This window comes from Hibiscus syriacus, unplaced genomic scaffold (genome assembly GCF_006381635.1).
Source record: "Hibiscus syriacus cultivar Baekdansim isolate YM2019G1 unplaced genomic scaffold, ASM638163v2 tig00111213_pilon, whole genome shotgun sequence".
NCBI lineage: Eukaryota > Viridiplantae > Streptophyta > Magnoliopsida > Malvales > Malvaceae > Hibiscus > Hibiscus syriacus.
This window is the reverse complement of record NW_024063022.1, coordinates 4,976,264-5,048,352: the sequence shown is the minus strand read 5'-3', so window position 1 is coordinate 5,048,352 and position 72,089 is coordinate 4,976,264. Positions and strand designations below refer to the sequence as shown.

General features: G+C 34.2%; 4 protein-coding genes, 1 non-coding gene and 1 pseudogene across 5 annotated transcripts; 2 read left to right on the top strand and 4 right to left on the bottom strand.

The window, feature by feature from the left end:
• Nucleotides 1-6,681: 6,681 nt before the first annotated feature.
• Nucleotides 6,682-12,504, bottom strand: LOC120156097 (exocyst complex component EXO70A1-like). Its single transcript, XM_039167514.1, has 12 exons — nt 12,342-12,504; nt 12,144-12,239; nt 11,783-11,988; nt 10,767-11,024; nt 10,219-10,357; nt 9,927-10,139; nt 8,870-9,075; nt 8,295-8,495; nt 8,118-8,217; nt 7,638-7,744; nt 7,363-7,509; nt 6,682-7,029 (listed from the first exon to the last, which is right to left on the bottom strand). The coding sequence occupies exons 1-12, from the start codon at nt 12,501-12,503 to the stop codon at nt 6,912-6,914; spliced, it is 1,953 nt and encodes a 650-aa protein (XP_039023445.1). The 5' UTR covers nt 12,504; the 3' UTR covers nt 6,682-6,911.
• Nucleotides 12,505-12,637: 133 nt separating this feature from the next.
• On the top strand, nt 12,638-18,056 carry LOC120156239 (annotated as a pseudogene).
• A 17,899-nt stretch (nt 18,057-35,955) lies between these two features.
• LOC120156142 (glycosyltransferase BC10-like) lies at nt 35,956-39,127 on the bottom strand. Its single transcript, XM_039167553.1, has 2 exons — nt 37,753-39,127; nt 35,956-36,432 (listed from the first exon to the last, which is right to left on the bottom strand). Exon 1 carries the CDS (start codon nt 38,857-38,859, stop codon nt 37,762-37,764), a length of 1,098 nt encoding a protein of 365 aa, XP_039023484.1. The 5' UTR covers nt 38,860-39,127; the 3' UTR covers nt 35,956-36,432; nt 37,753-37,761.
• Nucleotides 39,128-56,460: 17,333 nt separating this feature from the next.
• LOC120156237 lies at nt 56,461-57,262 on the bottom strand. The gene is made up of 2 exons (XM_039167619.1): nt 57,084-57,262; nt 56,461-56,974 (listed from the first exon to the last, which is right to left on the bottom strand). The coding sequence occupies exons 1-2, from the start codon at nt 57,260-57,262 to the stop codon at nt 56,461-56,463; spliced, it is 693 nt and encodes a 230-aa protein (XP_039023550.1).
• Nucleotides 57,263-59,707: 2,445 nt separating this feature from the next.
• LOC120156073 (fasciclin-like arabinogalactan protein 15) lies at nt 59,708-63,497 on the bottom strand. The gene is made up of 3 exons (XM_039167485.1): nt 62,191-63,497; nt 60,704-60,830; nt 59,708-59,983 (listed from the first exon to the last, which is right to left on the bottom strand). The coding sequence occupies exons 1-2, from the start codon at nt 63,473-63,475 to the stop codon at nt 60,754-60,756; spliced, it is 1,362 nt and encodes a 453-aa protein (XP_039023416.1). The 5' UTR covers nt 63,476-63,497; the 3' UTR covers nt 59,708-59,983; nt 60,704-60,753.
• A 4,129-nt stretch (nt 63,498-67,626) lies between these two features.
• On the top strand, nt 67,627-67,712 carry TRNAM-CAU. The gene is given in 2 exon segments: nt 67,627-67,664; nt 67,677-67,712. It is a non-coding gene; the product is annotated as a tRNA-Met (tRNA).
• Nucleotides 67,713-72,089: the final 4,377 nt, after the last annotated feature.

Genomic DNA, 72,089 nt, shown 5'->3' with positions numbered 1-72,089 from the left:
GAGAGAATCGCAATGCAAAATGAAAATCGCAACGAGAGAATCGCAATGCGAAAATGAAAATCGCAACGCGACTGCGTTGTGATAGTCTGTTTTGCATTCAACATAATGCAGATTGAAATCAACAAATCAACTATTACATTTCAATCAATTAAACAAGCACAAATAATAATTATGTACACATCAATTAAACAAATCAACATTTACAAATCAATTAAACAATCAAAAAATAATAAGAAGAATTATTTCCTCATCAATTATTGAATCAAATTTTGCACCTATACATCCATTTCACGTAGCTCACTTCAGGATTAACCTGTAGAAACCAAACATTGAATCAACAACACTTTCTACACATCTAAAACCTACAAACAACAAATTATTGAATTCTAGCTACTTAACCAAACATTTTCAAACCAAAAAGAGTATATATGTTTAACAACACTTGCATTTGACTTACAAATTGTTTATGGACACTTTCATAACGCGGATGCAGGTAGGCAGCGTCTCGCATATATCGTTCTAGCTATAAAATGCCGAAACCACAAGCATACTGCACCTCTATCTCTATCGGTGGGAGGTAGAAACTGTGTACTTCCTATCGTCAAACGCTCCAAGCACATGCATACGAGAGGACCACAATCCCCTCTGGCTTCCTTCATTTGTTGTGGCGCGGTCTCGTCTCTGATAACTGTAACATTGAATTTCTTTGGCTTCTTGTTTCCAGAATTAGTCCAATAATTAATTGCATCCAAGAATTTAGCCAAATGAGAGCTCCATCCCTTAATAATATCTCTCAAATTAGACAATGATATGTACTTTATCATGCTGTCATATACTATTGTCTTTAGGGATGGGAGCTGAAGCTCGACGAGAAGCTAATGAGTATGTTCTAAAACAGGGATAAACACCTACATCGAAATGTAATAATTCAAATTGCGCACTTATTTATGAACACCTTTAAAATATTTAAACAAATAAATACTAACCTTATCGACCTCCCACCATGCAGGATAAAGTTTAGCTTGTCCATTAGCCAACACATATGATTCATGTCGTTGATTCTTCAAGTGAACTACATGAAAAGACGTCGGCATAATTGTATATCGCGTTTTTAAAAAATATTTTTCTTCAATTTCCTTACAATTAGAAGACGTGTCACCCATGCATCAATATGCTGTTTTACAAAAAAAGACATATATTAGTGAATTACATAAATTTTAAAAAAAAATTAATCAAACTGAAATATAAGAAGAAATATAAGACTTACCCCCCATCGAAATAGTCGTTGTCTTCAACCCCTAATAATACACCCCACCAAGAACGTTCAATCAACAAATGCATATCATCGTTGAGTTTGTATATGTCAGCGTAACACCCTTGGCTCCGATCATGTAGATAAAAATCAACTGCCGTCTTAGCCCAAAGGATATTATCCATAATTTTTTCCGGTAGTTGTTTCCTCTCCACTTCATCTGCCGGAATGGTACTGGCCGGTAACTTATACGAAACCCAACAGTCATCCATCATGTCCGGCACGTGAGGGGGCTTCTCAATAATTCGATATATTACGCCGTGTGAATTGGGCTCTAGAATGTTGGGAGGGCCCTCTTCAACGATGACAGTGGCCTCTTGAACGGTGGGAGGGGACTCTTGAGGGATGATAGGGGCCTCTTGAACGATAGGGGAGGCCTCTTGAACGATGACAGGTGAGTCGGGCTTTTTCTTACGGATTCTTCGCACTATTGGGGTGAACGGAGACATAATGGCACGTGCACGCCGTCTGATGCATGAACTCCGTCTTGCAAGAAAAACCCGACGTAGAGCATCCACCTTAGCGGGCCGCTAAAAATAAATTAATACATAAATCAATAAATAAACAGACATGATATTAAACAGTGAAAACAAAGAAAAATATATTTCAAACTTGCACGGTATTCACCCAAGTCATTATTATATCATTGTTCACAAAATGCATCAGATAACTTTCCAGAAGTAAGCACTTATATAAACATTTAAAATGACAACATATAGGTTTAGTGCATGTTCAATGACAACATAAAGAGTAGTAGTTTATTCTTGAAACTTAAATTTTCAACACTGTGAAGTTAGTATTTATCTTTTGGTTGAAGTAATGCAATTCATTCAAGTTTCAATTTGCAGAAGAAGAATAGAATCTGAAACTTAAAATCCCAACGCGAAAATGACTATCGCAACGCGACAATGACTATCGCAACGCGAAAATGACTATCGCATTGCGATAGTCATTTTTGCATTACGATAGTCATTTTCGCGTTGCGATTTTGTTATTGCGATTTTCATTTTGCATTGCGATTCTCTCGTTGCGATAGTCATTTTCGCGTTGCGATAGTCATTTTCGCATTGCGATAGTAAACTATTCTTCTTCTGCAAATTGAAACTTGAATGGATTGCATTACTTCAACCAAAAGACAACCAAAAACAAATACTAACTTCACAGGGTTAAAGAATAAACAGTTAAACAGTATTGGCAGCAACCGAATGAATTTACTAAGCAATCTAAGTGAAATTACGAGTAAATTTATCATCAAGTTAAATATGAAAAATATTAAACTTACCTAGTTGTGTAGAGTATGAACCTCGTTCTGCAACGATGCTACAATCTCACGTAGAGCTGCTACCTCACCACGTAAAGTAGACACCTCAACACGCCATGCACCATTGTCATCGCGTAAAGTACCGACCTCCTCACGCAAGGCATTGACCTCATTACGTAACTCCCCTAACTCATCCCGTGGAGGTGGAGAACAGGGAGATAAACATGAGGTGATAGTGGAGAAGAGGCTCGATGATGTGACAGAATAGGTGATGACTCTCGTTATGGAGGTGTATATTCGGGTCGATCAGGTGATGGCTCTGGGTGAGGTGATGGCTCTCAAAGTGGTGGCTGCTCATCATCCGTGCTATCAAAAAAACGCTTACTAGCTTGCCACCAATCAGTGGCAAGCTCAGCTTCCGTGGGTGTCAGCCTCTGTAATGGAGTGTTGGCCTCCTAACAATATAAAAGCTCAAACAAAGTTAAACGTGTACTAGTAATAACTTGTTTATAAACATATGGTAGTATTTGTGTTAACTTACATTATTTATTGTAGTATACGGTAGTAAATCTTCCCATTGCTGCAAGGACTGTTTCCTCTTCCAGGAAATAGCCCTAGGAATATCATTAGAAGTTTTTAATGCATATGTCTGCATGGCGGGAAATGCCTCAAATATCCAAATCTACAAACAATATAATAACAAACATTAGTAATTGTTAAAGAATTAATTATAATTTTGGAAACATTATATAAAAATTATTACCTTAAAGGCCCAAATAAAGCCTGACAAAGTGTATTTGGAACCATCGCCACGTAAACTTTTTCGATCATCAAAGGCAGACGACAACTTATTCCATGTAGCTTTCCATAGATACGAACCCCACGAAAACAGGTTCCATGCATTTAGGTCCTCTAACAATTTAATTAGATCATTAGGAATAGGTTGTCGGGCCTCTCTGCCTAAAAAGCCGGCTTGTAAAAGTATTAGAAGGCATACTCGGACAACATTGATGTCATCCATCAGAGTAAAACCATCTTTCTTATTCAATAATCTCGTCAAGTCTTCCACGTGTAAATTCGGCTTCTCCGTTGACAGCTCAGGAAAAACCCGGGAAAACCATGATAGGCGGGTAATATGCCTAGTGTACCGATCTACATCATCGTGTCCGAAGCGTAGACCGGTGATTAAGCAAAACTCCTCCCGCCCAAAACACGTATACGCCGGTGGAAAATCAAACCATATCTCTTCATCACGACGTTGTATAGTCTCTGGTAGATCGCTAGTCATGGTTTGAAGAAACAGATGGGTCAACATAGCATCTCCACCCGGATGTTGTACTTTCAGCCATGGCCCAAAGCAAGTATCTTCAAATATTTTTCTTTGTGCAGGTGAAAGCTTCGACGCAATTGTTTTGGCCAGGCTTAATTTATTTCTTAAGGTCAATTGAGCTGAATAAAAGTTCTGCAAAAACAATAAACATACCAAGTTAGATATACCAAAAACTACACTGTGAAGATATAACAAGAGCAATAAACATAAAGAGTAGTAGTTTATTCTTCAAACTTAAATTTGCAACACTGTGAATTTAGTATTTGTCTTTGTTTTTTGGTTGAAGTAATGCAATTCATTCAAGTTCCAATTTGCAGAAGAATAGTTCCTTAAACTTAAAATCGCAACACGAAAATGAAAATCGCAACACGAAAATGACTATCGCAACGCGAATTTGACTATCGCAACGTAAGAATCGCAACGCGAAATGAAAATCCAACACGAAAATGACTATCGCAACGCAAAATGAAAATCGCAACGACAGAATCGCATTGCGATAGTCATTCTCGGTTTCAAATACTAAAATTGAAAGAAACTTGAATGGATTGCATTACTTCAACCAAAACACAAAACAAAGACAAATACTAACTTCACAGGGTTAAAGACTAAATAGTTTAGCAGTATTGGCAGCAATCGAATGAATTTAATAAGCAATCTAAGTGAAATGGTTAATCTATTATTGAAAACACCAGTAAACTTATCATCAATTTCAATATGAAAAACCTAATAATAATGCAAAAATTTCAAAATAAAAATAATTAAAAAAACTAACCCTCGGTGGTTGATTTGGTTGATTTTCCATTTCTGACCGTGAATGATTTCGCCGGAGATGGAGACTGATATCGTCGGAGATGGGGACTGATTTCATCGGAGATGGGGACGGATGTCGCCTTAGAGAGTGAGAGATGGAGATGAGACTGAGTTGTGATTTAGGGTTTTAGGTTATGAGTTGCGATTACGGGATATACTGTGGACGGTTCAGTGTTCTGATATATTAATATATTCGTGTTTGGAATTTGAAAAAAAAATACGCGTTGCGATAAGAATGGTGCTATGTAAATCGCATTGCGATAGTCAGATTCGCGTTGCGATTTACGTATTCGCATTGCGATTTACATATTCGCATTGCGATTTACGTATTCACATTGCGAATTAGGAAAATCACAACACGAATTTGGAAAATCACAATGCAATAATCAGAATCGCGTTGCGAATCTGGAAACTGATTTGCGATACCGAAGATCGCGTTGCAAATTATCGATCACATTGCGATTTAGTTGGTCATTTTGGCAAATCCAAAAAAAGTTGGTTAAAATCGTATATTATAAGGCATTTTTTGTCACTGAGGTTATTTTCTCTTATATTATTTTGTAACTTTTTAATTTATTTTTATTTTTAAATTATTTAAATTCATGTATATATAAATTTAAATCCATTAAAATTATATGATTTAAATTCAAATAAAAAAATTCATTAGATCATATTTTTTTCCGAATAGTTATAAGGTAGTATTTATTTATAATTTATGTCATCACAAACATAATTATTCGAACCTGAAAATTAAAAAAAAATATTATTTTTAACCATTAACAATACTCAATAAATTTAATTTAATATTAGGCGATATTAATTTAATTAGATCTTATATCGAGAATTAATTTTGTTAGGGTTATCTATCCTTATACAAGTACTAGTAATATACTTTTTGGCGTTGACACACAACCTTTGTGTGATGCTATGACGCAGAAAGCTATCGGTTACAAAGATAAAAAAGGGAGCGTTACTGGGTTTCACCTCAAATCAATATCCGCTGTTTGCACGCCACAGATAGGGATGCTGATTTAAATTGAAATCAATGAGATTTGATCTGATGTAATTTTATAAAATCAGATTTTCTAGAAAATAAAATTTTGAATTCGAGTAGAATCGGATCAAGTCGGATTCGGGTTGGGGTGACAAAACTCCAACCCGACCTAGGAATAATATAAAATAGTTTTTTTTAAAATATTATTTTTTAATTAAACCCTTATTTTATATTGGGTCATGTCGAGCCAGATTTTTATTTTAAAAATTTGGGTCGGATCAGGTTGGATAGATAATATATAATTTTTAGATCAAATCAAATTCGGATAGATGATACCTATTATTACATCAAGTCAGGTTAACAAAAAACCCGACCCGTTACCATCCCTAACCACACAATATCTCAAGGCGTGTGTTTCTTCTAATTTTTAGTATATGATTTATTAATCAATTAATTTAATTCAATTTTGATTTGCTTTATTCGTAATAACAAAATTTAAATATTTAATTTTACTTAAAAATTTACTAATTCATCTTGATAGACCAATAAATTATCATTCCTTCCACTTTTAGTATTGCTGCCAAACCAGAATATATTTCAGTTGTCGTTTGGTTAGTGAAATTACTTGTAATTAATGATTTGATCCCAAGTAAATGGATTGTTTGAACAAGAGAGAGGAATAGGGATAAGATTAGAAGATTATGGGTGTTGGCGTTTGGGGTATGGAAAGTTGTGGTCATTGGATTGGATTTACAGAAAAAAAAAAGTGTTCAAATAATAGAATGTATGCCAAAAGAATTTAGGGTGTTGCTGCCAGATCCACTTACACTGTGTAAAACTATAGTTTCACATTTTTTAGTATCGTTGGATCGAACGAAATCAAAAGACTGGGATTAAGAAGAAAAAAATATTATGAGTTTAATGTTTGAGTTGAGTTGCTCATTTACAAATATAGACAATACATGAATGCTTGACAGTGAAATTGAATCCGTAATAGACAGCACACATTTTTACAAAAACAAATTTTGGGTTTCCTTTTGCTTTTGCTTTCCTCACAACCAACAAATCTTATTGCAATTTAAAGATCAACAAAAAACTTCAGATACAGAACCACCACCACACATTCAAGCAATGATCTGCGATACGGGCTACATACCTGAAAAACAGTCTCACTAGTCGATTCGCGAAAGCAGCGGGATCAAGACTATCGTTTAGGTTCGCTTAAATTCTTGCCTTCGAAGAATTCTCCCAACATTCGTTCGAGGTCCTCTGCTGTGTACTTCACGTACTTCTGAGGATTCTTCCCATTCTCAACTATAGGCCTGCAGGAAATCAAGAACTCGGAAATAAGAACATGTTCAAATTGAGGACGGTACGGATTTCTCGAAAGCAAAGTAAAAGCATCTACTTTTAATTATCATAAATAAAACTTATGTCAATATGGGGAAATTAGCTTCATTTTGAATACATATATGATGTTGATCAGAAGATATATGGGTTGAGGAATGGTCAGCTTTTTGTTAAAAGTCAAAGGATTATAACTTATTTGACACAGTAAAACAAACGGACTTAAGAAAGTTAAGGGGATCTTTAGTATTTTTGTCTTGAAATCAATAATAGGTTTATAAGTAAAGCGAGAAAAAAAAAACCCGTACCCGAAGCGTTTCAGGAATGATCTATAGGCAGGCAACAACACTTCCGCAACTGCAAGCCTCAGGGACTCTCTCAATTCCGTGTCAGGCACCGTCCATTGAGATTGTCTTTGATGAAGCTCCTCAAATTGCATATTGAAAATCTTGAACCTGATCCAAATAGCTTGCGCATCAAGATCAGAGGTACCAAAAAAAATAAAATAGATGGATTCCGATATAAAATTTTCAAGGAATTAAATGAAAACCCAAATAGAGTCAACAGGCCGGTTTCAATTGACCTGTCTTTAACCAATGCTCTGGAAACTCCACTGCTATTGCCTCCATCACCTACTGCACTACCACCTCCGGATGAGGTCATTCCTTGTATAGACAGGCACTGAAGGATCTACAGTAGAAAAGACATTGAGAAAAAAAGATAGTTAATTTTTCGAAGATCAGAAAATGACTCATCTGAAAGCATTGTACAACTGCAATCCAAATGTATTCAAGGCAGTAAGCATGTTAGAAATGGAGAAAATCATCCCTTTGGAGCTATTACCAAATGTTGTAGTCCAAGACTAATGTACCCATGCAAATTTATCAAATTGACCAACTTTTCCAAATGTATACAACAGTTCAAAACTAGTAGCTTATCATCAAAGTCTATTGCCTAAATGAGTGATTTATTTTTTGAATATCGTAGTAAAAACCAACAAAGAAAAAAACAATGCCAGATTTGTCTTGTTCTGCCTTGTGTCAATTAGGTCATCAGAAAATACCTTTTGCCAAGCATTCCTTTTGTATTGGTTTGCATGCTGCTGCACAATCCTCCTGTGTCTTTGGACCCAATCATCCCCCAACAGGTCTTTGGCTTCGGACCTAAACAAGAAATTAGAAAGTATGAACACATGCAAGACGAAACAACCTTTACAGGAGAATTCAGATTTATGACATACCTGCGCACAGATCTCACCATATAATGAATATTATTCATGAGAAATAAGTGAGTCAAAGAAGGATCTTTATACTGCTTGGATTTTCCATCCAAATTTGTTTGAAGAGCCTGCATTATTCTCATTGTTACAGAAGCCAACTGAGATCCCGTTTCATCACCAGTTTCAAATTCCTGGAAGAGTTGCTTCAATGTTGATTGGTAGCTGCAGGAATTTAACACATGATTGTCAGTTCAACAGCATGAATATATCAATAGCCGAAGGAATCATGCAGCAGAAATAAATAAATATCCTTCAGCTAGAGTTTCTTAAAATTGGACAGGTAAATTGGCTTCAAGATCACGACAAGGCAAAATAGCATATGATCATATAATGATTTGCTTATGAAAACTGTAGGACGGTCAATCCTGCTGACATATGCCAAATCCCTCTATTTGTTAAAATGAAACTAAGTATAAATGAGTCCTAAAGATCACGGGTCATATATGATAAACTGCAAAAGAAACATGCAATTAGCATGCATTACCATGACCGAAATAGAGAGCAACAAACTCAAAATTATAGAAAGCAGAACTTACTCGAATAAAAATTTTACATAATTAATCACATAGCTGGTTAAAGGATGGACAGTTCCATCCAAAACAGAAGTTTTTGTTGCATCTTTTTCAACTGCTTCTTCAAAATCACCAAAGGTATCCTGAGCTGTCTGGGCAAGTCGCTTTGTTAAGCCCAATGCAGATTCTCTAATCTCAGTACATGCTTTACCTCTGAAAATGGTTTCAATCTGCAAAAGAAACCATCTCTTAAGTTAATGGAAAGTACCTAGCACCATTTGAGTATGCCCCATTTTATTTTACAGCAGGGAAGCGATTGCTACACATTAAACTTGATTATCCTTTTGCCGCTAGATTGTCAACCAAGGTGGAAGACTATGTCAAATAGAATATATCATAGATTTTGAGGATATTACCTAGTATTGTTGCAAATCTTAAATGCCCAATCCATGAAATTATGAAGGGATCATAACAGATTCATGAAAAAAAATACTTTAAAACCTTAATATCTATTTTCAAAAGTCAAAAGTACGACTAGAAAAGTATGCATTTGGTACATCATGTTGATAAATTCTAACACCAGTAATATGAAAAATTCGATAGAATCACGTCAATTTGGACATCAGTTTCAGTTTAATTAACATTAACCAGAAGTAACAGTCTTCATATAATGAAATAATTGGTAAATACAAATATAAGCGATAAATTGATCAACAAAATATGAGATCTTACAGTGAAAACCATTTGTTGTAATTTTTATTAAGAAAAATGTGTACCAAGAGCAATAAAAGATAAATAAAGAAAAAAATGAAACAAAGTGCAGCCCTTCGTTTTGATTTTAGAACTATTCTATTCAGAGGAATAGTATAGGGTGCATGTTTGGCCAAGACGATATAAAATATTATAAGTTGTTCCATCTGACCCGCATATTAAAAGTAATTTAGCCAACATGGAAACCTAGAAAATTCCAGATCTGCCTAATTAAGTGGAAATACATCAAATGGTCATATCTATTTTATCCATTGCTAAGGCCCATTCTCTTAATGCAATGATCTCATGAGTTTTGTAATATTAAGCATACCTCAGAGTGAAGCTCTCTCATTATCTCATACATGTCTAGAAGTACAAATAACTTTTCTGGCGATCTCTTGCTTCTCGCAATCGCCTCACCAAAACTGAGTAGAACAGAAACACTACTTGCAGTAACTTCAGCAAAACATTGATCACTAAGAGAATCAAAGCCTTCAAACATTTGATCACAAACTTTTCGTTCTCCAGCAAATAGTAGTTTGACCTGTTGAAACATGAAAATTTTATAAAGTGCGTGTTGATTGAAATTTCTCCATATCCCAGAATGTTACTATGTTACTTACAGCAATACGCATAAAGTGAATCCAATTTCCAATCTTTGCTTCCAGAACCTCCCACTGCATCTTCTGGACATCATCTTTGCTAAGTTTTTCAACGCCCAATTTCTGGAGACTTTCTTCCAGGACCAAAGAACGAGTTTCTCTGAGAAAGAACAACAATGTAAAATCAGTTCCAGCAACATAATAATGAAAATTCATACTGTTCTAGATATGAAGCTAACAGTATATATGTCTATTGTGGGAACACTTCAAAACAATCAAAATGAACAGTGTATACATACATCTCACATGGACGTAAAAGATACAGATTGGTTTGGAAGGAGCCTAGGGAGTCATTTTTCTAGAACTTCATCTGAGTTAGCGCCCTAATGTTGCCAACATGTGCTAGCCACTTCTATTTAATTAGAACCCCATAAAACATTTACCAATGAAATGACAACCATATCACAATATAATTGTTCAAAAAATTATTATAATGGCTTTAAGTCAAAACAATCAAACAAGTAAAAGAATGTAAGCTTAAAAATCTATAAGAAAGCTGAAAATCTTACTTATAGATCCTGAGTAACTGCTGTTGGTGACCAGCTCGAACTATCTGCTTGGCCAGATCATGCAGCAATGGCATAACTCGAGGAGGTATAAGAGTGGGAGGGGTATACACAGCAGTTTCTAAGTCAATATTGTGATGCTCAGAATGGCTATGGGATGTAGCCTTGGCGCCAGCCTCTCCTTGATTTCCAGGTGACCCTGATGATGGACGTAGCGCATTTGGAAGGCCATCAAACAGACGATCAGGCTCAATAGGTTTGCTGAAATTCAATTAAAAGGAAAAAGAAACAAATGGAAGGAATAAAACATTAAGTAAACTAAAAAAACTAGATCCTTAAAATATGAAATATCATATCCTAAAGTTTAGTGAGAAAACACCCCAAGTGTAGTGTAGGTTATTGTTAAACTCCCTGAAAAGAGTAAACTCTCAATTTTAAAAGAATAAACTTGATTATTTCCCATTTAGTGCTTGAATTTATTAGTAGGCTAAAATAGAGGGAAACCAGCACCAAATTATGAGGTACCTGGCAGCATTAGCATTAGCGATTCACAATTTAGCAATTAGACCATTTGGATTTCAATCTTATAGTTGCTAAACATATTTTCAATCAGATGAACAGTTTTTTTTTTTCACTATGTACATTCTTAAAAATGAAACCTGCTGGAAATGATGCTCAAAAGATACATACATGCCCACACTAGCACAGATACAGATGCAAGAAACATTGAGAAAACAAACTCAAAACCATCAATGCAAATGCTTAGTATATTAATAACGGAAAAAATATATATAGTCAGGAAGATATATTTTAGTTGTAGGAAAGGAAGATCAAATATGCAGTGGTACCCCCCAAGGCTTGGATTATAGGCACAACTGTAAAAGATCTGATCTGATGGCAGAAAATTTCAATACAAGCCAAGAAGTCACCATCTCATCATGGGTCCTAGATCTTTTACAAGACAAGAATTCACTAAAATGTACAACTCATAAGATAAAAAAAAGGTCAGAAATACAAACCTGTAAGAATTTAATCGCTGCTTAAACTCGTCCTCTAGCTTCGAAATAGCTTTAGCAAGTAAAGTGTTAGACTGATTAAGCACTCCGTCGTTATTCCTAAAGTTTTTGTTGCTGCTAAAAAACTGAATGTTGCTCCTTAGCTGATCAATTGCTCCCAGATAACCTTCAAGATCTTCATGCGGCCCCTTAAGTATTTTAGCCTCCGCCTACCAAAATTCAAACGATCAATAACAAAAATAGCAAGTCTTCCATAATTCAAGGATTAGGTTTGAATCGACATAAACAAACACCAACCTAAATCAACAGATCTAGAACTGTTTCTTGTTCTTTTCAGTGAGACAAATGCTAATAAAGCGCTAACCTGACGAGAGAGATCGAATTGCGCCAAAATGACTTCGGCGGACTTCAAAGACTTGTCTATATTCTCATGAGCTTTCCTTATAGCATGAGTTCTAATCTACAAAACCGAACAAAAAAGAGCAAAGAAAAACATGAGGGAAAGGAATTGACTCATCTGATTTTGTTTCGAGGTGAGATCTAGAGAAAGCGGAAGGTGGACCTGAGTAGGTCGCATGGCGGTTTCGAGGGCGGAGAGGCGACTGTCGAAGGAGCCGAGAATGGTGACGACGTTGTCCGTGATTGTTTGGCTCTTGAGAAGAGCTTCCCTCATCATTGCTGCTCTCTCGCTTAAAGAATCCGTACCTGCAACTGCTATTCCCATGTTTGTCCTTTGCTTTTAGTTTTTCTGAGAGAGTGTTTTATACTCTGGAATTTGATGGGGAAAATAGGTTGACAATTCTTCCGTTGCGCCTTGTCGTTGTCGATCTGTCCGGGTCGGGTCAACGGTCCAAAAATATGGATCAAGTAAGCTATTGTCAAAGTCAATAAAAACAAAATTTATCGAACGATTTTATTGATTTAAGAGAATATTATTTTTTATGAGATTTTGAGTTTAATCAACAACAACAATAACAACAAAACCCAATTCTCATATGTATGGGGTAAGGGGAGGTAGGGTAGTAGGCTGCTCCCAACGCCAGGTTGAGAGTAGCTTCCGTGGAAGACCTCCGGCAGTCAGAAAATTAAAAATATAGATAAAATGTAGTGCATATATAAATAAATACATAACTAAACAATATTCATATGCAGTCATTAAAATCATATGTGCGTCTGTAACGGGAATTAATCCCTGTATAATAATCCCTGCGAAAGAATCTCTGCATATAGACAGAAACATAAGACCCGGCTAAATTTAAAAGAGGAAACATGAAGAGAATGATACACAGAAGTTTTGAGTTTAATCAGTTACGTATATAAAATGTGTGATATATCTAGGAATGACAATGGATTATTTTTGGTCAATTTGATCTGACCCGAAAATTATATATCATTTGTTTGAACTCGACTTGACTTGAAAATTATATGTGATCCACCCGATTCGACCTACCCGAAAATTATATATCCTCCATCCAAATTGATCTAAATTTTAAGAATATAAATACGACCCAATATAAAATAAAAAACAATTAAAAACATAATAGGTATTATAGTAATTAATCATAAATTTATTTTTAAAAATTACACAATTATCCTTGATTCGGGTAGAAGTTTTTTCATCCTACTCCTGAACTTGATCTGACTCCAATTTTTTAAAATATAATTCTATCACATCAGATCTGATCAAAATCGATCAATTTCAAATTAAATTGACATTCCTAAATATATTATTAATAAAAAAAATTCTAAACAAGTAAACATATATTATTTTTATAATTATTTTATATTATTAAAAAAATATCCAAAATCAACATGAAATAGAAATAAATAGAAAATTTTGTTTCAAAAATAGTGAAATGTTATTCTTTTAACTATTAAAGCAATTTAAATTGTGCAAGTTAAACTCAACCCCTAATAAATAGTTGATAAGAATTTATGCATATGATCTAAAATCATATCCTATCACTAAAAAATGTATGAACAAAAGATTAAATTTAAAATTAATTTAATAAAAAATATAAATAAGCAAAAATATAATTTCTCAAATTCAAAATTTTTAAATAAAAAAAGTCAATAAAATCATTCAATATGTTATATTCAAGTTTATTTGAATCACCTAATAATTAATTTTAAAAAAATAAAATTAATTTGTTTTATAAAATCTGGTCGGAACCTAAATATTTGAATTTTTTTTTCTTAAATTCCTAGTAAAAACCAAATCACAAAGTATGCGAACCCTAGCTAAAACCCTCAGAAGAGCTGCAGTTGTTGCTTGTCTTTCCTCTTCATCTTTTCTCCATTAACAATATTAGTGGTAACAGATCACTGCCTGTCCCTTTTCTATTCGCCAAACGGCTGCCATGGCCATGGATAGCGGCGCCGGCGAGCAGTCACACAAGGTTCACCATACTTAAGTTTCATATAAATTTTGAGATCAGGTCCATATCGCCGGTGTTGGCGACTTCAGCTTAGCTGGTGTTACAGGGCTATCTGATCCTTGCCCTTTACCATCAGCTGCAAAAAAGAAGGGACTGCGTGACAAAGAAAAACTTTTTTATGCCCCCATGTTTGGGCTTGGGGATCTCTTGTATGATAAAGATGCAGTCTACATAAACATTAATGACCACTTTGTTCAGTACTCTAAAGTAGATGAAATGAGGGGAGCAACACATAAAGGTTCTTGATCTCTTTCATGTTCAATTTTCTCTCTGTTGTTGATGGTATCTTATAATATCTCACTGGTTTCTTTCTGTTGTCAGGAAATAAATGGGATGTTGGTGAGGCCTTGGTGAAATCACTTCAGAATATAAAGAACCCAATTGATGAGAAATTGGAAAAGAGTAAAATTTCCCTTTTTAGTCAGAATCCTAATTACTTGTTGGAAGCTGAAGGTCGCAAAACGAATTCTGATGAAGCACCAAAGCTAATTCGTGATATAGAGCCTTTGGAGCAATACCAGTCTGATGGAGAAGAAGATGATAGTGAGTTTGATGAATAAAGTGGCGATAGTGATCTGGATGATTCAAAGTCATCACTCTTCAGACCAAGATGAAGGTGTTCAAGAAGATGCAATGCAGAAAAGTGGAGGTAGGGATTTTGATGAAGGAAATGCTGATGCATCAGAGCGATTGGGTCGAGTCTTGGAACAGGTTGAGTTTCATAGTGGTAGAAAAAGGAGAAAAGCAATGTTTGGAGATGACGTTGACGATAATAATCTTAAGGTATTTAAAGGCGATTCTTTTTGCTTGTTTTTAAAGAACTCTAGTTTCTTACCGTTAGGTAGGTGGAAGAGTCTTGAAAGCACATCCTTTCCCTCTCTCGGTCTCTCCAACGTGTTATTAAGGTGGTTGGTGGGAAAACCTTATTTTCTTAAATTAACTTTACTGCAGGGAACAGATGATGAGAATGAAGGTGACCAATCTGATGATGACGGCAGGAGCAATGAAGGTACCGAGTCATGTTCGGGTTCAGAGTTTTCAGACAGGGACAACGAGGATCTTGTATCCGATGGTACTGTTCATAGTTATGTATATTGATTGTACACGTTTATGCTTCTCCATCACCGGTAGACATTATACTATAAGCTACACTTGTAGGAATAATGTTCCTATATAAAGCACTATAATGTGTTTTGACTGTACAACAGCATAGCTTTCCAAGGGTTGGCCTATACACCCAGGGCCATGTTCATTATCTCAGCCTGCTTGGGCCAGACTTGGGTTTAAATTTATGTCTTAACCTTGCTGAGCCTGAAATTGTTTCTGGTAAATAACAAACTTGCTTAGTTTTGATTAAAAAATTTAAAAATATTAATAAAAATTGTTTTACCGACTCACACTTAGTTTCTAAAATGTCAGATTGATAGGGCCCAGTCCATGGACATCTCTAGACAGTCTCTCTGTATTTAATTTCTGATGTGGTCAATCACTATGTTATATATTTTCTTCCATGCTCTTGTTTTACTTCTAAATGCAATTTTCATAATGTCGTAGAAGATGGCATGGGGAACATATCAAAGTGGAGAGCATCATTGGTGGAAGGGCATCTAAGAAACAGAATATAAATCTAATGCAGCTTGTATATGGGAAATCTGCCTCGATATCAAATGCTTCTGTTCATTCTAATATTTTTTACTACTGTAGAATTTGAAAGAAGGATTAGATGGAGGGAATATCAACAACGAGGACTGTTCCAAATCCACTAATTTTTCTGACCTTAAGTACTGGAAAGAGGAAGATGTATATGAGAGTGTTCGCGATCGTTTCACCACTGGTGATTGGTCTAAGGGTGCCCTCAGAGATCAAATGCCAGAAGCTAGAACTGAAGAAGAAGATGATATGGTTGGTGACTTTGAAGATTTAGAAACTGGTGAGAAATATGTAAGTCATAAGGAATATGATTCTAGTAATGGTGGAATCCAAAAGGAAGATGATGCCATTGTGGAGCGGAGGTCTACGTGCGAAATTTGATGCTCGATATCCTTTTGTTAGTTAAATTACTTTGAGTGTTGTGCTTTATATTTTATTTTCTGCCTGCTGGGATCATCTATTCCTGTTTATGCTGGTAAAATGGCAGGGGGGTGAATGTGGTATTTCTCCTGCTATTGCTGTCTGTATTTTCTCATCCACACTCAAGATTGTTGTTTCTACTTGCATTTCTCTGGAATGTTTCGTTTTTATTCTTTTCAATGAACATTTCAGTTTTGATTTCTGTTTGCATGGGATGTATCGATGAAAACTGTGTTGCTTTTGTAACCTTAACTTTTATTACTTATGATGGATCTGAAGCATCTGAAGAGGAAACTGATAAAAATGCGGTAAAGTTTCACCGCAGTCAAGAAAATGACAGTGGTTATCATGACAAGGTAGACTTTGCATTTCTTTTGATCAGAAAAAAAAAATCTAATATTAGGTTTAAGCCATAAATCTTTCTTGATTCTTCCAGTTGAAGGAAGAGATTGAACTCCAGAAACAAATTAATATAGCAGAACTTGAGGATCTTGATGAGACTACCAGATTAGAAATTGAGGGATTCCGCACTGGGATGTATCTAAGATTGGAGCTTCATGGTGTTCCTTTTGAGATGCTAGAGTATTTTGATCCTTGCCATCCCGTTTTGGTTGTAGGAATTGGTCTTGGTGAGGAAAATGTTGGATATATGCAGGTTAGAACATGCTTAAGATTAGTAATATTGTACTATTACACTGCTGAATAATAGTCTGCTTTCCTGTCCTCATGGGAGGAAAATGTTGAGCTTTATTTGTTTGTAACTCCCTTTTTATTTTCCATGTATTAGATTCATGTCTTTCACTTGTTTATACTGGGTTTATATATGAACGGGAGTTCTAACATTTAAGTGGTGATAACCCTTATTGGTTTTCTCTTGAGCTTGTGGCGGTCCTATGTTCAGTCATACTGGTAGTAGAGTTTAGAATTAAACATCATTCAATAAGAAAAACATAGATTTAAGGTAAAAGATTGTGTGAAATCATATTATTTGACAAGATTTACCTGTACATTTAGTTGATAAATTCATGGTTGTAACTTACATAAAAAACAATCTGGCAGCATTATCTACACTGCATTCTTATTAGCTGTCTGTTGTAATTCTGATGGTTTTTGTATTCTATCTTGTTGTAGAACATACTAAGAGGTTTTCTTTTCTTCCAGACAAGGCTGAAACGACACAGATGGCACAAGAAAGTGCTGAAGACTAGAGATCCAATAATTGTTTCAATTGGATGGAGGTGTTACCAGACCACCCCTGTTTATGCCATTGAGGGCCAAAATGTAAGACACCGCATGCTCAAGTATACTCCAGAACATATGCATTGCCTTGCAATGTTTTGGGGCCCTCTTGCCCCACCCAAGACTGGAGTGCTGGCTGTTCAGAATCTATCCAACAATCAGGTCTCTTTGCTCAATTTTATGTAGTTTTCATGTTAGGATCCTTTTAAAATATGGAACAAATGAGGATGGTGATGAATGATAGTACAATCAAAGTATCTGGTAACTGGGAGGTCTTGTTACTATACCATCTGAGGCAATTTAGTCCCACTACAGAAAAACTAGCCAATTGAACTTGAGCAAAAAGATAAATATGTAACTGGGTTGATAGGAATTTTTAAAAATTGCTGATGTGTCGGTCAAATGGTGACCAGAATAAAGATCACAATCATGTTTGCATCTGACCAACACATCAGCAATTTCCAACAGCTCAAGTTAGTTCTGTAATTTACTTTTCTGCACAAGTACTAAAATTATGAGGATCAAGTTAGCTAGATTTTTAGAGGGACCAGAATAAAGATCACAATCATGTTTGCATCTTACCATTTGAACCAATCTCGTTGGTAATATATATATATATATATATATATATATTGTAATACATAAACTTTGTTAGGAGACAAAATTTTATTATAAAGAGTAAATTCAATATTTTAATAAATAATGTTTGAAAAATGAATAATTGGATGAAAACAATTAAAGCTAAATTTGCACATAAGGAGGAAGAAGACAGAAAACTACATTTGGAAATGTTGGGATAGTTACCAGGTCATTTAGTATTTTAGAATTAATCTTAACCGAAATTATGTACTTTTAAGAATTTAATAAAAATAATAAAAATATAAGTTGGTTTAGTGGTTAAATTTGAATTTTTGTTTTATAAGGTTTAGACTTCAAATCTCCCTAAACATAACATTTTTAATTTTTTTTCTTAAGTAAAACAACGTCATTTTAAGTTTTTTAGACATCAAAACAGTCATTAAAACGAAATCATTTTGATGCGATAACTACATAATCGTTCATTACAAATTTGATGGCGAAATGACATAATTAAAGCGGAAATTAAACTTCAGTATTATAGTTGATAAAATTAAAAGTTTAATAGTATAAACGAATCAGTAGTCAAAGTTCAATGGTACCTAAAGTAATTTTTCCTGAGAAAAATATAATAAAAGGGCATTATTATTTCTCACTCTTTTTAAGAATTAAGGAAAGTCAATCTATGCATGCACATAAAAAAGGCCAACGCCATTGTTTCTCAAACTCCAAAGCCTTTGCATGTTCCCCACTTGACCTGCTGAGACCAATCACATTACACCAATACCCTATTTTATTATTTTTATCAAACTTTTATTCATGTGACCATCTTCCAGTTCATTGATTCGAGTATCAACATTTAAAATTTTATTATTAAATGATCGAAAATCTTAAAAACATATATTATCACTTATAATCATCCTAGATTAATAAAAACAATTATTACAACATAAACATAATCGGTAACTCCATCCGAGATATATATATATTAGTTTGTATTTAAGATAATAGACAAATTTGTACCTTTAGAATTGTCTTTTCGTTGTGTCTACTTAGATTCACTGTTATACTTGCCAAAACATAAAGTTCAAACTATTTTTTTGACAAAATAAAGTTTAAACTATTAATAAGTCCTTTCAAAATAAATTTTAATTATGTCAAAATATGTTTGATAGAGAAATATTAAAATTAAACTCTTACAAGGAGGGTTTTCCCTACCTCCTTTTATCCTTGCGCCACTCTCCTTTTCCTACTTTTGTTATTTTTAATGGTCTCCGTCGACGTCAGCTTTAGTGTCACCGGTGCTTCTTATTTGTGGTTTATTTTTTATATTATACAATTATTTTTTTTATATATAGTTTTCAATAAATTTGTCTTTGTGACACATTTCCTGTTTTTTTTTTAAGTTTTCGGTCGTTTGACCTTTCTTTTTGTTTTTGTGTTTTTATCTTTTTTCAGGATTGGATTAGACAATGCCTCAACTGATCAATATGACACTTACTTATTATCTATCATAGTTGGGAGAGAGGAGGAGAAGCACGAAGCGAAGGGCATTGGAGATTTTGAAAATGAATTAGGGATTGAGCTAGTGATTACATGTTGTGAATTGGGGAATTTTGATTAAGGGGAATTAAAAGGGGAGCACATGACTCATATGGGGAAAATTAACATGAAGAAAAGAACAAACTTACTTGAGGAAGGGAAACAAGTGCCTTAGGATAAGCCCAAGCCAAAATAAGAGGAAACCTAGAGTATTGTGATTAAATAACCATGTCTCGCAGAATACAATTTTCATGTATGAAAAGAATTAACTTTTTATTCTCTTGAATCTATATTCTCTCGTCTACTCTCTTCTCTTTTTTCTATTCTTCGTCTATTTATCTCCTCTATTTCTCGAGGGTCATAACAAATTGGTAACCAGAGCCACAACTCCTGGCAACACAATGGTTGAATCCTCTGCGATTCAAAAACAGATTGAAGACTTAAAAAAGTTGGTGAAGTAAAATCAGTACTTGGAGACAAGGATTGCAATAAATAAGGGATGTTTGGAGCAGATTCTAAGGGACTTGACAGGAATGATAGATGATCAAGAACCATTATGCCCTGAAACTGGGCAAATTCATGGAGAGAGAGAAAAATGGGTCAACTTTCACTTGGTGAGTCTAAACCCTTCTTCTTCACTCCTAAAAAAATATTATCAGTGACAATAGAAGAAACATATGATGTTTCGCAAGTTTTCGATAAAATATCAGTAAGAGTAGATCATGTTGTATTCCAATACATCATCGGTTCTATGAAGGTTAATTCATGGTTGCAATATAAACAAGCCACGACAGATGACAAGGCTGCTATGAGGGTTGAGTTGGAATTTGCACAACAACTTCTAAATCAAATCAAGGTTCCAGAAGAATGGAGTAAGAATTTATCCAAATTCTTTCCTGGTATGGACTCACAAAAATAATTCATTAATTTTTCTTCAACGACAAATGTGGCTTATTTTCTTATGTGTCAAATAGTGGGTAACTCAAATAACCTGAATTCTATAGTTCAATTGATGTTGAGGGAAAAAATATTTCATGGTGTTTATGAATGTAAGTGAACATATCTCAATCATTGATCATTATGTGTTTCGGCTTTTTGATGGGATGAAGTAGGTTATTTGTTAGTACTAAGCCCCAAGACAAGAGTATTGTCACATTTGGCTCAAAGTCGATGAAAAATGACTATGTTTGTCAGTTTTCGGTTTAGTCCGATGATTTTATTGATGGAGGATATGATTTTGGTGATGATGTCCATAGTTCAAAGCAAAATGGCATATATCCAGAGGTGAAACTTGAAGAGTGGGTTAGTTGCAATTATAACTGGGAGTAACAAAGACTCCTCAAGTGTTTATGTTAATCAACAATACCAATGTTTTAATGTTTTATTTTTGGGGTTTGGAAATAATGAGGATATATATTTGCACTCCTCTGTTCATATACCAAGTGCCACTCCGCTTCTGGAGCCGAGTGGGTTAGATTATAATGCATATAAAGAGGTTTTGGAAGCTGAGTCTTCAGAGTGGATTCTAGTTGGTTTTACCACAGTTTGCATGCAGTATAATGCTCCCTTTACTACACTTACACGTGGAAGACATCATTGCGGGTTTTGTGGAAGGGTTTTCTGCAGAGCGTGTTCTAAGTGTTCTAAAGGAAGATGCTTACTACCTGTTAAATTTAAGAAAAGAAATTCCCAGAGGAAGTGTGATTCTTTCTATGATAGGCTTGATCCATTACATGGTGTTCTTATCAATACCATTAGCAATGCTGCGCAAGTAGTTAAGCATGATGTCATGGACTGGACATGTACTCGTGGTTGGTTGAACTTAACAGTTGGTTTGTCAATAGAACATGAGATCTATAAAGCATCAAATACCTTGAAAAGCTATTACAAGGTTGCTAGGTCGAATCCAGAGAGATATATACTATTGATAGTTCTGAAAGGAGCCAAAGGCTTAGCTATTCTAACTATTGTTAAAGATGGAGTTCTTGTTGGATACAAAGTTGGTAACAAGTTATTCAAAACATTTTGATGTTTCGATATAACAAATTAAATGTTATTGGATTTCAAGATTTTCTAATCATTTTCAAATATATATTCGATCAAACTATTCGAATATCAAAATATTACTCCAAGTTTTTCAAATGTCAATTTCAATCCTTACTCAAGTGTAAAAGTGTGTTTTAATCTTTTAAACAATTTTACAAAGTATTTCGAGCCCTAATCGAGCCAAAAATATTTTTAAACCGAAAAACCATATTGCCCAGAGGGTATCGATACCCCTATGTAAGATTTACCTCCGAGAAATAACAGATTGCTCGGAGGGTACTGATACCCCCTAGTAGGTATCGATACCCCAGTCTTATAATGGTCGAAATATTTGAATTTTACACTGCAGGTACGGATACCCTATGAAGAGGTACTGATACCCCCAAGCTCCAAGTTGTTTTATTAATTGTTTTCACACAATAACGACTCTATTGACTCCACTAATGATCCCCAACGTTCAGAAGTGATCAAAGGAGAATTTAAACAAGCTTAGAAGCCCTTGATCAACAATAATTATCAAGAATCAAGAGAAAATCAAAGAGAAAACATCAAACCTCAAGTTTGAGCATTTTTAAGCATATTTCATTCAATATTCATTTTTTGCTTTCACGAACACTTATTGTGCTCAATTGTATTATTTTTGAGTGTTCTGTCTTTGTTCTAGAATTGTGCAAACATCTTGCCTTGTGAGAATTTTCTTGTAAGTTTGCAAAATTTGTATTGTTCTCTTTGGGAGAGACTGTTCTCAAGAATTTGGGGTATAATTCTTGAGGGATTTGTAAGGTTACTCTTTGTCCTCCAAAGAAAGACAAATTAATGAATTTGTGGAAAATCCTTAGTGTGGATAGCTAAGGTAGTGGACATAGACTTTGGTTGAGAAAGTCGAACCACTCTAAATCGCTGTGCAAATATTTTCAATTTTCTGCAAAAGCTTCCACCGAAATTTTTATTGCCAATTCACCCCCTCTTGGCCTATTCTATCGATCGATTAACTCAACAATTGGTATCAGAGCTTGACTCATTTGAAGGTTTAATCACCTCTTGAGTAGATTCGGGAAGAGTTACATTGATAATCAAGTCATCAATGGCCTCCACTTCGAACCACAACTTCAGTCTTGAATCACTACCCGTCAACAAGCCTCATTTCTTCAATGGAGCTAATTATGCTTATTGAAAGAATAGAATGATGTACTTCATTCAAGAAAGTGACATGGGAGCATGGAAATATCATAGAAGACAGATACATCAAACCTTCCACTAATCCAAGATTGTGGAGTGAAGGAGAGACAAGAGTGTTTCAGCTCAACTCCAAAGTTATCCATATTATTTCTTGTGCTCTTGGACCGGATGAATACGGGAGAGTTTCATCTTGTAAAACTGCCAAGGAGATATGACATAAACTATAAGTAACTTATGAAGGCACAAACGAGGTAAAAGAATCTAAAATTAGTCTTCTAACTCATAGCTATGAAAATTTCAGGATGAAACCGGATGAAGATATCAAAGCTATGACAGATAGATTCTCTACGATTGTAAATGGTCTCAAATCATATGGAGAAATTATTCCAAATGACAAGCTTGTAAGGAAGTTAGTTTTCTATCTTCCAAAAGCTTGGCAATCAAAGAAGACGGCGATCATCGAGGCTAAGAAACTTGAAATCCCTGACCTTCAATGAGCTTATTGGCTCTCTCCTCACGCATGAAATGATGCTTAAATAAGAGGAAGACCTCGAGAAAAGAAACGAGCCAAAGAAGGAGATGAAAAAGAAGAAGAACGTGGGAGTTGCTCTCAAATCCACAAGAGATGAGAGTGATTCAGATGAAGATGACGATGACGAGCAAATGAAATTATTTGCCAAACAGTTCAGAAAATTAATGAGGCCCAACCGAGGAAGAAAAATCAAACAAAATGAAGGCTTCAAGAATGAACCAAAAGATAAGGACCCGATCATTTGATACAAATGTAAAAAGTCGGGGCATGTCAAATATGATTGCCCACAATTGAAGAAGAAGGGTTAATCAAAGAATAAGCACAAGGCTCATGTGGCTACATGGAGCGATGAAGAAGGTTCCGATGAAGAGGAACAAGAAGTTGCAAACTTGTGCTTGATGACCATCGGGGAAAACTCTCAGGTAACCTCTAACTCATTTGGCTTAGATGATTTATCTTATGATGAGTTATTAGAGGATTATAATGGGTTGGCTTCATATTATAAGACTTTATTTTCAAAATACAAAAATGATATTTCAAAATTGAAAAATGAAAATAGTCTTATGTCCAAAACCAACAATGATCTTGAAAGTAAGATCAAAGAATTGAAAATCAAATTAGATGAATTTGAAAAGAAAAATACCGATTTGCATAACTTACTTTCAAGAGTAAATGACGATCATCAAAAGAAAATTGATGATCTTAAAGCTTCTTTTAATAAAGTTGATCCAAAACATTTTGAAAATGGAGAAAGTTCAAAAATCAACTTTGTTAGAAAAAGTTTTAAAAGCTACAATCATAGAGGTCCCTAAAGAACCTCAAATGGTAAAATCATTAGAAGTATATGGATTTTTAAATGACTCATTACTACTAAAGATAAGAATATCCTACACAAATGGATACCTAAGGGGACTAGGATTTTGGAAACTAATGAATATGGACCCAAAAGAACTTGGGTACCAAAAATCAAAATTTAATCTATGTTTGTAGGGAAAGGAGCATTGCTACAAGGAACAAGAAACAATTTCAAACTCATGGTACCTTGATAGTGGATGCTCAAGAGATATGACCGGAGACAAGAGTCGGTTCATAGAGCTTAACGCCAAAAATAGAGGAGATGTGATTTTTTGTGATAATTCAAAAGGTCACATTGAAGGTCTAGGTACTATAGGTAATACCTCTTCCATACAAATTAAAAATGTATTATATGTGAATGGATTAAAGCATAATCTATTGAGTATTAGTCAATTATGTGATAAGGGATTCAATGTCATGTTTGAGACTAGTGGTTGTAAAGTTGTTGACATTGCATCTAATCGGATTATGCTTGTTGGTCATAGAATAGGAAACATATACATAGTGCATTTAGATTCTATAGATATGACTAATTCATGCCTAGTTGCTAAGGATTAGCATGATAGTTGGTTATGGCATAGGAGACTATGACATGCTAGTATGAGTGTTTTACAACGACTAATTCAAGGAGATTTAGTTCGAGGGTTGCCTAAACTAAAATTTGATAATGATAAAATCTGTGATGATTGTGCTAAAGGAAAACAAAAGTGAGTTTCTTTTAAATCCATTAATGATGTATCAACTATAGAGTTTTACAATTGATTCATTTAGATCTTTTTGGGCCATCTAGGACCACTAGCTTGGGTGGAAAACAATATGCATTTGTCTTGGTAGATGACTATTCTAGATATACTTGGAGTCTATTCTTAAGTACTAAAGATGAAGCATTAGAAAAATTCATCACTTTTTAAAAGTAATCCAAAACGAAAAAGGTTACTCTTTAACTAGTGTTAGGAGTGATCATGGCACTGAATTTGAAAATCTTGGATTTACTGAGTTTTGTAATTCTAATGGTATTAGCCATAATTTTTCAGCACCTAGAACCCCTCAAAAAATGGAGTTGTTGAGAGGAAAAATCAAACTTTAGAAGAAATGGCTAGAACCATACTTTGTGAAAATAATTTGCCAAAATACTTTTGGGCGGAAGCCACAAATACCGCTTGTTACATCATTAATCGAGTAATGATTAGGCCTATTTTGAAGAAAACTACATATGAACTTTTCAAAAATAAAAAGCTTAACATTAGTTATTTTCATCCTTTTGGATGTAAATGTTTTGTTTTAACAACGGTAAAGAGAATCTTGGCAAGTTTGATGCTAAAAGTGATGAAGGAATTTTTATGGGTTATTCCTTAAATTCTAAGGCTTATCGGGTATTTAATAAAAGAACTTTAATTGTAGAAGAGTCTATACATGTTGTTTTCGATGATAATCTCATTCCGAGAAAGGATTCTTGTGTAAATGATGATGTAGGTATTGTAAACACAAATAACGTTAGACATAACGTTAGAGAACCATCATCAAAGGAAGAAATGAAAGATGAGGAAACTCATGATGTTCTCAAGAATCCAACCATTGGAGAAAGGTAAGTCTCTTATCCAAGAGAGTATAACTATGTCAATGATGATGAGATAATAGGTGATCCATCCAAAGGGGTAACAACTCGATCTTCTCTTAGAAATATTTGTAATTATGTAGCATTTATCTCATGCATAGAGCCTGAGAATATTAAAGAAGCATTAAATGATGAACATTGGATTATGGCTATGCAAGAAGAGTTAAATCAATTTGAGAGAAGTAAAGTATGGACATTAGTTGAAAAACCTAGTAATAAATCTACTGTAGGTACTAGATGGGTATTTAGGAATAAGCTTGATGAAAGTGGTAATATAGTGAGAAACAAGGCTAGACTTGTTGCTCAAGGCTATACTCAAGAATATGGCATAGATTATGATGAAACATACGCTCTCGTAGCTAGGATGGAAGCAATTAGAACGTTATTAGCATTTGCATGTTTCAATGAATTTAAATTATATCAAATGGATGTTAAAAGTGCATTTTTAAATGGTTTTATAAAAGAAGAAGTGTATGTGGAACAACCTCCAGGTTTTTGAAGATTCAAAATTTCCAGATCATGTTTTTAAATTGACAAAAGCACTTTATGGTTTAAAACAAGCTCTTAGAGCTTAGTATGAAAGATTGTCAAATTTTTTAATTGAAAAAGGTTTTTCAAAAGGGAAGATTGACACTACATCGTTTTTAAAGGATAATGGTAAAGATTTATTAGTAGTTCAAATTTATGTTGATGATATAATATTTGGTTCTGCTAATGATGTTCTTTGCCAAGAATTTTCTAAGCTAATGCAGAGTGAATTCGAGATGAGCATGATTGGGGAGCTCTCATTTTTCTTGGGACTCCAAATCAAGCAAATAAAGGATGTCATCTTCATCAATGAAGCTGTACGTCAAGGATATGCTCAAGAAGTTTGGACTGGAAAATAAAAAACCTCATGCCACTCCAGTGAGCTCTTCTACAAAGCATAACATAGACGAGTGAGGTAAATGTGTATATGTTAAATTATATAGGTCAATGATTGGTTATTTACTTTATTTAACCGCAAGTAGACATAATATTATGTTTAGTGTTTGCTTATGTGCTAGATTTCAATCATGTCCTAAGGAATCACATGTACTAGCTGTTAAGAGAATCTTTAGATAGACACTCATAGTTTAGGACTTTGGTATCATAGAGACTCTACCTTTAGCTTGCATGCCTTCTCTGATACGGATTATGGAGGATGCAAAATAGATAGGAAAAGCACCTCCGATACTTGCCAATTCGTAGGAAATATGCTGATTTCTTGGTTTTCAAAGAAACAAAATTATGTTGCATTATCTACCACTGAAGTGGAATACATTTCAGTGGGTAGTTGTTGTGCACATATTTTATAGATGAAACAACAACTTTTTGATTATGGAATTGAAGTAGGTACCATACCTATCAAGTGTGACAATACTAGTGCTATTTGTCTCACTAAAAATCCCATCCAACGCTCTAGAACTAAGCATATTGAAATTAGACATCATTTCATTAGAGATCATGTCGCTAAAGAAGATATAGTTCTAGAATATGTTGATACTTTGCATCAATTAGCAGATATTTTTACATTGGACACTTAGGAGAGAATTAGGTTTAACCAACCTACCTTGACTTAGTGTTTAAAATAATTTTAGCACTTTTAATTAAGAATGAAAAATGCTTATGAAAATAACTCTTTTGATTGCATTCTTTGCTATTAATTAAGGGGAGTTTATAATTCTTAGTGAAAATTAATTATATGATCAAATTATGTTTAAAGATAGATTTACATTGATGAAACATTGTTAATGTTTGTAATATGAGTTGCCAATACCACTAGAGCTGATTAATTTAGCATTAGAAGTGTTTAAATCAGATTTTCTTCTTCTCTCTCACATCATTCCTCATCTTTTTCTCTATAATCTCCATTTTTGCCAAAATCATCAAATACAAGTCAATAGAAGTGTTTAAATCAGATTTTTGACATTTTGGTGCATGAGGTATCGATACCCCATTTGCATGGGTACCGATACCCTCCTTGAATGGGTATCGATACCCCCACATGAGGGTACTGATACCCTACGCGGGTTCTGGTTATTATCTCCCAAAAGAACCCTATCTTTCAAAACCCTCTCTTCTTCTCTCTCACATCATTCCTCATCTTTTTCTCTATAATCTCCATTTTTGCCAAAATCATCAAATACAAGTCAAAATTACTTTATTTTTCAACTCCTAATCCTGCTGGAATCATTAAAAACGTGCAATCAACAACAAACCCCACTTAAATCCAAATTTTTCAAGGTAATTTTTCTAAACCCACTATTTTATTCATTTTGATCATAGAACTAGTTTTAATTAGTTCTATATTGAAATGTATATTGGGCATTGCTTAGATTTTAGTTTAGAACTGTAATCTACAACTAATTTCATCAAAAACACAAGATTTTCTCAAAATGTTTTGAAATTTTCGAAATTAAAAAAAATATAATTGTTATTTTTTATTTAATTATGTTGTTTTCATAAAAAATATACGTATATAGATTTTCCAAACATTGTTTTCAAAAATAGTTTTTCAAAATTGCCCTTTAGGATTATTTTTAGAGAACCTTTAAATAATGAGGACTCATTTGAGTTTTGGGATTGATATTATTGCATACATGTGTTTTAAAATTGCAGGTTAATCTTTTCTATTTCTATTTCCTAAGTAATGTCTCAAAAATGCCCTAAGACGTCCACTAGTCGAACAAACCAACCTCCTAACCCACCTCTAAATCCACCTCCTATCCAACAAATTCCTAATCCCGATGATCCCGTTATGATTATTCGTGATTCGTGCTTCAATGAAACTAGTTGTAGACAAAATCTCTTCTTTGGGTATTCTCAATATTTTGAGTCATATAAAATCCGGGAAGAACGAGTTCCATCTCTTCAAGCTATGTTAGAAATAAACTTTAGATATCTTCCTACTCTAGAAGCTTGGAAGTTTGATAAACTTTTTCACCTTGAACTAGGGTTGTTCATTCGGTTAAAGTCGAACCGAACCGAACCGAATTAACCAAACTTTTTTTTTCTTTAACCGTTAACCGAACTGAACTTTTTTTTTAAATATATTAACCGAACCGAATAAATTTCGGTTAATTCGGTTAATTTTCGAATTAACCGAATTTTTTTTAAATTTTCTAATTTATATAAAAATTAAATGTTTTTTAATTAAAAAAAGTTTATAATTAATTTAAATAATATATAATTATAAAATAAAAATTTTCATATAAATTTTTTAATTAATTAATATTGATTTAGGTTTAAAAGTTATTGGATCTTAAATTATTAATTGGGTTTTAAATGGTTTGGGCTTAGCCCATATGTTATATATAATATATATAATATTTTTTAATTAAAAAAACAGTTTACAATTAATTTAAATAATATATAATTATAAAATAAAAATTTTATATAATTTTTTTAATTAATTAATATTGATTTAGGTTTAAAAGTTATTAGATCTTAAATTATTAATTGGGTTTTAAATGGTTTGGGCTGAGCCCATATGTTATATATAATATATTTAAAATTTAAAATTTAATTTCGGTTAATTCGTTTAATTAACCGAATTCGAACCGAATTAACCGTTAACCGAATTCTAAAAATTTTCTTAACCGTTAACCGACCGAACTAATTCGATAACCAAACCGAATTAACCGAACTAATTCGGTTCGGTCGGTTAACCGAATTAATTCGGTTATTTGAACACCCCTACCTTGAACCAGTTGTTTACCAACAACTTGTTCGAATTTTCTACTCCAATGTTGTTTGTATTCAAAATCGAGCTAAAATCGAAACCATAGGAATACGATCCTATATTCTAGGTCGATTCATCCATATTGACGCTCAGTATATAGCAGACGCATTTAGTTTAGACAATGACGACTTATACAATGAAAAAGAAACAGTAGGTTTTCCTTACAAGATCAAGTCTAGTGCAAGTGTATTAGATAACCAAGATCGTTTTCTTCATCTGATGATATCTTGGTGGTTTAGACCATCTGGAGGCAAATACTCCACTTTTAGAGACATAGACCTTTGGTGGATACATTGTATTCAAAATAATAGGAAAATTAACCTACCTCAGATTACCTACGCTAAACTCGTAGAAATCGTAAACCTTGTTCCTAATAAGAAAGTCTGTGTATCTCTAGTTTACGGTTGTCTTTTAAGTAATAGGTTTGTCAAAGTCGGGCTTAGGTACAGCTTGATGTAGCCTTTCCTCTTAAAAATCAAATTAATCTTATTTCCTTAACAAAATCGGGATGGACAAAGGATAAGAAAACTGAGCAATGGGTTCGATCTGCTGAGCAAACTCCGGGAGCTAGTTCTTCAAGAGCTCCACCTCCACAGGCACCAGCTGCGGACGATGATCCAGAATTTCAACAACTTATGTAAGACATTGACGACGTCCCCGACGATGAGTCGGAGCAGTACGAGGAACAAGCACCGTAAGAAGATCAAATGCCTTCATATTTTTCAATCTTTTATGGAGACATTTGACTTCCGATATGCATCCATGAATTCAAGGTTTACTTCCATAGAGTCTCATTTATCCATCATGGGAGCTCAACAATTAGAAATTCTCTAAGAGATGCGCGTGAACAATGAAACAACGAATGAACGCATTAATGCGCTCACACATGAAATGGACACTATGCGAGCTCATTTTCCTCCTCCCGATCCTCTTGCGGATGCTTGAACCTTGCCTTGCTTTAGTTTTCTTGATGAGACTTAGAACTTATTGTTTTAACATTTTGGATGTTTGTGGATGTTAGGAATTGTTTCGAATGTTTGATCTTAAATGTTTATATATATATGTTTGATTTATGTTTTGCATCATTTACATCATTTACATATTAGTAAATATGACCAATTTACCATTGCACATTTTTTTTTAATATTGAATTATGGAACTAATGGCTAACATTTCTCTTGATTGTGATCTTAGCAGCTTATGTTTTATCTTAATCTATTAAATGGCTTAAATTTCAAAAATCTTGTTTAAAATTGTTTTAGAATCTTTTTGATTTAACAAAAAAAGGGGAGAAGTATTAGAGAATTTATTTTCAAAGTATTAGAGTAAGGGGGGGGTAATTTCAAAACTTGATTTCAAAAATGATTTTCAATTAGAAAATCTTAAAATTACTAAAATATTTTGTTATATCAAAAAGGGGGCGATTATTGAAAACATTTTGATGTTTCGATATAACAAATTAAATGTTATTGGATTTCAAGATTTTCTAATCATTTTCAAATATATATTAGATCAAACTATTCGAATATCAAAATATTACTCCAAGTTTTTCAAATGTCAATTTCAATCCTTACTCAAGTGTAAAAGTGTGTTTTAATCTTTTAAACAATTTTACAAAGTATTTTGAGCTCTAATCGAGCCAAAAATATTTTTAAACCGAAAAACCAGATTGCCCAGAGGGTACCGACAACCCCCAAGAGGGTACCGATACCCCTATGTAAGATTTGGCTCCAAGAAATAACAGATTGCTCGGAGAGTACCGATACCCCTGTCTTATAATGGTCGAAATATTTGAATTTTACACTGCAGGTACCGATACCCTATGAAGGGGTACCGATACCCCCCACGCTCCAAGCTATTTTATTAATTGTTTTCACACAATAACGACTCTATTGACTCCACTAATGATCACCCAACGTTCAGAAGTGATCAAAGGAGTATTTAAACAAGCTTAAAAGCCATTAATCTACAACAATTATCAAGAATCAAGAGAAAATCAAAGAGAAAGCATCAAACCTCAAGTTTGAGCATTTTCAAGCCTATTTCATTCAATATTCATTTTTGCTTTCAAGAACACTTATTGTGCTCAATTGTATTATTCTTGAGTGTTCTGTCTTTGTTCTAGAATTGTGCAAACATCTTGCCTTGTGAGGATTTTCTTGTAAGTTTACAAAATTTGTATTGTTCTCTTTAGGAGAGAGTGTTCTCAAGAATTTAAGGTATAATTCTTGAGGGATTTGTAAGGTTACTCTTTTTCCTCAAAAGAAAGACAAATTAGTGAATTTGTGGAAAATCCTTAGTGTGGATAGCTAGGGTAGTGGACGTGGACTTTGGTTGAGAAAGTCGAACCACTCTAAATTTATATGCAAATATTTTCAATTTTCTGCAAAAGCTTCCACCGAAATTTTTATTACCAATTCACCCCCTCTTGGCCTATTCCGTCGATCGATTAACTCAACACAAGTTATTTTTTGATAAAAGAGATAGAACACAAATGGATTTGTTGCCTATTCATGAGACATCTCAAGAGTCATTACCTGAAGTTAAAGATGATATTAACTCTGCTTATTCTTTGAGCGTTGAAGCTGCATATATAAATCAGAAGTTTTCACAACAGATTTTAGTTAGGCATGGGAATAAGGTTAGTTTCGATGATCCAAATACATTTTCCAATGAAGGCGACGAAGTGGCTTCTGTTGCTTATAGGTATAGAAGGTGTAAGCTTAATAATGATATGCAGTTAGTTGCTCAATGTGAGGTTGAGAGTGTTGTTGATGTTAATAACCAGAAGTCTTTCCTTACTTTGAATGCAGTTAATGAGTTTGATCCCAAGTACTCTTGTGTTGATTGGAGGCAAAAGTTGGAGACTCAAAGGGGTGCGGTTTTGGCTACTGAGTTAAAGAACAATGCAAATAAGTTGGCTAAATGGATTGCACAATCGATTTTAGCCAATGATGATTTGATGAGATTAGGATATGTTTCGAGGGTGCAACATAAGGATCATATTAACCATGTGATATTGGGTGTTGTTGGTTACAAACTGAGAGATTGTGCTGCCCAAATTAATCTCAATACTGCGAAAATGTGGGGGATTGTGAAGTCTATTGTTGACTTTTGTATAAAGTTAAATGAGGGGAAATATGTGCTTATGAAGGATCCTTCCAAGCCTGAAGTGAGGATTTATGAGGTTCCAGCTTATACTTCTGAGAATGATTATGTGGAAGAACTACAATGTATATTTTCAAGATAGAATTTTGAAATTAAGCATCTTGAAGAAGAAATTGAAACACATGTTACGAATAAGCCAGACTCGGAACAGAGGAAAATATAGTTGTTTGAGGTTAGATTTGGTTTGGAAAAGATTATTTTCGTCTTGGGAGGTAAAGAGTTTATTGAAGGCCAAAATCCTGTTGGTATCAAAACATTTTTGCCCGTTTTAGAAAAGCAAGTTAACACTATTCTATTGGAGGCTGAAAATTCAAAATCTAAAGTAGAGGAACTCGGTACCAAGTTGGCCGAAAGCCAACAGGTCGTGAATATTATAGCACGCAAGGGACCTGCGAGGGTGCAGAGGCCAGAGACGTACAAGAAATGGCTAGTTAGTTGGGATGGACTTCATTCTTTTGTAACTTGGAAGGATATTATGGTCTTGTTATCACAAATTCAATACTTTAATCCTTGGGGACAAGGATCGTCTAAAAGGGGAGGAATTATCACAGTTGGGAGAGAGGATGAGGAGCATGAAGCTAAGAGAATTGGGGATTCAGAAAATGAATTAGGGATTGAGCTAGGGATTGCACGTTGTGAATTGGAGAATTTTGATGAAGAGGAACAAAACGGGGAGCACGAGGCTTACATGGGGAAAATTAACATGAAGAAAATAGTAAACTTACTTGAGGAAGGGAAATAAGGGTCTTAGGATAAGCCCAAGCCAAAATAGGAGGAGACCTAATGTATTGTGATTAAATAACCATGTACTGCAGAATAATGTTTTCATGTGTGAAAAGAATGAACTTTTTCTTCTCTTGAATCTCTATTCGCTCGTTTACTCTCTCCACTTTTCTTCTATTCTTCTTTTATTTTTCTTCTCTATTTTTCGTGGGTCATAACATTATCTTGATGATCTTCTCATCCCTTTTTATGGTTTGTTTGTTGATGCAATCAGATATATTCATATCTATCTTTGTTCAAATATTTTGATTGAATTTTTTAACATTTTCTGTATTTGGTCCTTTATCTCAAGTGAGTAGTTTCTTATTTAATGGCTATAGGAAAATATCCTAATTATGTGTTTAGTTTACAATTATGGTTGTAAACATTTATTGAAATTTTGAGTGTATTTCTTTTAATAAAATTAATGACTTTTATTCCAAGAATAATAATTTTAAAATATAAAATTTAAACTATTCAAAATATTTTGAACATTATATCATATGGTAACTCTATTATGATGTAATGAAAAAAAATTGTACTTGTCATTTGATTAAATAGTCACTCTGACTCGTATTTTTTTGAAGCATTTTGGCTCCTAAAATTTTATTTTGGGGGAAAAAGACCCCTCAATGAATGAAAATTGTTAGTTAATAGACGATCCAAAATAAGGACTTTTTTACAAAAAAAATAAAATATTGGATTTAAAATGCTAAAAATAAGAACTAAATTAACTATTTAGTCATACGTTATAAGCCTTTTGGCCCTGAAATAAAAATATTGAGAGTCAAAATATTCCAAAAAGATAGAGACTAAAATAAATATTTAAACAAATATTAGCAACATTTTTTTTAATTATGGAGCAATTATTATATTATCTCAGGTTCCAACCAATAATATTTATCCATATCATTTTTTTCCAAGGTGAATCTTCACCTCTTTTCTACATGTAAATAAGAAGTGAATAGTTATTTGATAATTATTTTAAAATTTATGGCTCTCATTCATTGGAATCACAGATGACATGGTGAGTCGGATTCATCAAATAATTTATTGTCATTATGCCGTTTTGTATTGTCAAAAATATGAATATTAAATAGAATTTTTGGAAATTCTCAAATATTACATAAAAGAAAGAAAAAGATAAAAAGGTGGAAGGGCTGAGATATTTTGGTCCATCTACAAATGATAAAGATTATGCCTATTTATAATTGAGCTATAGGGACCAATTTATAAATAATTAAAAAAAATCTATTTCTGACTAATTTTAGGATTAAAAATTCAAGTCATTTCTTAACTGTCTAAATTATTAAAAAAGTCCTTTCAAAAGAAATGTTAATTATGCCAAGAGAAGTTATTAGTTAGGAATTTACAATGATAGAGACTGAATATGTAATTAGACCAAAATAAAAACACAATTAATGTGAAATGTAAAAACATAAGTTCATGGATTGTTACATATAAGAAAATTTAGCTCTTATTTTGGGCATGGGTTCCGAGACATGTCGGCTATTACCGTTACTTTTTTTAACGGTAGATGACTCAAAAAAATCAAAATGTAATATTATGATTTTTTAAATAAAAAAAATATTGGGGGATCAAAACAGAATAAAAGTAATAATTAAGGTACTATCATGATAAAATTGCCTATTTATTGATAAAGAGTGAAACCATAAAAAATATTATTCAAATAAAAGTGCCTATTTATTATTTGTTCCTTTTGTTTTATTAATAAAGCTCCGGCGACCCCTTTTCAAAAACAAAAGATAGGTAAGCTTTCCATGTCCAAATGAAAAGCATCATCATGATGATGCCATAAAGAAAATGTGGTTTTTTCCTTAAGGGTAAAATCAACGTCTAGTATCTAAACTATCAGTTTTAATTTATTTTAATACCTAAACTTTTTATTTTTAAAATTACCTAAAATTTAGTTTTTATTTTAGTACCCGCCGTTACAAACTTTAGTTTTTATTTTATTTTAGTACCACATTCAAAATTTAACGTTAAATTTTGAAAAGATTGAAAGTTTAGATACTAAAACTAACAAAAACTGATAGTTTAGAAATTAAACGTGTTAAGTTTTTATTGACTGGGTACTAAAATGAAATGAACACTAAACGCTAGGTATAATTTTTAAAAATTAAAAGTTTAATATTAAAACAAATCAAAATTGATAGTTTAGATACTAAATACTTAGTTTACCCTTTTCTTAATTAGACTTCCAATTTCCAACCGAACCTTAAAATCATCGATCTTGTTTCAAATACCTGCACTACGATATATGAATGAACAAATATTTTATACTAGAGGAATAAATTTTAAAAAGCGAAAACATATTATTAATAGAAAATACAAAGAAAACATATAAAATAATTCGAATAAGTTGAACTCGGCTTTCTCGATGAGTGTATGTGGACAGTGGATGACCATTGGCACTTTCAGTCCAATTAATTCTAATTAACGTGTAAAGGTTGCTTCCTTGGTGATCCTCCATTGGGAAATAATGTTGTTAAGGAAGACAACAATCTGAATACAAACAAGAGAGCTTATATTTCCTCTCTCTCAACACAAGCAATTGAAGAAGATGACAGAGAGATTTCATTGTGAACTCTCAAGCAAGGATACTACACATAAACACAATTGAAGAAGCTTTGCTTGGGTGGAAAGTAAAGGGGCAAATGGGAGAAGCTCATAAGTAATAATCTCAAAATCAACAATTAATAATATATTGCTTAAGGCCTTATCCTTTGCTTCTCTCTCCACTAACTCCACTCTTTGCCCACCTTTCTTGATTAAAAAAAGACATAATTTATGTACACAAGAGGAGACAGAGCAGCACCATGGCTCCCTCCTTGCATGTTCTTCAAGCTGAAACCAATCACATGGCATCAATACCTTTGATTTCACGTGAACATCAAACATTTTCTGACAAAAAGTGTTGGCATCTTCCAAACATACAAATCCCAATACAATACAAAAAAAAAAAAAGCTTAGACCCAGGATTAGTAAAATATGTACTTTGGGTTGAAGACAAATTTGTACCTTTGAAATTGTCTCTGTGCTGTGTCCTACTTAGATTGATCATTACACTTTCTCCAAAATATATTTAGGATGACAAAATAATTCCCTACTCCATGAGTATATTGGATTAGGTTTTTTTTTTTAAATTTTGGTTTTGAATCAGATTTTTGTGGCACACTGCCAAAAAATTAGCCCTAATGTTTTATTACATAATTACTTTCACCTCTATGCCTTTTTAAAACATTCTAACATTTTATTTTGGGAAAAAACCTCTATAGATAAAAATCATTGGTTAATAAATGATTAACACTCTAAAATAAAGATTTTTTTATCCTAAAATAAAAATTTGATGGCTAAAATACTCCAGAAAAAAAATAATAAAAGCCAAAATAACTATTTAATCAAACGTTAAAAGAATTTTATCCTAAAAGTTAAACAATGAGGACCAAAATAGTCTAAAAGAAGAATAAAAGGCAAAGTAATCATTTCGGTAAATGTTGAGAGGCTAACTTTGACATTATACCTTTTTCCCCTTAAACTTGATTAGATCAAATCTAATCTAAGATTTTATGTATGAAAATATGTTTTTAATGTATTTATATATTATTAATTAGGTTTTGCTAAATATATGTATAAAAAGTATCCTATAAAGTACTGGAACTATGGTAATAAAATCTTAGGTCCCTCCTGCATATGATGTTGATTTGCATCAACTAATATCATTAATATTAAACCAATCCAAAATCAAAGATAGGTAAGCAATCCATGTCAGGATTTTAAATAGTGGTCCACGACTGCGATAATTACCACAAAATAACGGTAGCACTATCTTTTGATATACCTGTTATACTTATAATAACGTCCGTTATAATCGTAATAGTATCATCTATGACCACAATCTCGATATAAGTGACATGATGCGACTGCGGTTTAAATCCATGATCCATGTCTATATACCTAACTAAATCAAAAGCATTATAATGATGATGATATAAATAAAATGTATTTATTTTTACTTAATTGGACTTTACTAACACCTCAATTTGCAATTATACCCTGAAATCATGGGGACTCGTTTAACTCGCCAGCCAAAACAGATCACTAACCTGAGTCTCTAAATCAAGTTAACTCGGCCAAATAATATTTACAAGTGAGTAAGGGACTTACCGGAACAGTTCAATCTCTGAAAATGACATCGTCGGCGATTTCCATCAACGGCTTCAAGCAATCCGGCGAGAATTTCCGGGCAAAAAAATATGAATAACTCGAACTCGTATTCGATTTCCTCAGCATATGTATAAGATCCGGCGAGATCTCCGGCGAATGGTACGTATGCGGATGACCGTCGACACTGTCAGTCCAATTTACTATAGTTAACGTGTAATGGCTGCTCCCTTTGGGATCAGCTATTGATAAGAACGTAGGGAAATAATGTTCTTCAGGGTAACAAGAATCTAAATCCAAACAAGGGACCTTGAATTTCCTCCACAATTTCCTTTCTCTCAACACAAGCAAAGCGTGCCGTTTTGCCAGCACGAAGAACTGTGATCCGACCCGGAATTTATCGAACGGAATCTCCGGCAATAACGAGCCGTCGCCCCGAGCGACGTACCGGTTGTGCAAAAACGGCGCCTCCGATAAGATCTCGATGTAGCTTTTGAGAGAACCTTGGGTCAAAAACGCTTTGTGCGCCGATGAAGGGTTTCCTAAAAGGGAAGTGTAAACGAATTTAAACGAATGGAGAGGGATACAGTGCTGGGATACCAGTGCGAAGTACATATTGAACGGATCGTCGATGATGGCGTTTGCCATGAGTCTCCGCGCCGCGGAGATGAGCGTCGGGGAGGCACGTGCGGTGGCTTTAGCCGGGATGAAATTCGCTTTAATTAACCATTCCGGGGTCGCTATTTTAGTAGCCGGATCGGCATGGACGTAGACATTGAAGAGATCATCGTTTGAGGATTCGAAGAAACGTTGCCACAACGGTGCAAACACGAGATCCGAGTTGGTGAGGAAAAGAAAAGCTATTTTGGGCTTTGGATTAATAGTACCCAGATGGGAAATCTTCGAAGAACCGCCGCGAGCGGTGGCCGTGGACACCGCTTCACGGAAAAGACGGAGATCGTCGAGTTCATCTTGCACCGAGATCAGCCGTTCTCGATGGCGGTTCCCGTGAGGAATGATCCGAGGAGAAAAGAGGAAAAGAAATAAAAGTGAAAGAAAAAGGGTCAAAGAGTAAACAATCGGAGACGAAGAAGAAGAAGATGGAAACATCGTTTTGGGTATTAATTTTCAAGTCAAACCAAAGCAACTGGGAGTCGATTCTTGGTGGGGTTTTTATAGACAACAACAAAGGATGGTTGGTTAGAGAGCTTGATGATTTTGAATGATGAAATTAGTTGAAGTTTCAGAGAAGTGAGAAAGAAGAGAAGGATGAACGAGGAAAGGGACAGACATTATTAAAAAGTGATGGGATGGTGGGACAGATTCTCAGTCAGAGGGTAAGGGTTTGTCAAGTAGTTGTTTGTTATTTTATTGTTTTAAAGAGACGAAGAAGATAAAGTTGGGGCGGATGTAGATCTCATGGGGATGAGCATATCTATACCACTAGGGTTTTCAGGTTTTAGAAAACAAGCAACAATCGTAGGTGTTTGTTATTTATTTTAGGGTAAAGTATATAAATTGTCCCTGAAATTTTAGGATAATTATATTCTGGTAACTCAACTTTTGAAATTTACAATACAATCATCAAACTTTTAGTTCATTTTCAGTAAGGTCCATGTCGTTACATATCGTTAGTTTTTGTTGACGTGTCACTTAACCGTTAAACTCCCCTTTTTCTTTAGTAATTCTTCTTCTTCTTTCCCTTTCCTGTTCATCTCACCTCCGATCAACGGTGGCTCACACCACCATCACCAGCATCACCTCTCGACCACGCCTCGACCCTCGATTCATACTCACCGTCCATTTAAGGAAATACTGAAAAACTCATTTCAACTGGATTCTTTTTTAATTTTCTTAAAAAGTCGAGTCGTCTGATACACTTAAAAAGAAGGCTTCATTTTTCTTTAATTTTCTTGCAAACTTTCATGTTATTTCAACCGGATTCAAAAACTCATTTCATAAAATACTGAAAAAAAATGTTGGGTCGACTTGATTGTTTCCATTTGATGGAGATGAAGCCATGGAGTTTGATGTATTTTGTTTTAGCTGTTATTTTGCTTTCGTTTTGGGGTTTTAGAATTGAGGCCTCGTTTACTCTAGTTGATAATTATTTGATTGCTTGTGGTTCTTCAAGAAATGTTACATTCTGAGGTAGAACCTTTGTCCCTGATTTCGATCGTTCTTCTCTTTCGTTGAAGAGTGGAACTTCTTTTGTTGCTAGCTTTGATTCGATTCGATTCATTCATCTCCTATTTATCAATCGCCTCAAGTTTTCTCTGGCATTGCTTCGTATGAGTTCAATATCCATCGAGAAGACTGACATTGGATCTGGCTTTACTTCCACCCTCTTCCAAAATCGGGACAGAACTTGTCGGTGGATGGTGAGAATGAATCGAGGGTCGGGGTGTGATCGGGAGACGACGCCGATGACAATGGAGATGGCAGTGTGAGCCGCCGTTGATTGGAGCTGGGGTGACAGGAGGTGGGGTGAACAGAAAAGGGGAAGAAGGAGGAGGAGGAGGAGGAGGAGGAAGGGGAGTTTAACGGCAGTTAAGTGCCACGTTAGCAAAAACTAACGGGAGGTAACGACAGGGACCTTACTAAAAATGAACTAAAAGTTCGATGACTATATTGTAAGTTTCAAAAGTTAGGTGACCAAAATGTAAGAGCCCTAAATATTTGGGGACTAATTGTATACTTTACCCTTTTTCAAATCTTTTAATAAAATGGCTAAGTTATCCTCATTTATTTATAATTATATTTTACTTAATATCTTTCTCCATAACATATATATATATATATATATATATATATATATATATAGATATTTTTTTATCGATAAATTACTCAAATATTATAGTTGGACTTTTTCTCGAAATATACCAAATGTTTTAACCTATGTCACTTTAAATGGTAAATTGAAAGACAATTTGAGTGTAATTCATTTTCCCTGTTCATTTTATTTTTTTAAAAAAAATTAGAGACGATTAGTTTATAATTTGTCTTTATTGTTTAATAAAAAAATATTATTGCTACAATGTAGACGATGGGTGTATAACTTGTCTTCATTGTTCAAAAAAAAAATATTGTTTCATGGAAAGGCACCAACATGTGAATCAACAGTGTAGGTGTAGGCGAGACAGGCTAGATGTATGGGGTTTGGGAATAAAAGTTGATAGGGCAGGGGTGGAGCTCTTTTGGGGCCCAAAGGGCATCCGACCCATGTAAAAAAAATTATGTTCGATAGATTTTGATCAAATAATATTTTAGTTCATGTAAAATTAAGTATTCAAATTAAAAAATATAAGAATTTATTAGATATTTAATCAAGTAGGGGCTGAAATAAAGAATAATAATACAATATGTTCAATATTTTTGGTCTAATAACAATTTAGGTCATTATAAATTTAAATATTAAACAAAATAGACATTGTCTTCTGAATTTTAAGTTTATATATCTAATAAATTATTATTTTTCTAAAAATTAATATTTCAGCCCCTGCTGATTTCTAATTTTGACTCTGCCCCTAGGGTAAGTAACGAGAAAATAAAATGTTTTGTTGAGAGAGTTGATTTTTTTTGTTAAATAGGTGAGATTAAAGATAAAGTGTGAAAAAATTGAAGTGGAGAAGAAGAAGAAAGAAATAAGATTTTAATTATCCAAAAAGAGAGAGAAGATTTTGAGCTTTGGTAGAATATTTAGGAGAAAACAAGTAAATTGGATTTGCTATTTTAAATTTTTATTGAAGTAATATTATATTTATAGTTTTGTTTTAAATTTTTTAATGGTATATTATTAATATAATTGTGATTTTACGCATGTAATTTCGATAGATTTTGAGCAAAAAAGAAGGAAAAAAATATTTGGAGCTTTGGTGAAACATTAGCAAACAAGTAATTTGACTTAGTTTTTAATTAAAATATGTTTATTATATGTATCCATCCATCCATTATTATTTTAAGTTGTTTAGAATCTCGAATTTAAATGGTATGTCTTAATTTTGTTTAGAACTTTAATGGTTTTCAAGTAATATGTTTCTAATATATTTTTATTTATTAGTTGAAATTAAGTACATTAGTGGTATATTTATTTTGTTTTAATTATTTTTGTTTAGAACTTTAATGGTTTTAAAGTAATATGATTTTTAATATATTATTATTTATTAGTTGAAATTAAACACGTTAATGGTATATTTATTTTGTTTGAAATATATATATGTTTTTAAACATGCAGAGATCATGAGTAACAAGTTTCTGACTATTGTATATTATAATGGACAAATTATGAAAACTGACATTGGGATTGTATTTGAATTTGAAAGCCCTATGAACATGATCTTTAATAAGGACAACATGCTTCAATAACCGAAGGAAATGATAAAAATGAAAATTGAAGCTGAGATTGGTGGTTTACGGTACATATAGAAGACATGTCACTATCCATTTAGATATTTTTGCAATATCTCTTCGAGATGATTGGAAGCATGATTGCAGTACATGAATTAATAAATACTCAAATTATTAAGCTATATGGTCAGGTGCGTGGGATATATGATGTTCTCGGCTCATCCAGAAATGTATTTGGAAATTCATCTCAAATGAATTTTGGTAGTGGGATTGAGGACCAGACATATCAGTTTAGAAATAATTTTGTCACGATGGAAATTGGGACATCGAATGCATTTCATCCATATGACTAACTTTCGACATGCGCAACTATTGATCTGATGATATTGAAGTTGAAAACCTTTCGGGTCAAAACACTTGTCGATTTTAACGATGATAAAGAAGAGGATCTCGATTTAATTGGTGATGAACTTAGTGATAACCCTATTTTTGATGATGGTGAATTTTTATTTTAGTCGGTGACGCTATTATATTCTATTAACCTCTCGCTCACATGAATTTAATAGATTACAATGCGATGAGAGTATATTTGTTTATTTGTGGCATCTAAAATATTGTCACTAAAACTTACATTTACGTCACTATTTATATTTAGTGACGATAACTTCCTCTTGTATCACCTATCCGATGCACAATGTAATATGACATACAATGAACAAATATATATTTCCAGTTAAGAACACATTATCAAGTTTCACACGTTTGTGAATCAAATAAATAATATTGTTCTCAAGCTTCCCACATATGAGTGAATCAAATAAACAATACACTTTTGGAATGCTTATCAATCATACGAGGTAACATAGTTTCAAAAACATTGCAATCATGTTGAATTTCATAGTGAAAGACATACAATTCAAACAACATTACATATAAATGTTTAGCACAAGTGAGAAACACCCCTAGAATCGCGAAGATTAAGTCCATTGACAAGTAAAAATTTTTCAACAATTGACTATTAAAATAACGAACCAACGCAATCAAAATCTACGATCCGATAAAAGATAATCAGTGTTAATAATTTGATTACCAAATATTATTCTACTTAAAATAATTCTAGTAATAATAATATTAATAGTAGTAGTTGTAATAATTGTAACAATAGTCATCTTAATAAAAATCATAACAATATGAATAATAGCAAGAATAAATCAACTAATAGAAGCAAGAAAATAGTTCCACTAATATTATATAAACATGTGTATATATATATATATAATATAAAATATATTTTCAAAAATGATGGACCAAAGACTTGTCTAATTCTACGAGAATGATATGTAAGCAGGGTATTTCAAATGATTGAAACTGGATATATATATTAAAACTATTTTTTAGTTTTTCTTAAAATGCATTAAAAATTATAAAAAAAATATTAATTAAATATAAAAAAATAGAGACGTTAATTAAAACAAAAGAACTAGATCTGAATAAACACTGGAGAATCCCATGGCGCAGCGGAAACAAAACTCGACGGTCTCACCAGCGATCTATATACGATAAAATCGAAAACAGGAGGAAAGAGATACAATTACTTACATTGGGTTCCTTGAAAAACAACAAGATTGCAGCAATGGTAATAGTAATCACGAACGATTTGAATTGCAAGCCTCCACGAAAACGTCTCAACCTCTAATTAGTTCACTCGATTGAGAGCAAATATTTTTTTTTTACTTTTCTCAAAAAATCGTTTTGAGAAAATTGTACAATTTAATATTTGCTCATTTCAACCTTAGGGTGTGACCCTGTAGGTTATTGTAACATTAGTAGTAATTATTAGAATCATTCTAATTATTACAAACAATGAGTGACATCTAGCAATATATCATTGTTACCTAAGTTACAATAAATCATGATTTGACATATCATATTCGTGACCGACTCTTTTATGTATTACAACTAGAATAGACACAAGTCTTGGAATAGTCACACTTGTATAAATCATCTATTATTTCTTGATATCTAGAGTATACTATAATTAACGAATACTTTGTGATATCTCATATCAACTTATTCGAGTATGACCATGCATTTCTAGTCCCACTCAATCAAGTGGCCTCTGATATATTTCCTATTATGTATGAAGGACAAATCATATCTTAATCATTCATATCCCACTACATATATCGAGATATGTTCAATATCAGTCTTTATAGTGCATCTAGTTACGAAGCATGTTTAACAATATCAAAACATGCAACAATATATGTTGAAATAGTAATGATATCAAGTTTTAGGATCGTACATATAGTCATCACCATGAGCAATGTTGTAACTATCACATAATAATTTAAGACATATGCTCATAGTGGGTCAATTCAATATGTTATTATCTAACAACATATTCATGCATCGATTCTGACATCTCTATGTCAATGATAATTTATTGTCATCAATCAATAACACGTTAGTCTTAAATATATTATTATTGTCCATACCCGTAATAATATTCGACTAAGGATATTTAATAATAATCATATTATCATATGGATTTTATTATCTTTCAGTTTATGTTAGACACGTATATTGCTCGATTGCAAAATTATGTATGAGTGAGAGTGTTTAAGGTTGCTTTGTTATCTGCTTCGTTGTTTGGGGATATTCTACCAATATCTATTCTTTGGGTAGGCTTTTGGCAGATTGAGGGTTGATATAGTGAAGTTATGTGTGTGTACTTTCTTATGAAGAGAAGTTGTTCTGGCTCTAGGGTCGGATTCGTTAATGTTATTGGTTTTGCGAGTGATATGCTCAAGGAGTTAGTGTCTCCAGATTTGTTTGAGTTTGGTGAGTGACTGTTAGGGGTTGTGGAGGGTTATGGCTTTGATCTTGAGGTTTTTCGTGGTTTTAAGAGGAGCTGGAGTAGTTTGTTTTAGTATTAGGTTGATTTTTTGTTAATCTGTATTTCTGTGGCTCTAGTTTTATCGGTTGCCAATATGTTTTCTGGGAATTCTTCAGTTATATGTTTTCTGGTTGGTGGTGGTTGTCCAGTGGTCTGTGCTTTGGTGGGTGGTTTCTGTCTCTTGTTTTAGTTATCTGCTGTGGTTTGATCATGTGCTGTTGCTAGGAGGAGGCGATAGTTTTGGTAGTTAACAGAAGGGGTGTGGCCAATTAACAGAAGGCAATGTTTTGTATGGGTAAGGTAGAGGACGATAGGCGGTGTTTCAAGTACGCGTGATGCTCTTCTTGCGGAAATTAGGAGATTGGCGGGTGACTGTAAGCTCCTTTTCGAGCTTCAAGGTTGCTTTTTATTTGTTTATGGTCAGCATGTCTCGAGGCTGATTTTAATATGGTTAATTCTAATGCTTCGCTATGCCAGATGAACATTAAAGCTTGTGTATTGGGGACATCTTGTATGGGGTTGGTGGAATGTGAGGTGGAAGGGTGGGATGTGGCCAAAAATAAAATATCCAAGGTGCACCCTTTTTAAATTGGATTGGTCCTAATTTCCAGCTTGTGCTTGCTAGTGGTGGGCTCCAGGTGCTTAATGGTGTAGTGGACGAGGAACTGGTTTATGTGTGTGAGGAATTGGGATTTGTTTCGAAAGTGATGGTGTTGTAAAGTTTGGAGCATATTGAGTTTTCTGTCCCAGTTCGTATGCTTCTCCATGTCCCATTGTTGGTTCTTCTTTTCATGTTTTGGTGTTGTTAAGGCTTTCTTATGTACCGGTTTGGGGATTATTGTAGGGCTGGGGTTTGGTGTGTATGTTTTAGAAGTTTATGTGTTCTATGTTCCTACCACCTCAAGGTGCACTCTTTTTCCTCCATTTAGAGTTAGCAAGGATTTTTTAATGAGGTCCTTGAGGTGGTGTACTTTGTTCCTCTTTATACAAAGTACCCTCTTTCAAAAACAAATGTTAGACACGTATATATAACTGAAAATAATAGTAGCAATGCATTTATTTAATAAAATCGGTAAATAAAATGTGTCCATACAATCATCATATAGTTGGTCTTTAGGCATACTCTAACATAAAGGTGCCAACATATCATGTTTATCGAATCATAAACAATTTCGGTTGGAGAGCAAGGAATGTTAGTCGTGGCACTGAGGCGTTGCTGATCATCATGTTTATCGAATCATAAACAATTTCGGTTAGAGAACAAGGAATGTGAGTCCTGGCACCGAGGCGTTGCTGATCAAGGAGACTTGGATGCTTGGGTCACGAATAAATGATCGAATGGCGATGATGGAGGGCTGGTTCGTAGCGGCCGCAACTAACTCGGGAATATGTAGTTTTGAGAAAATATTTGAGCGGCTAAAGAAATAGGGATTTGGAATATAAAACAGATTTATAGAAAATTAAACGGTTAATTTGCCAAGGAAGCCGGTCTTCTTTCTAGGGTTTTCAAAATAGCACAAGACTTCATAGACTCTAAATAATTATGTTATAAAAATTTTGAAAATTTTAAGCATCTTTTTCAATTTTAATAATAATTGATATTTTTATTATTATTAAATATTTTTTAAAAATGCACACAAAATAAAATATTTTAATGTTCTTTAATTTACTAAATATATTTTTATAATTTTAATAATTTTTAAATATTTTTATAGCATTGTTAATATTTAATAATTTTGTTTTTAATTAAATTTTTTAAAATTTTCAAAAAAAAATAATTTAATAATTTATAATTTTAACATACTTTTAAATTAATAAACTTTTAAAAGATTTTTAAAATACAAGTAAAAATTTATATAAATTTCACGTGACATCATTAGAGTTTGTCATGTGACGTACTCTAGTGTGTTACTACATGTCAGATAAATTGAAAATATTTAAATTTAATTATAAAAATTGATCAAAGATATTAATTGATATAATTTTATAATTTGAAGACTTAATGACTTTGATTTCTCAGTACGATAATTTAATTGAGTGCAAAATAAAATTGATGGGTTGAATTATTTTTTTCAAATGTTTAAAGTTTTTTGAACCCTTATAATTAATATATTATCCAAAAAAGGTTTGTTATATAATATTTTTGGAACACAACTTTGAGAAAAATAGTAGGAGCGGTTTAAATTATGAGCATAAAATTAAATACTTTTAAATTGACACTAATAAGATTTTGAATTAGTATTTGAATCGTGCTTTGGTGATCACAAAGTACAATGACAATCACACATGTTTATAAAATTCCATCTACCAAGACCATCGATAATTGGACTCGAATATAATATGTCAACACATGAATATGTTGGTTGAAGCAAATCAAAGGGTTCTCAATTCAGTGTTACAAGCATTTATTAATAACAAGTTTGGATATCAAATAAAATAGCAAAGTGTAACACCAAAATATCAAATTTGGGAGAATTGAATTTTATACGGAATCACCGAAGTGGATAACCATTTGTTTTGAAATCATTACTCATATTTATCATAATCCATTCATAATTAAAAACATAAATCGTTTAATTTTTACAAAACAAGGAGCTCCCCAAAATAACATCTCAAAACATTCAAGTTTAACGAAAAGAGTTACGACTTAATTATACACAAGGTCTATGAAATACGTGTCTTTTGAAATAACCGAGATGTACTCTAAAGCTCAATTGAATATGGAATTCAAAATCTAACGATAAGCTCCTCGAACTGACACCCGAGCTACGAGCTCAGTGCCACACAAATAACTCTATTATACTACATGTATTCACCAAAAGAGTCTGCTAGCAACTATAGTCATGAAGCAACGAAATGCATCAAGCATAGATCACAACAAAATATCGTATACTTTCGGAATACGAAGTATAGTGACATTGTCATCTAATAACTAAAGTGCTACATAATTGGTACTAAAGTGCTTTAGCAATGATTTGGAATTGCATTAGCACTGATTCAATACCCCAAATGCATTTGATGTTTTAAGCAAGCCTTATGGTATTGACACTCCCGAATGGAGTATCGATTCTACTCTCTTAAGGTATTGATATCAACCTAGGTATCGATAGCAAATTTGAATTTAATGTTTAAGAAAATAATTCATTATCGATACCTCTACTTAGAGTATCAATACTTCTATTTTTGGGGCATCGATATTGCCCAAATATCGATACCAAAATTGACTACTTGAATTTACAACTTTACGATGGTATCAATTCATTTCCCTTGGTATCGATACCCTATGTATAGAGTATTCATACTACCTGACCAAAATCCCTTGACTTTGGCTTTTTAGACGAACAATATTAGTATTGTTCGTCCAGTACCGATACCCCAAACCCAGAAAACTCTATTTTATTACGAAAAAGTCACTTCTCTCTTACCCAAACCCTCATAAGTCCCCCAAATGTTACTTAAAGCTTATGTGAGTTAAAGACGATCATAATACGTCATTTTTTATGCATAAGAAACATCAATACACCCAATTTCCCCATGAACAAAAAATTACTCATTATGCACTCATGCACTCATACAAGCAAGCAACCTACACATGATGATCTACAAGCATTATAGACGAGTTAATAGTGTATTACCTTGATCTTAGCTGCTGGGAAACACCTCAAGGTAACCTAAGTGTAAACTTTTCCTTGTTCTTTCCTTTGGAGCTCTCTCCAACTTCTTTCACTAATCAAATCAAAGAAACAAATTACTAACTTACTTGAAGACTTAAAAAGAGTAAAAACACGATTCTTAACCCTTAGAAATTAAATGGAATCATTCAAAAGCCCGAAAAACCCTATCATGGACACCATTACCAAACTTTGAGATGCTAGGTAGGGAGGAGGTTATTGTCACAATGCCAACACAGAAAAGGTTATGACCCTCTAGACAATCCTTTAGTGCTCGACATCGAGACGAAAGTTAAAAGGAGTGGTGTTCTTCTATTTCCTTCATCTTCTTCACCGTTCTTTTCGCTTCATTTTTCTAGTGGTGTTCCTCCATTAACAAGCCCAAAGGAGTGACGAGCTAGGCGTCCGAGAGGAACTAGCGAGCTAAGCCAGTTTGTGGTGGTCGAGGAGAGATTCAGCAGTGTGCGTAGAAGGTTTTTTCCTCCTTCCCCTTTTCTGTTATTTTTCATTTGATATGGGTTGAAAGAAACGAATGATTTTTATGAATTACTTCATGGATGATTCAAACCCCACCATAAACTAGCTTTATTTGGTGAGAGTTCACGATGGATATTTAATTTTTATTTCAATGGATGATTACCATTTTCTATGATTTTTTTTGTTTTTTTATGATGCTTAATGTCCTAAGGTTATAGGTGTAATACCCTAAATATTGAATTAGGGACTTTATTGAAAATATTTAAAAAGATGAGGATTTATTCGGAATAATGATAAAAGTTGAGAATGATTTGGAATAGTGTTTAGACTAAATTGTATCGATTGATAAAGTAAGAGGGCACTTTAGTCTTTTAAGAAGTTGAATAAATTTAAATAGGGGAAAAAGAGGAAAATAAAGCATTTCTCTTCTTCTTCTTCTTCTTCTTCTTATTTTTCTTCTTCTTCATCTTCACGTGAGTAGTGCACTCCTCCATGATATAAGATAAACTTCCATTATCTAGTTCTTTCTTTAAATTATGGGTTGCTTTGGTAACATCAAGTGATAGGTAAGCTTAATCAAGGATTAAAGAAGGTTAAAACTATGAAATGGAGGAAATATGAGAAATTTTAGAAAACGAGTTTTGAAGTGATATGTTAATATATGAGTGTTTGCTGATGTTTATTGGTAGATTTGACTTGTCAAAGAGGTAATTAAGAGATTAGAAGCATTGGATAACATTAAGAACATATTAGGAAAAGTGGTGTGAATCTTAGAATTGAATGTTCTTGGAAGAGTTTAGATGTTTTAAGAAACTAAATGAAATAAAGTTAGTATGGATAGGTAAATAAGAGCTTAATGGTATTGTATGGTGTAAACATACTGAAATTTGATCCCATTTGGGTTATTTTCGGGCTGAAAAACTGGAAATTTTGGGCATGGGTATCGGTACTGATAGAACAGTACTGATACTATAGGCTTGAAACCAATAGAATCTGTTGAGTAGTATCAATATCTATTCAAGTGGTATCAATACCAAGAGGGGAGTATCGATACCATGAGGATGGTATCGATACCATTGAACATCGAATGCAAAAGTGGTGTCTGTATTGTGATAGAGTATCGATACCATAGCATAGTAGTATCGATACTATGATGGGGGTATCGATACTAGTGAATCAGAAATGTTAAAAATATGTTGATATTCTTATAGAAGGTTAATAATATGTACTCTTGAATAACTTTTGAGTATAAATGTTAGGTAATACACTAACAATTGATATTGTACATGTATTTAATGGATGCTTGAGTAGATCGAAATCAAGCTCCAGAGTCAAGAAAAACTAAAGGCAAAGGCAAAGTATCAGAGTGATCAACTTTGTATTTTAGGTATAATTGCGAGGCAATCCAGGTGAGTACAATTAATTATGTATATATATGTTACGGTAGTCATAGTTATATTAATTATTAATGTAAGAATGGTGATTACCAAATGACACTAAGTGTGCAAAGTTAAGAAATTCATACTAAGTGTATGAATTTTCGTATAGGGCACTTCGTGTGCTAAAATGATAAGAAATTCAAACTAAGTGTATGAATTTCCGTATTTGGTACTTTGTGTGTTAAATGATAAGAAATTCATACTAAGTGTATGAATTTTTGTATTGGGCACTTTGTGTGCTAAATGATAAGAAAATCATACTAAGTGTATGAATTTCCATATGGGAAATATATGTGTATAAACATAAGAAATTCATAATAAGGAAATGGCTTTTTATATTGTTAATGGGTATGCAAACCACATAGATTTTAGTGATGATTGATAAATGACGGTATTAGCACTATCGATGTAAACCATAGAGTGTTTATTGAATTGAAAGAATCTCTTGATGAACCACCGTATAGGCACTATGTGTACATCTTAATAAATGAACAAGAATAAGTTGGTAAATTACCATGTAATCACTAAGGGTGTAATTGTATAAGGGTTATAATAAATTAAAAGAGAGTTAATTGATATTAAAAGTAAGTATTAGAGTTGAAACTATTCCAAATAAAATATTAATGACCTAACTGTGCATTTGACATAAAGGTGTCAATTATGCCAGTTAGATGAAAGGCTAAGTGTCTTTGAGGCCTAACTGTGTATTTGGCAGAAAGGTGTCAATTATGCCAGTTAGATGAAGGCTAAGTGCTTTTGAGGCATAACTGTGCATTTGACAAAAAGGTGTCAATTATGCTGTTGAAAATATTTTGATGTTTCGATATAACAAATTAATTTAAATGAATTTTAAGATTTTACAAAATATTTTCAAAGTATATTCGATGTAATTATTCGAATATCAAAATATTACTCCAAGTCTTTCAAAGTTCATTTTAATCCTTACTAAAGTGTAAAATTGTGTTTTATACTTAAACTATTTTAAAACAATTTTACAAAGTATTTCGAACCGTTTCAAAGCCAAGAAAAATCAGATTGTCCAGGGGGTACAGATTCCCCCCAGGGGGAACAGATTCCCCCCCAAGGGGTACCGATTCCCCCCTGTCTAACGGTCAAAAACATATTACACTTAGAGAACCGATTCCCTATGAGGGGGTACCGATTCCCCCCACGCTCCAAGCTGTTTTATTAATTGTTTCTCATCTCCAAACGGCTCCAAAACATCCCCAATGGCTATATACGACTTCAAACACATTCCAAGCTATAAATACAACCTAAGGACACTTGAAGATTTAAGAGAACAACTATCCAAGCAATCAAACACAAGAGAAGAGTTTTTCATTCTTATTTCATCTTTCTCTTGTATATATTTTGTTCTTGTGAGCTCAATCTTGTAAACACCTACCTTAGAGAGGTTTTCTTGTTTACATTTCTTATCCTTTTGTAAAGGGGAAAGGTTCTAGCTAATCCCGTGTAAAAGCTAGGGAAAGGTTCTAGTTTAGCCCGAAAAAACTAGGGAGTTTGTAAGGTTACTCTTTATCCTCAAAAGAAAGAACAAATTAGTGAATTTGTTGGAAAATCCTTGTTGAGGAGCTAAGGTAGTGGACGTAGACTTTGATTGAGAAAGTCGAACCACTATAAATCGCTGTGCAATTCTCTATCTTTCAATCTCCTTACTCCATAAACACAAAACCGTTTCGACCCCTCTTTGCAAACCGTTATGGTTGTCGATTCGAGCTTCCGAAAATCCTAACATATGCCAATTAGATGAACGGTTAAGTACCGTTGAGTAAAAGAATAATAGCCTAGTTGTGCATTTGACAGAAAGGTGTTAATTATGCTAGTTAGATGAACGATTAAGTACCGTTGAGTAAAATAATAATAGCCTAGCTGTGCATTTGACAGAAAAGGTGTCAATTATGCCAGTTAGATGAATTGTTAAGTACAGTTGAGTAAAAAAATAATAGCCTAGCTGTGCATTTGACAGAAATATGTCAATTATGCCAGTTAGATGAACGGTTAAGTACCGTTGAGTAAAAGAATAATAGCCTAGTTGTGCATTTGATAGAAATGTGTCAATTATTCCAGTTAGATGAACGGTTAAGTACCGTTGAGTAAAAGAATAATAGCCTAGCTATGCATTTGACAGAAAGGTGTCACTTATGCCAGTTAGATGAACGATTAAGTACACTATTGAGTAAAAGAATAATAGCCTAGCTGTGCATTTGACAGAAATTTGTCAATTATGCCAGTTAGGGGAACGGTTAAACACTATTGAGTAAAAGATGAACGGTTAAACACGGTTGAATAAAAGAATAAAGGAATTTTAATGTATTGTGATATGAATGGTGCATAAGTGATATGAAGGGATGATATATATATATATATAATGTTTAACAATCGATAACTAGTATGAATGGATGTTATAAGGAAAACGTAAACGGAATAAAATGGGCATGAAATGATGCCCAAATGAAAATAAAACGTAAACGGGACAAAATGGGCATGAAAGGATGCCCAAATGAAAATACAAAATGGTGTATTAATAGTATTTAAGGCACTGCCATAATGATTATAAAAGATACATGATCAATTGTCATCTTGGTGTGATACATGTGTAGTACTTTCACATTAAATGTACATAAGGCAAATAAAGAATAATGGGGGGAAAGATACAGAATAATATGTATGATAGACATATTAAGGATAATTCCCTTGATGGTATGAAAGAATTATGGGTTAACTGAGAAGGACTTAACTAGTTCTTATGAATGATGTAATTAAATTCTTCATTCACTATTCATAAGATATTGTCGTATAATTGTAATATCTTTACAGTATTATGTCTCACTAAGTAAATACTTAACGTGTGTTTATTTCACACGTAGGTAAAGACAAAGATTGGTTGCGTAAGGAATGTAGCAGTAATAGCAGCTTTCATCAATTAAAGGTTGACTCATCAGTAACATTATGACAATCTTATTCATTTTGAGAACTTAGTGGCATGTAATTAGAATTGCCCATCCAGCTCAGTTGGTAGAGCGCAAGGTTCTTAACCTTGTGGTCGTGGGATCGAGTCCCACGCTGGGCAATTCATAATTCTGACTGCCGGAGGTCTTCCACAGAAGTTGCTCTCAACTTGGCGTTGGGAGCAGCCTACTACCTTACCTCCCCCTCATCCCATTACATATGGGAATAGGGTCAGCGAATATAGTTGGCATGTAATTAAACTATAGTAAATATTTTGTAATGTACTTAAGTGATAGTTTAAGTATGTTGTTTTCTATAAATATCATATTTTGTAGTTGTTCAAATTGAAACAAAATTTTATGGGTTTTCAAATGATATTAAGTTTTATAAAGTAATGTGACCTCTATATCTCGTGTACGGAAAGGTATATGGGATATGGGTGTTACAGTATGAGCTATGAGAGTAGCATAAACAATGGGTTTTAGATAATAACTAAGCCTAATCCACTTTTAAACAAGGCTAGGATTTCAAACGACTAAAAGTAGTGCTCGGTCGATAGGGTAGATGTTAGTGCGAATATTGAATGGTATTGCCGTGACATATTCTTTTAGACTGATGAGATCCATGCACATGCTAACCTCAATAGGTATTGCCATGGCATTCTCAAACTGTCGAGTCCCTTGACTAGAGATAGCATAGGGCACTTTTAGTAAACTATGTCGGGTAAATAAAACATAGAAATGCGATCATCTTGAGAGGTTAGTCTTAAGTTTCCTAGTGACTCCTATCATTCATTCCCGTTGCAGCTTGTTGTGTGAGGATTATCAAACTATCATTTATTTATTGTTTTATCATTTTTTATTGGCTTGACATTTTTATCTTTTTCATCATTATACTCTGCTCTATTTTTCCACAACATCACTGTTTGTTATCACATCACACTATTATTTCATTCTCACCAATACATATTGCCTTGACATTTCTCATTGGTACATATCATTACTAACTATACTTAGAATAGTGCTTTGCTTTGGACAAACTTTATAATTTCCATCAATCCATGTGTAGACGATACTCACTCATCACTTTATTACTTGAGCGATTGCGTATACTTGCACATTATTTACGTATAATTTTATAGTACTCGCAAAAAGCGAACAACAACCTTTAGGAATCGTCACTGTTTGCATAAAATAATTCATAATAGTTAAAATAGTGGCTCTTTCAAGAGTAGCCCTTCCTGCCATTGAAAGTTTGGTCGCATTCCAATTGTTAAGCTCTTTCCTAACTTTATCAATGATGAACTGAAAAGTGATTCTTGTGACTCTTTTGTGGAATAAAGGCATTAGTTGCCGAGATCTTTAGGCAATTGGAATCCTAAGGAACTACAAACGTCGAGGGCCTCATTATCAGTGGCCTTTTTAGAGAGGAAGATTCTGGTCTTACTGGAGTTAACCCGGTGCCCAGAGAATCTACTGAATCGGTCCAACATTGCCCAAATGAGATTGCTTTGGCTCGGGTCCACCCTACAAAAAAGAATTAAATCGTCAGCAAAAAATAGGTGAGAAGAGGAAAGCCTCCTCTAGAGAGACGCATAGGCTTCCAAAGACCCATATCCATGGTATAATGTATGTTGTGAGCAAATCTCTCCATGCACAGGACAAACAGGTACGGAAAGAATGAACATCTTTTTCGGATGCCCCTAGTCTGCTTAAATTCTTTAGAAAGAATTCTGTTCCACAGAATTTGCATTGTAGATGTCGAGACTGACTCCATGATGATACGTCTGATATTATTCGGGCATCCCATATCAATAAGAGAGTCTTGAAGAAAATCTCAACCAACTCGATCAATAGCCTTTTCCAAATTGAATTTGACAGCCATCCATTTAGTTTTCCCCTTTTTGGTTTTCATAGAATGGATTGCTTCTTGAGCGATGAGGATATTGTTTGTAATACTGCGACCTGCAATGAAACCTAGGAGTAGTAATTTTTGGAAAAATTACTTTGAACCTGTTAGCAATAATTTTCATGACAAATTTATACAAAACATAACAAAGACTAATCGGCCTCAAATCAGCAAAGGAAGTCGGGTTATTAATCATAAGAATAAGGACAAGTAAAGTACTATTGAGTTCAGGTTTGATACGGTTACCGTTGAAGATCTCTTTTACCCACATGCAGACTGAAGGCCCCACTGTCGCCCACTGGTTTTGAGGCCATCTTTACACGGAGACTTGAGAGGGTTCATGTCAAAAAGGGCTTTTTTTTAATCTCTTCATTAGTAACTTCAGCATCCAGACTTTCCACATCGCTAGGTGAAAGGGAGGGAAACATGCCTCTGATCGGGAATTGACCGACTCTATTACCTTCATCACGGTAAAGCTTTGCAAAGAATTCGGTTGCTTCCGTGCGAAATTCATTTTCATCATAGCACCAATCACCATTTGCAAAGCTTGAATCCGATTCGCACGTCTCCTAGACGTCGTCTGATTGTGGGAGAATTTCATATTTCGGTCTCCCTTCAACTCCCAGGTGCTTCTAGATTTTTGTTGCCAGAAGGACTCCTCACGATCCAGAATTTCCTCAAGTTTGTTTCGAACTTCCATCTCCTCGGCAAGAAGGTTCGGGTCATTTCTAATAGCGAGCTTGCTTTCAATGTAAGTGAGCAGCTTCTTTAAAGCGCGCTTCTCCTTAAAAATGTGTCCGAAGACCTCCTTGTTCCAAGTATTGAGATCATTAGCAGGTTTCAGATCACGGTCCGAAAACGTGATAACGCTCGTGAAATAAGAGTTTCGTCGCCGTCCGGGTTACCCACCACACCCGTAATAGCGCCCGCGACGGCCACAATAGAGCCCATGACGGCCATAATCACGGTAAATCCGAAATGATCGAAAATACGATTGTGATCACGATTTAAAACCCTGATCATTAGTACTATTACTCAGAGAGTTAATGATATTACCTTCACTGTGCCAACCGCCACGAACGAACTGATTGAAGTCCAGATGCGTAGTCCAACTGGCAAGGAACCGAAAGGGTTTAACTGTCTGGGATAAAAGGCGGTTCGAGGGCTGGAGAAGAATCGGAAGATGATATGATTTGAGCCGAGGGAGGTGGATGACCGAGGCTTTCGGAGCAAGCTCTGTCCACTTCACATTGGCTACCATGCGGTCGAGTCGTTCATAGATCATCCCACGATTCCAAGTAAATCGAGGACCTTTAAAACCCAAATCACGAAGATGGTTTTTGTCTATAAATTCTTGAAAGTGTTTGCACCCATTCGTTCTAGTGGAACCCCCTCTTTTCTCGGTATTGGAGAGAATGGCATTGAAGCCTCCCGCAAGAACCCAGGGCACACTTATGTTATTATGACCTTCATTAAGATCCTTCCAGAGCGCTTTCCTTTTGTTCTTCTTTGGGCTACCATAGCAGCCAAATTGTGACTTTAGTGTGGATGAACTGGGGATGTGCCGCCACTATGGATACAGAGATAGTTTCGTTCCAAAGCAGCCAAATGTCACCCAAAAACCCCGCAGTTTCAACTCTATAGGATCTGGCAAAACGAGTGCGGTTGATGGCACTATCGGCTTTACGCCCACTAATACGGGTTTCCAACAAGGCTAACATATGAGGCTTATGGTCCTGAGTATACTCTTTAAAAGATCGGAGAAAGCGATGACTTCCGCAACCCTGACAATTCCACGTCATTAATTTAAAATCCGTAAGGAAAGGCATAAGAGAAGGGACCTTATTGAGTGTTGTTTATAGCAACGACATTCTGCTCCATTGCATCACTGGGGACTTCAAGATGTCCTTGGATGCTTTGAATAACGTTAGCCATGGCGTCTCTAGAAAGAGGTCCAATTTGGGATTGGCTACGGATTTTAATCCCTTTATGTCGGATCACATATGGGGACGCTCTACTTCTCGATGAAGACACTCGTCGACTTTTGGATTTGGCTTGATCATTCTGAGTGTTAGCAGTTTGCCCTTTTTTAAAGATGATGGCCGTATGAGTTGAAGGGTTTAGGGTAGTCTCTGACTGCTGTCCCTCAAGCCCAAGAGAATTGTCAAAGATTGGGTTCGTACTGGAAGTAAATTTTGAACCATTCAGCTGAACCATCTCACTGTTGGACGGCTCAGCTGCTTTACTGGAAATGCTAGTTTGCATGGCTTCATCTACGTGATTTTTCTGCATGGTAATAGTAACTTTGTCATTAGTTATGGGTTCTCAATTGGAAGCAATACAAACTGGCTAGAGCTTTTGTGGCTTGTGGGCCCCGACTGCATAATTGGTGCCTCCTTAGATTTAGCATGGTTAACTTTCTCCTTTCCACCATTATAGGAAATCCGATTGTGATTGCCAACGGGATTGGAACCCAGCTCAATTTGTTTTGGGTTATTAATTGCTGCATTAGGAGTCATTTTGTTTCCATCAACATTTCTGGAATGTTGTACACCAGGAGCGATGCTTTGATTTGTTTCATGTTCCTCCTCGTTTTGGACTGGGGTCGTTCCATTAGGACTTCCGCATTTAGGGCAGAAAATCGAGATCCTTGATTTTTAGCTGGTTTGTTCTGCTCCGATTTCTTGGTCACTCTGGTGGGATTCTTTCGGCGTCTTCGATCGACAACCATCCAGGGACCATAGGGTGAAAATTTCTTAATTTCCAACTCCTTGTTGGCACTATTGTTATCAACGTCGGATTCATGATCACACCGGAGTCACTGACCATTTGAGAATTTTTTGAGGTATCAGTATGATTGGCAACAACAGCTTCGCGGTTAGTGGTGTGAGCAGTACATGCCTCCCTGAAATGTCCGAAACGACCACATTCGAAGCAAATGAGTGGAAGATTTTCATACTCAACTACCTGAACCTTATTCCCCACCACCATCTTAGAGATCAGGGGTCGTGTGAGGTCAACGTAAACGGCCACTCTGGCGAACTTCCTTCTGTTGCTGGCGTGCTTATGGAAATCCAGTTTAGCCACTTTTCCAACCAGGCTACCAATACCAGTGAGAATCTTTTTATTTTACAAGTATTCTGGTAGTCCAGGGAAACGGATCCAGGCAATGACCGTCTTAAGGTAAGTTGTGACGTACTAAATCCATTGTCCATGGCTGCATCGTCAAAAACCGGCCATAGATAATCCATGGCCCTTCGGCTGTTACTTTGACAGTCCTCCTCAGATTGAAAACGCGCGAGATAGTATTCGTTCTCCAAATCCATCAGAGTGAATGGTTGGTAGGGTCGCCATAGAGCATACGTTTTGTTGTTGAGGGCATTCAGACCTATATTCCTTCCCAATAGCTTGAGAAATCACTGTTTTCGTCATGGTTGCTTGTAAGAGTTTGTAGTCTAAATCAGAAAATTTGATAGACTAGAGACCCATCTGAGTGCCAGTAATAATGTCATCATCTGCAATGTCGATTTCATCCTCAGGAATTCCGTGAGCGTCACTATCTTTGGATCCATCTTGAGACTTCCCGGCCAGCACTGCCGCATAGGACATCCCGTGTGAAGCTTGCACAGACGATTCCATTACCGTGTCTTGAAGAGGGATCTCCTCTCTTTCTTCAAATCGGACTTTCTTTGTGACCACAGAGTCGGTCAAAGTTCCACTATCACCATTGGAGGTTTCAGAGGACATCAATGCCCGCTAGGTTTCCCATGCACGCATATTTTTTAACACTTGATGAATTATCTCTATTGAATTAGGCTCTGACAATTTATCATTTGCTTTATTTGTTGCCCCTGAATTTTGCCATTTGTTAAATTCTTTTGCACATATATTTCTATTAACATTTTTTATTTATTTTATTTAATTATTAATATTCGATTTATTGATCAATTATCTCGAATAAAATATTATATTATTTTCTTTTTATGTTTTGATGGTTCTAGACAAACAAAAGGTTCAACCAAATTACAAAAACAAATGGATCAATCAAAATTCATTTGCAAATTCAATTTGAAGCATTGTTGGAGTATTCACAAATGAAAATTAATACTTACAATTTCATTTTCTTAAATGGTGAATAAAAAAAAGGAATACATTTATATATTTATTATTATTATTATCCCACATATAGAATATAATACGTAGTATATCTTTTTCATAGTATTAAGTGGTATAGCCTACATGGTGGGCTTCTTCACTTCCATCTACACAATAAAACCCCTCAGCCTTTCCCTTTTCCTTGCCCTCCACCGCCGTCGCTGCTTCCACCGCCACTTACTACCACCGTATTATTACACAGATAAATTGACGGAATACGAAAATCTTGTAGATACCAACAACCAACCAGGGTGATCTTTCTGCTTCCTTTTGAAGCACAGAACATAGAAAGAAGAAAGAAGGTAAAACTACAACCCTAATGCAGAGACATCTCATTCAAGGACTTTATAAACTATGCTGGTTCACCTGCATTTGGATCGGTAATTGAATAAATTAGTAATCATGGGCAATCTTTTCCTTTCCTTTCTCTCCTTTGCTCTTTTTTATTTGGGTTTAGTACCCAACTATCACTTTTATTCCGTTTTATTCACTTAACTATCTTTTGTTTCATAATCATACCTAATGTTACATTTTGATTTCATTTCTCAGTAACGATGTGACACGTCAGCATCATTGTTAATTTTTTAATGGTGGGTGATCAAAATGAAACCGAAACGTAATGTTAAGTATGCTTTTGAAACAAAAGATAGTTGGGTGACTAAAACGGAACAAAAGTGATAGTTGGGTACTAATGTGTAGTTTACCCTTTTTTTGGAAGTGGAATAGGATACATGGCCTGAAGAAAAAGTTAAAAGAAAAGAATAAGAAAAAGGAAAGCAATATTAAATAATGCAGAGATGCTATAAAGATGGACTGATTCTGTTGTTGACCTTTAATTTAAAATCATATGGTAAAGCACAAATGTATTGTATGATGCTGACATTCAACCACATTTTACCAGGCTGTGTAGGTAGCAGGATTGAGCTGTAAGACTTGTAAACTAACGTAATCCGATGCTGGTACTGAGGTTAAATTCATATATGTTACTATATTTCATTCGGAAACTCTGTAAACCAGTCGAGCTGATCCCGGAATTCAATTTTGACATGGTTGCAGCTTATAACATGCAGAAACGAGGAATGTACCTTTTTCGTCGTTTGAAGTTTCGTATATCGTGTGGGAAGCGATGGTGTTGTGTTCATAGTCGGCAGGTGGTGAAACGAGAATCCTGTCCGATCGCCTCGAGCATTTGGCATGCAACTTCAAGCAACTTCCCTGTCAAGAACATTTAGGCTTATTCAATATTAGGCCGTCCCAACCATGTTTCTCATTTTAAATGAGGAAGATCAATTGAAAGCTACACACCAACTTCATGAGAACAACTACTCATCTAATACACGTATTCGATACATCGAGTATACCTACATCGAGCATATACATGATTTCTAAAGTAACTAATATCGTAACGAATCTCAACCATTGGATTAACAAAATGGCAGGTAATGGTGAACAAAAAAGATGTTGGAATGATAATTTTATAGGAAGAAAACAAACATGTTAGTAAAGAAATGGTGGTGGAAGCTATTTTCTACAACGAAAACAAGTCAAAGAAAATTATATTGTTGTTATGCTGCAACTTTCATGCTCGACTAACCAACTAATTCCAAAGCACCAACCGCAAATATATATATATATATATATATATATATATTCCCTTACCGACACTTCAATTTTAATTTGGCATCACTTGACTCATCAAAACTCTTAAAGACAGCTACAGATTCCCATACTTGCTTAAAATTTTGATACCCTAAACCTTTAAATCAAAGATTGTTGTATGCTTAAACACTCAATTCAAGCCCTCTCGAATGTTATAACAATAATGATGTCAATCGAACTAAAAACCGATCATCGAATGCCTCCAACTATGTCCCTCACACTCATATGTCAAGCAGCATTCATATATCGATATGATCCTTTAAATATATGAACAAATTTATAAAAACGAAATATATCGATACTGAATACATACTCGTATCCGACACGATAATTACTCGTAACATAATAAAAATATGTAACCATAAATTTCCATCCCAACAACCAGGTTGATGTAAGGCTAGATAACAACTTCAAGTCTTCTAGTTAGTCGTATGAAATTGCAATAAAAATAAGAGAATAATAAGAGGTTAACTTATTAATTAATTAATTTAGAATAATGATTTCAACAGAATTAATCAATCAGTTTCTGAAAGAATAAAACTATACATTAAATTTGGTTTTTATTTTATTTTTGAATTTTATTTTGGTAAGCTCATAACATCATTTCAGTTGGAGCTATTATAAAAATGGTTAAATATTTTTGTTCTTTATATGCTAACTTATGATTAATATTTTTTTATATTTTGAACAAATATTAATGGAGACAACAAAAACAAACAAAGAAACGGACAATTCTACCCTCTAAAACGCACCGACAGTTTTCTAATTACCCACCAAATATTCCCCGGCAACCAGCGTTGCCGCCGCCGCCGCCGTCACTATTCTCAAACCCCCAAATCAATGGATCAACGATATACTTAGCAGTCAATTTAATGTAAAATATTGATAATAAAGATAATGGAATTTAGTAATTTACCTCTTCTGGGTTTAACGGCGGCAACTTTGATGATTTTCTTTTCCTCCTTAGCTTTCTCCTCCGGCGGGAAAAGAACGCTGTCGATTCCCTGAACGGAGATCCTTCCGTCGGTGTAAATGTCGGGATCGAACAAATACGCAGATCCATCGGTATGGCCGAATCTGACAGACCCATCGGCTTCCTGGGCCAAAACCTTATGCGGCAACCTCAATGTATCGTACGACAGTTTCCCGAATCTCCTCACCGTATTGTACATGCTTTCCTCGGTCCGGTACTCGGGGATTATATGGTAATATATGATTTGCTCCGGCGCTCCCGGTTCGCTCAGCTGGTCCGTCGTTAGCTTCGCCATTGCCTCGTCGTTGGGTGCTAAAACGGTTAAAACGTAGCCCTCGGAAACCAGCCGGCCCATTTCGGTGGCAAGCGACGTTAAGTTCACTAAAATGTCCGCCATTTCATTGTACCCGCCGTACTGTAACAGGGTCTGTATGAAATCTTTGACTTGCCTCATCCCGTTGAAATGATGGTGGGGTCCGCCGGGTCCCGGTGCCGGTGCTGGAGCTAGTGACGGGCCTGGGGCCATGGCGCCGTAGATTGGAAGGACGGGCGGCGCGCCGGGGTTGACGGGAGGGGCTGATTTTTTCAATCGGTGGGTTCTGGGATCGACTTCCGGAGCTCCTTCCGGTATGACGGCGGAGATTGAACGGAGGCTTCTACGGTTGTTGAAATCTTGTTGTACGGATCGGGGGATTAAGAGCTGTTCAATGCCGTGGATGACTCCGTCGGGGCGGTTGATAGCGTTGGGGGTAATTAGTTTAGCCGTACCGATGAATTTTACACCGGACGAATCGTCGCCGGTGAGTTCGACTCGGTGGTTCGATAAAGTACGGTGGTGGGTTAACGCCGAATTCGATTTCGGATCGATCTTAACGGGCACAACGTGATAGAGCAAAAGAGTTTGAAGAGACTTGAGATTACCAGGCTCGAGCAAGAACCGCTTGAACTCCGGGTCGAGATCCCGCTCCAGAGCTTCATTTTTGGGAGCGAAAATGGTGATATTGTGTTTGCCCACAGCTTCTTCAAGGGTCTGCAATAACAAAGCCTTCTCCACCAACTCGGCAAGCTCAGTGTAATGCGAGTCCAACAGAGCCACCAGGACCGAGTTGGAATTGATCTGACCCGTGTGATTCGTCGCCGGTGAGGTCTCTTGCAATGCCAATGAGTGCTTTGAACATGAAATTTGAAGAAGAAGGAGGAGGAGGAAGGTGAAGAGCTTGGAAGCCATTACTGATGACCAGAGAGAGAGAAGAACTCCAAACTAAGTTACCGATTTAAAGAGTATTTGTAATAAAATGTTGTACATTTCATAATTATTTTTTCGCCATTAATGTATATATTATGACTATTAACAAATTGGATTGATATTATCGTTCTATAATGCAAACCTGTTATATCTGTTTTGAATTAGTCAATCAATACATTGAGTATATATAGTTAAATTAAAAAACATCTATTTTTATTTTTAATAATATTATCAATATTTGATCTATTAATCGTTTGATTCGAATCAGATCATGAGAAGACTCGTAGAAACGAACTTTCTAACTTCATTTTTTTCTATTCACAATGTTAAATTTTGAATTTACACACAAACCAAATTATCTCAGTAGTTAAACAGATGACTATTATCTCTAAATATTCTAGGTTCGAATTTTAACAACTATAGGATATTAGAGCGTTTACGACTGATTATTTATTTTTATTTTTTAAAATGTATTATAAATATTTGTTTGTAAAAAATAATTACCCCATGGGTGTGAAAACTGTGGACGTAATAGACACAAAATGAGCAAAGTTTGAATTTGGGTGAAACTGAGCTCGTGGTTTGGCTTTCTCTATCATGGCGTTTGGTGGGGAATTGTTAATTGCCGGAAATGGTTATTAAGCGAAGAGGGGTGGGAAAACTGGAGGGTTAAAACAGCGTCGGTTGCGGGTAAACCGGAAATTTAATATAAACGAAGCGATCTTAATGATTAAGGGATTGTTGCTATCGTTGATGTCCCGAGTTCAAGCACGTATGTAAGGATATGAGCGTTTATTGTCAAATAATTAAAAATCTTGTACATATATTATATTGTATTAACCATAAATAAATAAAAAAACTCAAAACTCAAAATTCAAAATTCAAAAGAAAATTTTTAATTTGTCTAATATTTAAACTTACAATGACTTAAATTGTAATTAGACCAAAAATTTGAGAACAAAGACTTATCACTTTTTAGTACGACCCTACTTGATTAAATATTTAATAAATTTTTTTTATTTTTTAAAATTTAAATATTTATTTTTACATGAACTAAAATACTATTAAATTAAAATTATATCGAATATATAAATTTTAATATAGACAGGGAGCCCTTAGCCCCTAAGGGAGCTCCATCCCTGTAGACAAGGTTCTCTCGGATTTGGATATTACTTTAGGGTTTGTTCTGCCGTCTAATTTTTGGGATGGATTGAAACGATACGAAATCATCTAATCTTTGTAATTTAAATTCTCATATAATTTAAATAATTTAAATTTTAAATTAAAATTTATATGTTAAGTGTATAAATGGTCATTAGTTATAGGATATTACTTTGTTCTATCTTTCTATTATTAAAAGTTATAAAATAGACATCCTGCTATTCATATGTTCTAAAGTCTTTCTTTCTTTTAAAAAAAATTGATGGTTCTTTAAACTAGACGTTAACCTTATGATTAAAATATGATAAAATCATATTTTTAATGATGTCTACTGGCACAGTCATTCCTTTCAATAACTAGATCGACAATAAATGTACTCGATTGCATAATTTAAACAGAGACTCAATTCATAAAATACAACTCAAATAATTCTGGATCGAATTTTATCATATCCAGTGAGCATGTTAACGTTCAGCTTAAACATTCGCTTTAACGGGAAAAAGATGAATTTAGAACATATGAATGATCAGATGAATTTTATAACTTTTAATAGTTGAGTGGTTCAATAAAACATCGTTTCATAGTCAAGATATCACTTTACAACTTTCAACAGTCGATGACTCAACAAATCAAAGCCTTATGGTCAGGGATAATTTTTTATCTCTAAAGTTTTATAATTATATATTTTTAAACTTTTAATATAATTTCTTAAAACTCTTCCCACTTTTAATATAAAAATTATACATTTATCTCGATCTATTTCCAAATGACATTTGCTTAGTTAAAATCGTGGATGACAATAGATAATGTGAATTATATATATATATATATATATATCAAAATGTTATGAATTTAAATTCAGATATTCTAATTATTATATACCATTGACTTAAAGTAAATGTCAATATTAATAATCGAATATTAATTAGTCAAATCAAGTTTACTTTTCTAATATTTTAATTTAAATGTTTACGGATATTAGTTCTCTAATACTTAATACATAAACTAATATTAATTTAATACAAATACATATATTTAATTATTTCTAAACTAAAATAAAAATAACAACGAATTTATTTCATTACATGATCACTTTATATATTTGAAACCATGTGCACAATATATATATATATATATTAAAGTATAAAGACATTTTATTGTGTTAAGCAAACAATAAAGCCTTAAACACAGAAATTGACCATTAAATTTGATAATTGTTTTTCAAATTAACTATTAAAGTTCGATTTTTTTTTCAAATTGTCTCTTGAATTTTATATTTTTTCATTAAAATATTCCCTCAACTTGATAATTTATAACATTTAATATTATTTATTAAAGGCTAAAGTGCTAATTTTTGCCCTTAGCAGATTCAATTTATCATTTTCACCCCTATGATTTTTTCACATCAATTTAGCCCTTGAAGTTGTTTATGGGCACCATCTTAGTCTTCGAAATCTACTTTGACTAATAGAACAATTAGTCTTATGTGTTCCCATCAATTTTCACATTAGCAAATATTATTGGGTGTGGTTTGATGATGACGTGACATTTATTAGAAAAATAAATAACAAAATATTTACTAAATACAACAATTAGAAAAAATCTCCAAAATTTGACCTAGTTTCTTAATCTCATTAAAATAAAAAAAATTATAAAAAAATCCTAATGTTTAGTAAATATTTTAACGTGATCTCTTATTCCACAGACGTAGAAGACTCACGGTTCTGTTAATCAAAGCGGTCAACAGATTTCGAGGGCTAGGATAATGGCCCTAAATAATTTCAAGGGCTGAATTGATGCAAAAAAATCGTAAGGACAAAATTAATAAAGTATGTCTACTATAGGGGAAAATTAACCCTTAAGCCTTTACTAAACAATTATTAAAAAAATCTATTAACCTACTAATATCAATAGTTTTTATTAAATAAAATATTTAATTAAATTAAAGTTAAATAAAATTTTAAGACTAATTTTATAAAATTCGTCAAATTCAAGAGTTATTTCAATAAAGGCTTAATGCAAAAATAAGTTCCTAAAGTATATCGTTTGTTCCAAATAGGTGCCTAAACTATTTTAAACTCATCCAGGTGCCTAACGTTACAAACATTAGCCATTTAGGTGCTCGGACCGTCAACAGTGATAATTTTCTCATTAAGTGAAACATGTCAAAATTTGGTAAATTTAAAAAAAAAATTAAAAAATTATATATATATAGAAAAGAGAACATAAATTTTGAAATAAACCCAAAACTTTGAAAACCTTCATTTCAACCTCCAAACCTACGCCGTCCGCCGCCCTTTGCTGTCAACGAAGCTCTACTTGACCTCCCTTTCACTGACGACCAAAACCCCTATAAAATCGTGACCGATCGACGATGAATCGACGCTCCATACCCCGCGAACACTAGCTTGAAAATCGCGATCCCATGCGATTTCGACGGTCAAACAACGATAACTATAATAGAGTATGACTAGGAGAATGGGAGGGACTACGTCAGCGATGATGGTCATGGCCAGAAAGGGCACCGACGATGGGTTAAGATTAGGATTTTGGGATTTTAAGTATTAGGGGGCTATTTTATAATTTAAGACAAATTAGGCTTTTTATATAAGTAAAATAATATTTTTAATATTTTTTAAAAAATAAATTTCAAAATCACTAGATGTGACATATGTTACTTAACGAGTGATATTAACGTTGTTGACGGCCCAGACACCTAAATGTGTAACGTTTGTAGCGTTAGACATATGAATAAGTCAAAAAATAATTAAGCACTTATTTAAAAAAGTGGTATAGTTTGGATACTTATTTTGGTATTAAGCCTTCAATAAAACATCTAATTTTAGGGGTTAATTTTAAAATATTTCAAATTTAGGTATGAAGCCGGCAATAAAATATGGTTCAAGATGAACACACTACTAGATTTATAGATAATATATATAAATAATTACTGTGATTCGCAACATATCCAAGGGGTGGTGGCGCAGTTGGCTAGCGCGTAGGTCTCATAGCTACTTGAGTTATCCTGAGGTCGAGAGTTCGAGCCTCTCTCACCCCATTCTTTTTTCGTTCTCCTAACTTGGATGCTTAAACTTTTATTATTATTAAAAATGGTACTTAAATTTTGTTCTTTTTCATGTTGGTACTTATGGTAATCAGTCCATTCGTTTACTTTTTGTTTCTTATTCTCTTAACCTGGCTCCTTATACACTTTTTTTTATTTATTAAAAACGGTACTTAAATTTTGTTTTATCTCATGTTGGTACTTATCTTAATAAGTTACTAAATAATGACGTGTTTCAATAATTGAATGATATGAGATACAGTTTACGTGACTTTTTGTCATGTGACAAAATCCAATTAGTTGGAACTTTTTTAACGAAAGTTTAATTTCGAGCAAAGTGAGAAGAAAAATAAACTTTAGATACTACTTTGGATAAAAATATAAGATGGCCAACCAAAACTTTTTTAATCTAGCAACGAGTTGGTTTAAGTGATAAGTAGTTAGGTATCGTTTAAGCAAAGTTTCAGGTTCGAATTCTTGTGTACGCATAAAATTCTCACAGGGAGACTCACCCACCAAAGCTAGGTGTGCGATCCAGGTCGGTCCAGATTAGTCAGTGCGAAATCTTGGAACTTTGGAGGACAACAAAGAAAAACTTTTTTAGTATATTGACAATGAGTACACACCCTATAAACGCAGTTGTTCGTACTTAAAGACCTTTTGAAAGAATAATATTTCCCCTTAAATTCTTTTTGTTCGAACCGAAACACATGCCATCATTTTAGTACTTGTAATTTTTTTTCCAGTGATATTGTATCAAATAACCATTTAATGTTGCGGAAGACGACTATCGGATAGAGTAAAATCGTAACTGATAATTTAAGAAAATAAAAATGAATATAAAAGAGACAATTTACGTGGAAAACCCCTAAATAATATAGGGTAAAAACCACGGGCAACGGTAGAAGAATTTCACTATGAGAAAATATGAATTACAATTTCTCTCGATCTACCAAGGAGAAAACAATGATAATTCTCTCTTGATAAAAGGAGAAAACAACTCTCAAGAAACTCTCTAAATTCTCTAGTATTGGAAGAAAGCTATAATGTTTCGGGATGACTTTGAAGTTAAATGGGATAAGGTATTTATAGGTGAAGCTTAAGGACTAATCTTGTAAATATCCTAAAGTATAGTGACTAAATTTAATTATCCCCTTTAGCAAATATTCAACAAAATTGGCTAATAATTTTATTTTTCAAAGCCACCGGCTGTTTTGATGTTTTTCAACAAAAACATTTAATACATATAATTATTTGATATATTGATAGTGAATTTTTTTAATTCCACGTTCAAGGTTAAAAATCGTCAAGTATTTAACTGTTATTTTAAAAATTAAAAATAAATAAGACAATTATTTTTTTTTGGTAATAATGAAACCCCATTGTCTACAGTCTGAGTTGAAAATCATCAAAGCTTCAGGCGGGGGTTGCTGGAAAATAGCTGTTTCTAAAGTCGGGCAGCAGACAAGTCTCGCCATCCTATCTGCGAGGCAATTGGCAGCTCGGGGTATGTGTTTGAAGTGCATAGTCTAGCTCCGGTTAATGTAAGCTCGTATCCTCCGAGCAATAGCTGAGTCGTGAGGGGTGGCCTTGGAATTAAGGAGGCGTACAACTTCTGCATTATCGGATTCTACTTCAAGCTTTCGAATACCCCATTCCCAAGCGATATGGATACCCTCTAAGATCGCCCAGAGTTCGGACTGAAGCACGGTCGTGCGTCCGATCTTCCTTGTATATCCTTTGATCCAGTCGCCATTAGTGTTCCAAATAATGCTACCACTTGAGGCTTCCATCGAATAAAAGGTTCACAGCACCATCCGAATTAAGCTTGAAGAAATTCGGGGGTAGAGGTTTCCACGTGATCAGCTCTCTGGCCGTACTGTTATGCTGCTTGTTCTGGATAGTTCCCATCATCGTCTTCGCCCACGCTTTGGCCTCTTGGATAGTGTCCATAGCTGCTTGGATCTTCCAGTTAAACACAATCTCGTTCCGATTCTTCCACAGCTTCCAAAGGGTAATGCCAAAGAGACGTCTCCAATACCACTCCTCAGATTTAACACCTGCAAGAGTAACCAAATTAAGGTTGAGCCAATCCAACAAGTTAAGAGATGAAAAGACTTGATTTAAACTGGTCGGGGATCAATTGGATCCATATGCATTGGGCTTGAAAGCAATCTCGTAAGGTGTGTAGCGAATCTTCTTAATACTTTCTTCATACCGTAAATTTATGTTTGTAACTGAAGACTTAACTAATAAAATCTGAATTCACCGCTAGAATCTGATGATGACTGTCCCGCAAAGGAATTTAAGTTTTACCTTATACCTAATATTTGATAGGTTATTGCATTCTTCTGGTAATTTTGTATTACTGAGCTTCCTAAAGTTTACTCTTTACTTACCCTTTCAGGTTAAAGAATCGATCCAGTGCAAATATCAACTTCAGTATTGGGAGTTCCTTCAGCTTTGCTTGTAGAGTACGGTACAATGTGTAATTAGTAGGCATATATGTCACATCTGATTTTTTTATATACTGAGTCTGGAGTTTATATGATTTTAATTTTGTTTGTAATATGTGAATGATTTTTTTGAACTTGTATTTTATTTAAAATTATTTTATGATTTTAACTTGATTTTATTTATGATTTTTTTGATTTTTTTGAACTTGTACTATGTGAATGATTTTAATTTTATGTTTTATGATTTTATACGTTTTAACAAAAAGTTTAATTTTTACTGGATTTTTAATGTGAGTCGCTTCGGTAGCCTTAATGTGACACATCGAATTAGATCAGGTCACCTGTATCGGTCTGAAGGTGTTAGAGATGAGCTAACGATAACCATTTGGTCAAATTTCTTATTAGCAATCACCTGAACTTGTCACAAAACTCAATAGAGATCATGCCATCGATAACACTTCGTTTTACGTCACCTTCAAGTACTTCTATATCTTCATCATCAAAGGCATCGCTCATGGTTTCACCCAAATTAGGGTTATCTCCCATGAGGGTATCTCTGTAAAAGATCGACTTCGAGGCAGGAGTAGTTTGGGAAGCGTCTTGAGGAGGGAGATTCGTGTCCGTATCCATGCGGTGGTCGGCGTTAGTAGGATCATCCTGCGGTTCTTCGCCAAACCGCCTCGTTTTCTTAGGGTTTCGGTCGTCTAGAGAGTCCTCTTGAGAATTATGTAGGGTTTCGAAATTAGCAGCCATTAGAATCAAAATCTAATTGGGGACATCTTTTTAATTATAACTACACTTCATAATAATATTTTAAGTATTTTTAGATTAAATTTTAGTACATTACGGTACTATTATTTTTTAATAAAGAATTTTATTATGAAAATAAATGAATTTGAGTAAAATTTACTATCTTCGGTTTTCACAACCTAAACTTATATCATGTTGATAAATCAGGCAAAGTAAACAAAAGAACACAAGAAATTTAACGAGGTTCGGCAATGTGCTTACGTCTTCGGTGCCTAAGCGGCGCTAGAAAATTTTTATTCAATGATAATAGGTTTAGGTTACATCTCTATTTATAATAGAAAACCCTGGTACATAATTCCAAAATTAACCCTGTACCATACCGCGGGGCCACAACCCCCGCACCCCCAACCCACATAATCGTAACCCCCTCTACGAGACTTTCTTTGTAAGGACAGTTGATGTTCGCTTCGCTCACTCTGCTCCATCCCATGTCCTCGTTACCGGTATATTTATGAGCCATACCTTACAAATCTCCACATTGGCGAATATCCTGCCCCTTAGGAAACATTCAATGTGGGTTGGGTTACCTTACTTCTTAACAACTTGAAAATTCAACAAGTCCAAGCAATGCTTGTACTTGTCTGTTGTAACTGGCTTGGTGAACATATCAGCGACATTCTCATCAGTGTGTACCTTCTGAAACAAAATCTCTCCAGATGCAACCAACTCTCTGATCTTGTGAAAACGTACATCAATGTGCTTAGTTCTAACACGATATACCTGATTCTTAGCTAAGTGAATAACACTTTGATTGTCGCAGAGCAGCTGAACTCCACCTTGCTGAACACCCAACTCCTTCACTAAACCAGTGAGCCATAAAGCTTCTTTTGTAGCTTCAGCCACTGCCATGTACTCAGCTTCAGTTGTAGATAGTGCCACAACAGATTGAACAGTAGACTTCTAACAAATAGGTCCTCCACCAAGAGTAAAAACATACCCTGTCATAGATTTTCTATTATCCAAGTCACCTGCATAGTTTGAATCCACATATCCTACAACCAAAGGATTATCTCCTTGACTACCAAAAACAATTCCATGTCCCACAATACCCTTTAAGTACCGAAAGATCCACTTGACTGCTTCCCAATGTTGCTTACCAGGTTTA

Excerpts from the sequence above, each read along its gene's own strand:
- LOC120156237 (XM_039167619.1), bottom strand. The coding sequence starts at position 57,262 with ATGACGTGGAATTGTCAGGGTTGCGGAAGTCATCGCTTTCTCCGATCT. Across the intron at positions 56,975-57,083 it reads TATAGAGTTGAAACTGCGGG|CCCAAAGAAGAACAAAAGGA; the intron begins GTTTTTGGGTGA and ends CTGCTATGGTAG.
- LOC120156097 (XM_039167514.1), bottom strand. The coding sequence starts at position 12,503 with ATGGGAATAGCAGTTGCAGGTACGGATTCTTTAAGCGAGAGAGCAGCA. Across the intron at positions 12,240-12,341 it reads CCGCCATGCGACCTACTCAG|ATTAGAACTCATGCTATAAG; the intron begins GTCCACCTTCCG and ends TCGGTTTTGTAG. Across the intron at positions 7,030-7,362 it reads TCATTCCTGAAACGCTTCGG|GCCTATAGTTGAGAATGGGA; the intron begins GTACGGGTTTTT and ends GATTTCCTGCAG.
- LOC120156142 (XM_039167553.1), bottom strand. The coding sequence starts at position 38,859 with ATGTTTCCATCTTCTTCTTCTTCGTCTCCGATTGTTTACTCTTTGACC.
- LOC120156073 (XM_039167485.1), bottom strand. The coding sequence starts at position 63,475 with ATGGCTTCCAAGCTCTTCACCTTCCTCCTCCTCCTTCTTCTTCAAATT. Across the intron at positions 60,831-62,190 it reads CGCCGTTAAACCCAGAAGAG|GGAAGTTGCTTGAAGTTGCA; the intron begins GTAAATTACTAA and ends TGTTCTTGACAG.